Source organism: Quercus lobata, unplaced genomic scaffold, assembly GCF_001633185.2.
Source record: "Quercus lobata isolate SW786 unplaced genomic scaffold, ValleyOak3.0 Primary Assembly Scq3eQI_186, whole genome shotgun sequence".
Lineage (NCBI taxonomy): Eukaryota > Viridiplantae > Streptophyta > Magnoliopsida > Fagales > Fagaceae > Quercus > Quercus lobata.
Window position 1 is genome coordinate 1 of NW_022154799.1, and position 63,083 is coordinate 63,083.

Here is a 63,083-nt window from a genome sequence, read left to right on the forward strand (position 1 = left end):
AATAATTACCAAAATACTCTAAAAACACAAAAAATGACCAAAATACCCCTGAAATCCAAAAAAGACCTAAATACTAGGAGTGTCAATGTTCGACCCAACCCGCGAACACGACACAAACCCAACACGGGTTTTTTTGGGTTAGGGTTGGGCCTTAATGGGTTTGGGTCATAAACGGGTCGACCCGAAAGCGACACGATAAGAAACGTGTCATAAGCGGGTCAATCCGCGTAACCCGCAATAGACACGTTTGACACACCAATTTATTTGTGTCAACCCGAAATGACTCACTTAACACAACCCGTTTAATTCGTATAACAAATAAATATTTATTTTATTTTAGATTTGTCAAATACCTTTTATATCCAACATATATTTTAAATTTAGAAAGAAAAGTGAATAATTATAAAAATTTATAAGGGATATAATTGAAAATTGAAACTTTCAAACCCTAGAACTACTTATACTTTTTTTTTTTTTGGCATAAAACTTACACAAATAAAATTGGATGAGCTTGTGGAAGATGTTATGAATTTGGACATTAACAAAGAATCTATAGATTATAATCGTGGTTATAGTCAGGATTAGTCTACTGTTTGCTCAAATTCTTTCAATATTGATACTTAGCATTTGACAAATTCCAAGGATATTATATTTTTGTTAAACTATGTTATTTTATTTTTGTTAAACTTTGTTATTTTGAATTTGGGTTGAAGTGTATGCACTAATTTTGGAGTGTAAGGAACTTATTTCTAAATGAATATTATATTTTTGTTGAACTATATTATTTTGAATGTGGGTTGAAGACTTGAAGTGTATGCATTGCTTTTTAGGATTAGATAGATGTTATATTTAATATTATGCAGGTTGAAATGGGTTGTGTTACATTCGTGTTAACCCAATACAACTCGTTTATTAAGTGTGTCAAATGGGTTGGGTCAGGTCAACTCGTCTTATTAACAGGTCGGGTTAGGGTTGAAGGATCATGACACAATTATTAAATGGGTCGGGTTAGGGTTGAGTCATTTAATTGAATACCCCTACCTCGACACGACACGAACCCAACACGCTAACCCGAATTGACACCCCTACTAAATACCACTCAAAACCTAAAAATAACCAAAATATCCTTAAAACCTAAAAAATGGCCAAAATAACCTTGAAGCCTAAAAATTTATCAAAATAACCTTGAAACCTAAAAACGACCAAAATAACCCCGAAGCCTAAAAATTGACAAAAATAATCTCGAAACCTAAAAATGACCAAAATATCCCCCCTAAAAGTATAAAATGACCAAAATACCCCCCTAAAATTATAAAATTACCAAAATATCCCCCTAAACCAAAAAAAATAACTAGAATACCCCTGAAACCTAAAAAATGACCAAAATACCCTCAAACCTATAAAGTGATGAAAATACCCCTAAACCTTTGAAATCACCCAAATAACCCCAAAACCTCAAAAATGGCCACAAACCACTTGAAACATCTAAAATTACCAAAAATACCCTGAAACCCCTAAAACGACCAAAATAGTACACCTCAAAATATCTAAAATGACCTACATACCACTAATCCTATAAGATGAACAAAATATACCCAAAGCCTCTAAAATTACCAAAATAGGGGTTTAGGGGGTATTTTGGTCATTTGTTATGTTTAGGGAGTATTTTGGTCATTTCTTAGTTTTAGGGGGGATTTTGGTAATTTTTTAGGTTTAGGGTGTATTTTTATCGACTTACAGGTTTAAGGGGCATTTTTGTCATCTTATAGGTTTCGAGGTATTTTGGTCATTTTTCAGGTTTCGAGGATATTATGGTCATTTTAATGTTTAGGGGCTATTTAAGGGGTACTTTGGTCATTTTTTAGATTTCAGGGGGTATTTAAGTTAATTTTTAGGTTTTCAGGGTATTTCGATCATTTTTAGGTTTCTAGGTTATTTTGGTAATTTTCAGGTTTCGGGGTTATTTTGGTCATTTTTAAGGTTTCAGGGGTATTTTGGTAATTTTTAGATTACGAGGTTATTTTTGGTTAATCTTTTGGCTTCGAGGTTATTTTGGCCAATTTTTAGGTTTTGGTGGTATTTTTATCGACTTACAGGTTTAAGAGGCATTTTTGTCATTTTATAGGTTTCAAGGTATTTTGGCCATTTTTTAGATTTCAAGGATATTTTTGTCATTTTAAGGTTTAGGGGTTATTTTGGTCATATGTAGGTTTCAGGGGTACTTTGGTCATTTTTTAGGTTTTAGGGGGTATTTCAGTTAATTTTTAGGTTTTCAAGGTATTTCGATCATTTTTTAGGTTTCAAAGGTATTTCGATCATTTTTAGGTTTCTAGGTTATTTTGGTTAATTTTTAGGCTTCGGGGTTATTTTGGCCATTTTTAAGGTTTCGGGGGTATTTTGGTCATATGTAGGTTTTAGGGGTTATTTTGGTTAAGTTTTAAGCTTCAAGGTTATTTTGGCCAATTTTTAGGTTTTGGTGGTATTTTTATCGACTTACAGGTTTAAGGGGCATTTTTGTCATTTTGTAGGTTTCAGGGTATTTTGGTCATTTTTTATGTTTCGAGGATATTTTGGTCATTTTAAGGTTTAGGGGTTATTTTGGTCATATGTCGGTTTCAGGGGTACTTTGGTCATTTTTTAGGTTTCAGGGGATATTTCAGTTAATTTTTAGGTTTTCAGGGTATTTCAATCATTTTTTAGGTTTCGAAGGTATTTTGATCATTTTTAGGTTTCTAGGTTATTTTGGTTAATTTTCAGGCTTCGTGGTTATTTTGGTTAATTTTTAGGTTTCGAGGTTATTTTGGCCAATTTTTAGGTTTTGGTGATATTTTTAGTGAGGAATTATATTTTATTAATTTGAAGTATTAAATTAAATTAAATTTTGTTAAATTGAATTATTAAAAAATATAATTTATTTTATTAATTTCTACTGTTAAATTATATTTTATTAATTTGAAGTATTATATTAAATCTTATTAATCATTAAATTATACTCAATTAATTTGTAGTATTAAAATATATTTACATAATTGGAAGTATTAATTATATTGTTATTTATTACTAAATTATATTTTCTTGACAATTGTAGTATTAAATTTAATTTTAGTAATTTGAAGTATTAAATTATAATATTTGTTAATTTGTAGGATTAAATTATATTTTTTTAATTTGAAGTATTAAATATTATTTTATTAAAAAAAAACGTAAAGAGCTATTAAGGCGGGCTTGATTTTCGCCACAACAAGTTATATTACTGTCATAATAAACCTTAGCCTACTCTTTCTTTATTGCAGCAACTTTAAATCCGATATAATAGATCAAAATGTTGTCACAATAAAAATCTGCTAAATTCCCTCTAAAACACTTCGGTTCCCACCAAAATTTTGACACTATTCTCTCACTTAGATCAAAACATCGGATTTCCCAAACACTCTCTACCCTCACTCTTGTCTCTGTTCCCTCGCCACTCAAACTGCATAGCCACCACCGTCCTCCCCGCCGCCGGTCCAACAGTCCTCCGATCTAGAAAGGGACAACCTCCCTCACTCTCCCTCACACTCCCTCACACTCCGTCAGCCTTGCCTTCTGCCACCGACACCACCACCTACAACAACACAGCCACCGCGGCCATCCTCGGTCTCCATCCCTCTCTCTAAGATCTTTCAACGCTGATCAACTCTCTTTTTCTTCCATCTTCTTCTTCTTCACGAAGCCCCATTATAATATTCCACATAAGTAGCTCAGTTTTCCTAAACCTTCGATTTTTTATTTGTGGGTTTTGTTCTGTGTTTTTTAATTGTGGGTTTTGTTCTGTGTAGGCCTTTGTTTGTTTCTTAGGAAAGTTTTATTCAGTTTTAGTTTTATTTTTCATCACAGGTTTTTTTATGTCTTCTGCTATCGTCGATGTTTAGATCCTTTCAGTTGTTGCCGTTTCTGAAAAACTAAAGGCAGGGTATTTAACGCAAGGTGAGTTTTTATTCTCTTATTAGAGAGAGATTCTCTTTTTTTTATACCTAAATCGTTCATAGCTAAACCTACGAATTTCATATGATTTTTTTTTAGTTGCATTCTATTTGTTGTGGTGATTTCATCATCAAAGAATTGGTTGGAGGATTTCAAATATGCACATGAGCAGGTATGGTTTCTATATTGTGAATCAGTAACTTTCAGTATTTCATTTTGACTCCTTGAGAATATTAGTGAAGTGGTAAGAAATATCTGGTTATTGTTTTATCTTTAAATAAATTTTCCGACTAGCTAAGTACACTGGAAAAAGTATCCTGTTGGCAGCTGTGCCAATGAGTGATTTCTTTTTTAATTTCAATAATTTATTTTTTTTTATGCACCTTTTGGTGCTATGAAAGATTTAAGCGAACTCTAACTAATAAGTTGACCATGAATTTCTAGATACATGTGATACTATCATGGTAAAAGTTACTTTATAAGCTTATGATGGAACTCAGTTCTGCCAATAGTTGTTTGTAGTTTTTTTTTTTTGGTGGGGCCCTTCATCTGAGTTATCATAAGACTTTGATGTGTGTTTTCTATTATTCTTGGACACATTTATCTTTTATAGTAGTTGGAATTATTGATGAAGTTGAGCGAGTCTTTGTTGTATCGTCAGTTCTAATTGGCCTCATTGTGCTGTCTATTCCTTTACTCCCACTTAGAATCTCTTTCCTTATTTTCTTTGATGTACACATTTGAGGGGTCTAGGTCCTATTGGCAATGATTGCTATTTCCTGAGTGACAAGGGTTTGGAAGCAATTGCAACTGGTTGCAAGGAGCTTACACGTCTCAAAATTAATGGGTGCCTACTTATTAGAACTTTGGGACTGGAATCTATTGGAAAATATTTCCAGTACCTCTCTCTCTCTCAACTTAATCATAATAACTTCGGTTTGTAGTTATGATAATGTGTGCAGTGATTCAAAGTCATGCTTGGGTCACACAATCACACAAGCTGTACAAGGATTCCATTAAGCAACATGCTTTTACTAACCTGCTAAAAGTATTTAATATTGTTGCATTGATATTTTTGAAAAGTTACATTCAAAGCTCAGGCACTTTCTTTTTTATACTTATGCTTCCAAGTTCTTTCAAGAGATGGATATTCATCTGCCTTCTGTAGTAGTAGCCTTTGTAAAATGTTTTCCACTTAACTTAGTGAATGAGGAAAATATTGAATTCATCAATTCGAATGTTATCGAATGTGCATAAAAGTTCATGCCTTCCTCTCAGTCAAGGTTTTGGATGGATTTAGTCACATGTTCCTTGCATTTTATAAATAAGTTTTGCTTGAATTCTGCTTAATTTGAAGTATATTTCTTGCATTTTTGGATCAAAGCTAGTTACCTTTTGTTGGCTTGATACCATCTGTAGATACTTTTGTGATCACATTAGCTCTGAAAATGTCAAGGCAACTCACTGATTTAGCACCTGTTATTTTGCCAAAGGATGGGTAACAATGCCTTTCCCAAAGTTGGAAGGAGCTGTAACTTCATGCAAGCTCCTCCCTTGGTAGATTTCTCTGGCGTAGGAGATGAAAGCATTTGTGATATAGCTCTTATTATTAGTTCTTGTATTGATTATTTTACCAAATAAATTCTGACAAATTTTCCAAAATTTTGATTATTATTCAAATTATTCCTTGCATTTATTATACTTTCAAATTTATAATTTGTTCCTGATTCATTGAATGGTTGTTCTCACAAAAAATATTTGGATTTAAACATTTAATGAAGGTATGAACTTTGAGTTTAGTAAGTCGATCTTGTGTCATAAAACTTCTAACTTGAAGGCGGCCATGTTGCTCGTGTAGGCTCTAAAATTGAGTGCCTCACTAAAGGCACCTTGCCTTAGGTGTTTAAGGCGCCTTTATTTTCATCATCATCCTTCCAAGTGTCATTCATACAAACCATGCTGACATAGTTTTTTTTTTTTTTTTAAAAGAATAAACTATGATACCTTAACAGAAATGCAACTTAGCATTTTCAATAGAATAAAATGATATCACAGATCAAAGAGCAGCATATTCATTTACCACTACCCTGCACTGCACAAACTAGTGATGCAAACGTAAAAGTTGGTTTCTGCCTACAATTTCATGATTCTTAATTGTAAAGCATTTGTTTTCTACCCATCAAAGGTGGTATCTATCTAACCACAGGGGAAAAAAAAACACCACTTTTGCATGCATTGTATTTAATATATAGAGGGCCTTTGTAATTTGTACGTATAGGGGACAAGAATGTCAATTGCCTGATACATACATACACATATTTAGCATATACAAATTGAATGCTCATCTCACAAAAATCCAATTATATATCTAGAGATATATTATTCACTTATCGGAAATAATTTTTTTGCTTATCAAAAATGACACAAGTTATTTTGGGACTACGACTTTGTTGTTGCTTCATGATCTAATTTCTGCTTATATAGGTTGCAGGAGTTGTTGTGATCTTTGAGGTGCAAAGAAGTGCTAGATCAAAAGCCAGAAAGGAGGAAGTACGCAAACAAGAACTTGAGGTTCAAATAGACAAATATATTTAATGTTAAAAAAAATGAAGTTTTTTATTTTTTATTTTTCTTGAAAAATGTCAAGATTACAAAAAGGAAGTTGATTACCGATTTGGTGGGTGTGTTTGTGTGTTGGGTTGGGCTTGTTGTATCCTTTTGTGTTTGGACTTCTTTAAGGCTCAGGAACTTTGGATGGATTTTGAAGTTATTCATTGGGGTACTGGGGCTTGAGATTCACAAATTACCCAACTTTCAATTTTGGAATTGAAATTTGGATACTACTTTGAAAATCATATAAAAAATCAATTAAAAAAAAACTTTGAAAATCATATAATATAAATAAATAACGGATTTGATTTTTTTTTTTTTAAAGGACTTCACCATCCAACTTTTATTGATTAATATTATTTTAGTTGTGGTCCATTGGCTAATGGAAAGAATAGATAGTTAATTAGTTACAATATCACTATTATACTATAATTTAGATAAATCTTTACAATTGTAGTACTTAATTTGAATGATGAAATCCATCCATTTCAAATGGAGATGATCATATTCCCTCCAACAATGAACGGAACCTCATTAAACCTTTCTAAACTCTTTTATAGAGAATACGATTGTGGGGGAGAAAATTAACAAGCAATTTTGTTTCATGGCACTTGGTTTTAATGGGTTGGGGTTTACTCATTAAAACATATTTAACTAATTGTTTCTAACCCAAACCCAACCTAACCCAATTATTATGGGTAAACCCCAACACATCCAATTATCAAAATTACCAAAATGCCCCTAAAGTGTAAATAACGAAAGTACTCTAAAATCTTCGAAAATGACCAAAATACCCCAAAACCTCAAAATTTCCAAAATAACCACGAAACCTACAAAATGTCCAAAATACCTTCGAAACTAAAAAAAAATGACCAAAATATCCCCAAAACCTAAAAATGACCAAAATATCCCCAAAACCTGAAAAATGACTAAAATACCTCCAAAATCGAAAAATTACCAAAATAATCACGAAACCTACAAAATGACCAAAATACCCCTGAACTCAAAAAATGACCAAAATACCCTTGGAACCTAAAAATGACCAAAATATCCCTGAAATCTAAAAATGACCAAAATACTCCCCAAAACCCATAAAATGGCCAAAATACCTCTGAATTATTTAAAAACAAAGTTTTGAATGGGTTTATATCTATAATTATTTATAGCTATGAATAAATTTTCTCATGCTCAACCTTTACCATTCTAATGTAAAGAATTATTGTAGTTCTTTGTTTTTATGGATCATATAGTTTGAGTTTTGTGTTTTGGTTTATTACCATTTACTTCCTTTGTAGTTTGTGATTTGGTTTATTACCATTTACCGCTTTTGTAATTTTCTATTATGCTTTGCGATTACTTAAGTAAAGCTATTACTAATCAAAATGTCATTACTCTATAAATAAGCTTGTTCATGAAAACTAGGAATCATCTTACATAAGAATACAAAAAATTTAAGGAGGGACATAGATTACTATATATACTATATAGATACACATATAATGTGTCTACATTATTGCTGTGGTGGATTGTTGTTTTGGAGCAAGCGGGTGGCTTGCATGGAGAGAAAAGGTGGAGTATTTTCTATTAGAAGTGTTGTTTGTTTTGTGACTTACATTTTTGAAACTCGATGTGCAATGGTGAAATTGTAGTGTAGGTGCGCCTCATAATTCGACACATATCAATGGATAAGAGTTGGATGGACGCTAAAAAGGGTTCTGAAGAATACTTCCATGGGCTTGACTCATTTGTGGAGTTTGCTTCTCGCACAGCATGTCAAGGGAAGATCTCATGTCCTTGTAGGAACTGTAGGCATAGATACATTTTTGATGTAGAGGTCGTGCGTGATCACCTGTACTCATTTGGGATGGTGAAGAATTATAGAACTTGGGTGTTTAATGGGGAATTTGAGTCTACACCGACCACTACTGAAGGTGGAAGTAGTCGTGTGCATGAGACTTTGGATCAATATGGCGATTTCCATGGGATGTTGCATGACTTACACCCTATGCATGATATGGCACCGGATTCAATGGACGAAGGTCCTAGTGTACAGCAAGGTCCAGATGGTCCTTCTGTGCAACAACCGGTTGAAGGTCCCAATGATGATGCAAAAAAGTTTTACGACCGAATACAAGATGTGGAGAAACCTTTATACGAAGGGTGTACAAAATTTAGCATATTCTCAGCCATTGTGGTTTTGTACCACTTAAAGACTCTTTGTGGTTGGACTAACAAATCGTTCACTTTGTTGCTTCAAGTCTTGCAAGATATGTTTCCTTCGGATGCTAAGTTGCCAAAAGATTGCTATGAGGCTAAGAAGATAATTACGGATTTGGGTTTGGGTTATGAGAAGATTCATGCTTGTCCTAATGACTGCATGCTTTATTGGAAGGAGAAGAGTAACCTTGATGCTTGCCCACATTGTGAGGTATCAAGATGGAAACCACCCGAGTCGCCTGTAGCTGATAAGACACAGGCTTCATCAAGCAAAAGCAAGAAGAAAGCTGCAAAGGTCCTACATTGGTTCCCTTTAAAGCCAAGATTGCAACGACTCTTTCTATCATCCGAACTAGCCACTAATATGAAATGGCATGCTATTGGTCGAACAAATGATGGGGTAATGAGGCATCCCGCTGATTCTGAAGCTTGGAAAGAATTTGATGATAAGCATGTAGAGTTCGCATCTGACCCCCGCAATGTTAGACTTGGGTTAGCAGCGGATGGGTTCAATCCGTATGGAAACATGAGTACCACGCATAGTACATGGCCGGTTGTGTTGGTTCCATACAACCTCCCTCCTTGGATGTGCATGAAAAGGTCTTCCTTGATCTTGTCACTTGTAATTCCTGGTCCTACCTCACCTGGGATTGCTATAGATGTGTACCTACAGCCCTTGGTAGAAGAATTGAGAGAGCTGTGGGATGTTGGAGTCGAATCATTTGACGCATCTTCTAATACTAGATTCCAATTGCGTGTAGCACTAATGTGGACCATAAATGATTTTCCTGCATACGCTGACATTTCCGGTTGGAGTACAAAGGGTTTTCTTGCATGTCCATGTTGCATGGATGATACCGAGTCCCACTACCTTAAACATGGCCGGAAAGTTTGTTACATGGGACATAGGCGATGGTTGGATAACGATCACGAGTTCCGTGAAGATGATATAAATTTTGATGGGACTAAGGAGTTTAGAGTGGCTCCAGTGACACCATCGGGCTCAAAGATCATGCAGCAAACAGAGAAGTTAGTTGGACGTTGTCTTGGGAAGAAACATCAGGCTCTTTATAACAAAAGAAAGAGGGGGGAGGATGCGTGTGTCTGGAAAAAGAGAAGCATTTTGTTCACCTTGCCCTATTGGGCTGATCAGAAGTTGCGTCACAATATTGATGTGATGCATACAGAGAAGAATGTGACTGATAATATAATGGCGACGTTGCTAGACTTGGATGGCAAGACAAAGGACACCTACCAGGCACGCCTTGACTTAAAGGCCATGGGTATACGGAGTGAACTTCATCTAGTCCATAAAGGGGTTGATACGGTTGAGATGCCAGCAGCTTGTTATAATATGACTACAAGTGAGAAAGACGGGTTCCTACAAGTTTTGAAGGATATAAGAGTGCCCGATGGGTATTCTTCGAATATCTCACGTCGTGTCCATCTCAAAGAACGCAAGATTTCTGGTTTAAAGAGCCATGATGACCACATCTTGATGCAACAACTCCTTCCAATAGCTTTGCGCGGATCATTGCCGTCACAAGTAACAAGGCCTTTGATCAAGTTATCATGTTATTTCCGTGAAATTTGTTCCAAAACATTGACTGTGCCAGATCTTGAAAACCTCGAGAAAGATATTGCAGTCACGTTGTGCGAATTGGAGAAGATATTTCCTCCATCATTTTTCACAATTATGGTACATGTAGTCATGCATTTGGCAAGGGAAGCGAAGCTTGGTGGACCAGTTCATTATCGTTGGATGTATCCTATTGAGAGGTAATCCTAATATTTGGCTTATGATTGATTTGGTATTTTAATGCATGGTACGTTGTTCAATTGGGGAGTTCGGTATTGTGCCTAGGTACCTATCTCGACTGAAGTCTTACGTACGAAATAAAGCCGCTCCAGAAGGATCTATAGCTCAGGGGTACATAGTTGAAGAGTGCTTAACATTCTGTTCAAGGTACATGCATGGCATTGAAACAATTTTCACGCGACCTATCAGAACGGTGGAAAATTCTACCGGTGCAGTGTCTTACTTCACACCAAGTCAAACGGAATTAATTCAAGCTCATCGTTACATTCTTTTCAATTGTGCCGACGTTGGACATTTTCGCAAGTAAGTTATAGTTGATTCAATTAGTTTACGATCGTAGTCGATTACTAGAAATACTGTTTTATTATGACTAACACAAATGCATGCACAGTATGCACAAACATGTGATCGAGGATGAACTAGGAAAGGCCCGCCGTCGTATAACTGATAATGTCATTCATAAGCACCACATGGAGAAGTTTTGTGGCTGGTTTAGAGATCTTGTAAGTATGAATGCTAGTGACTTTTTTCATGGCTGTATATGGGAAGTAAACTAACTTATAATATGTACGTATAAACGTGTTAGGTTATGTCCATGAGTGATGCTGACAGGCAGAAACTTAGCGTTACTCTTAGTACAATTGGTGCATGTCCCTATTCTAGAGCCAAGCGGATGAAGCACTATGTCACCAATGGTTTAAAATTTCGAACTAAAGATTCGGAGAAGAATAAGAAAACTCAAAACAGTGGAGTAAGTGTTGTGACTGACGGTGGCGTTGCTTACTATGGTATTGTAACAGATATTATTGAGTTGAATTATTCAGATAAAATAAGACATGTGCTATTCAAATGTAAATGGGTTGACGTTCTTAGTAGCCGGGGGTACAAGATTGATGAGTTAGGGTTTCCACTTGTGAATTTTACCCGCTTGATACATGTGGGGGATGAACTGATGGATGAGCCATATGTATTAGCATCTGAAGCTTCACAAGTGTTTTATGTAGAGGACAAGAGGGACAAAGATTGGTTTGTAGTTGTTAAAACTAAAGCAAGGGATGTGTTTGACGCGGGCAGTGGTCCCTTGTGTGAGGATGATGATGGTGATACTTATTGCGAAAATGTTCCCTACAATATCAGTGACAATGTGGCTTCTGACAACATTGGTTTGGCTCGACCTGATGTCCAAGGAACCACAATTGATGCAATGGTCATTGAGGGGAACGAGAAGCAAGATGGGGACTTCATAGATGATAATGACTTTATTGATGACGAAGTCAGCAATGAGGAGTATAGCGACGATGAGTACAACGACGATTAGTAGTATAATGTAGTAAGACCATCTTTTGAACTAATACGTTCCTATTATAACACTTTAAATTAGAATATGCATTTTCATTGTCACATATACTGTTTTTGGACTTAAGTAAATGAAAACTCAATTGCTTCCATATGTGTGGCTTGGTAGTGTGCTTGTGAAGTGCTACATGTTTAAAGCGTTTGTTAGATATTATATACATTATGTTTTTTATAACTAACAAGCTTGCATTGTTTAGGTACTGCACACAAGAATGGGGAGGAAGCGGCGACTTCAGTTCGTTGAGTCTGGTGAGAGCTCCTCACATGTGGGGTCGAATGAAGTACCATCACGCCAACAAGCTCCTTCAGCTGATGATGATAGACGACAGTCCCAGGGGAGTGATGACGAGACACTAGCACCAGGTTGGTATATTTCTAAATTTGTACTTAATAGCATGATTATGAAATTCCATTCCTATATATTTTTTTTCATATTTGTTTTTGAAATAATTATTTCTATATCTATTGTAAATCTGTTTTGTTTTTCATAAATAAAATCCAATTTAAGTAATTTGTAAGATAATTAGAAGTTTATAGGTTCACTATTAATGTATTAATAAATATGTTTCTAGGACAGTGCTCTATGCAGAGACATTTTGTTATGGCCATAGCAATGAAGGCTTCACATATTTGAATTTTCTCCCATTATAATAAACAATAGCATTTCCAATAATTGATCCCATGCCTATTACTGACTCTTGTGCACTAAAATTCATTTCAAAAATGCAATTCCTTATAAGGCAGTAGAGTATGTGTTGTCCACTGTAATTTACATAATATACTCAATTGATTTGTCCAGATCTCAAAATTCTGCAGTAATTTATTAGCCTTTTTCTAATTCATATCTTTTGGCCATATTTTATTAGCCTTTTTCTAATTCATTTCAACTTAAAATTATAGACCTCATTTGATTGGAAAGAAACCATTTGGCAAAAACAATCAACTTTGTGGCTATATAGGGTGAAACTGAAACAGGTGGTATACACTCCCTTGTTTACTCTAGCTATGCATTTTTGGCATTTAAAGCCTAAGTAGAAGGGAATGTATTATTTACTTGCATGAGTGCCACATTTATGTCATATGTGAGTTCTAAGATCAAATACAGGTTCTCTAATAACCTCTTTTGCACTCTTACCATGCATTTTGGACTTTTATATCTGTCAATCTCTAATCAGAATCATCTATAGTAAGTATGTTGGTCAATGAAAGAACAAAAATCCAAAAGAGGGTTTGTTAAATATAGCTCTGATAAAAATTTTTACAGGTAAAAGAATATTAGAATATGTTATACTTTGAGTTAATTTTTTTATATTACCATGTTAATATCAAAAATACCCTCATTAACAAGCTAATATAAAAAATAATTCAAAGTAATTCTTAAGAGTTTAGTTTTACACCAGTGTAAATGGCTAGTTTGTTGACATTTCATTCTTTTGTATTTCATTGTAATTTGATGCAACTTGGTGTTTTAATAGATACTGAGGACATACCCATAACCGTACCCACAGCTGGAGCGGTTGTTGTGCCCAACAAACGTGGGCCTAACCGATTTGATGATATATGGAATATGCCACCGGGCAAAAAATTATTCTTGGAAATAAATGGGGCGGGCCAGCCAGTCGGGGAGAATGCTGGACCTTTTGCAAAGTGGCTGGGAACAATGGCAAGAAAGCCTGATATGTGCCCAATCAATTATCGCTCATGGCATTCCATGCCACTACAATACAAGAATCGGTGTTGGGAAGCCATTCAGGTATTAGGCAAAAAGCAATGGTAAAAGAAATGACCATGAATTTCCTTCAAACTGGTAGTCAATTGCTTCAATAGTCATGATTTTCTTCTTCTTCTTTTTTCTTTTATCTTTTGGTTCAAAATAAAACTCAATCTTTCTAAATAAAATTATATAAGGTTATGCAAACTACAAGAATAGATTCTATCTCTCTTTCAATGGTAGGACTTTATTTAAAGTTTGAAGTTAATTATCTTTAATTTGGAAACCCCTATTTGTTCATTTGGCTAGTAAGGACTATTGATAATCTATTTTTGTTGAGTTTGCAAGTCGTTTAATGTAGGAGACATGTCCTAACTGAGGAGATTTTGTGAAGCCCTAGAAATGATCTTTGTTAATGTATCTTCAAGTTACGAATGTCATTACTTGTGGAAAAATTGTGTGACTTATGGCTTGATAATGGTGTATTGGATCTTTGTTAGAACTAGAGTACCAAGTCCATTTGTATATATGTATTTGTAGATATGTGCTTTATTTGGGCTTACTGAGTATTTGAAATGTCTTATAATTTTTTTTTTTGAAAACTACAAGAATAGGTTCTATCTCTCTTTCAAAACCACACAATTTTGGTATCAAATTCTCTTTCTTTCAAATTCTTCACTTTTTATTACTTGTTCAAAGCTTTATGTCAGTTTGCTATTATGTTAAAAATGTGACATTTTAAAGTTGATTCAACTTTACACATGGTAGGCACGATGGGTAATTCCTACAGCCCGCATCCCACTTGCCAAGCAAAGGAAATGGTCACTCTCACGGATTGGGAAGTTGTGGAGGGGCCACAAAACAGAGTTGAAGGAAAAGCACTACAACCTGAACACAACTAAGGAAGATTTACTTCAGCTATCACTGCCGGAGGTTGATGACACTCAATTTCATGGCCTGGTGGAGTATTGGTTCTCTAAAGATTTTAAGGTAGTGATAGTTACAGTAGTATAAATGTTTTGCTTTTATAGGTTCCATGCTCAAGATTTTTGGTCATATTAGCTTGTTATTGTAATTGGTAGTGACTTTCTTGAAATGTTTGTAGGAGCTGTCGGAAGATAACAAAGCGCGGCGTGGCAAGCAGACGGAGTTGCACACGCTCGGATCCAGAAGCATGGCCCAGACGGCGGATATCATTGTAAGAACAATATTATATATATTAATAACATGCTTACAATTACAAAGTTTATATTATTTTGCATTCTAAAGTAGGAATAAATATGATTCAATGCCATCGAATTGACACCCTCACTTTAATATGTCGAATGTACTGACCATGTTGTAGGCAAAAAAGAAAGGCAAGCAACTAGAGAGAAGTGAGATGTACGAAGTGGCGTATTCTCACCGCGATGGTGTTGCTGTGAATGCCACTGCGGAAGCAAACATTGTAAATTTCTAACAAATTATATTAGTAATTTGAATGTATTGTGTTTTGAGTTGGAAAAAAGTTCTTTGATTAACGTCACATGGTAGAGACTTTAATAAATTAGATTAGATTGTTGGCATCAATATATTAGATTAGATTAGGGTCGTACAATGTTAGGAAATTTTTGTTTATAACATTATTATTTTTATTTATTAAAAGATCCTTTACTCTTTTATGATTAAGGTTGCAAAGAGAGTTACAGGTTTGAATACTTTACCTAACATATCATTTTTTTTTTCTTTTATAATAACTCCAACCCAACTTATATATATATAAAAGCATATTACTCATGTTGGCATGTGTATTATTACCCTTGTTGCTAATATGTTATTTTGTTTATTTGTGATTACTAGGCAAAGATGAAACATCTTATGACAGAGGGGTCACAGTTGCGGGGAAATGACATTGAGGCAGGCATACTTTGGCAACCCGACGATGCATTTGCACAGGTCCTCGGTGCAGAGAGAAGTGGTCGTGTTAGAGGGGTAGGCTTTGGTCCAACCCCCTCTGGAAATCGTGCGAGGTCAATGGATGATAGTACGCCACCTCCAACATCTACTGCAACTGAACAAAAGGTTATCGAGTTGTCTGCTGAAGTAGAAGAAATGAAGGAGAAATGTGCGCGTTATGATGCTGAAATGAAGGAGAAATGTGCGCATTATGATGCTGAAATGAGGTTAATGCGGAGGATGTTGACTTCACTGTACCCATCGTTTCCCAATCTGTCTACGGTAAGAAGTTTGAATGCAAAGTATGTGCATTTGGTGATTCCCTGGTTCTTTTTTTTGCACACATAGCTCTTATACATTGGCTTCCACTATCATGAACTACTCCCAAACCATACCATATTTTGTTCTGCAATTTCCTTTTTTTGATAGGTATTGTTCTGCAATTACTTGATAGCCAAATTTACCTTATAATACATACCTACAGGAGGTCTCCATCTACACTCTTTAATAGCCACTCTTAAAGGTTGTTTGCATCAAATTCACTGCTGTCTTCAAAGAGCTTCGCTCACCCACCTATGGTTCTGATTGTACCATAACAGCTAGGCTTATATTCAACATGACCTCCACCTCCATGACATGCTCATTTTGTTTTAAAGACAAAATAACACCATACCTATGGAAACATTGTGGTTGGTCTCTAGACTTCAGGCGCTTCTGAGCACTCCCATTATATGTGTCCCTAATCTGCACCATCCCCACATATCACCACATATTTCACTTAAGAATGATGATATTATTTTCCTACAATAAAGATTGAAATAATTCATAGGTAAATATTGTGGATCACCTTTCAAGCAAAGAGTGTAAATTACGGCTGCACATTTATTCTCCAACTCCAATTCCAAAAACCTCTGTTTTCCCATACTGGAACTTTCCTCAATAATATCCCTCTAGTAACTTTCAATGAGTCTCTAGGTAGTATTCGTGCCTCCATAAAAGTACAATTTGGAAAAATTAGCACTTCAAGACCTTATGGACCAAAAAAGTAAGATTTTGGAGAAGTAAATAGAGACTCAACTAATTAGCAAGGTCCATACAATTACAGACCATATGAATTTATTTTTATTTTATAGAGAATTCACGTTGGTTCTTCCGTTGACATTATTTAGAAACACCATATGCTGTGGTCAAGTTTGAGATTTCCCCTAAAGAATTTCAAATTATCACCATTCTTCTACATCTTAGCATAACTTATATAAGTTAGTGTTTTTTTTTAAGTAAATAATTTATTAAAAAAAGAAAAGAGAGGAAAAATTAAAAGATGTATACACTCCCTTTTCAGAGAATACAAATCAAAGGGAAATAGAGTTTTTTTCTTTTTTGGGATAAGTCAAAAGGAAATAGAGTTGGAAAAACTCAATAAAAGACATCAAAGGAATGCTGCTCCTCTTATTTCCTTCACGTCACATGTTCCACATAACACATAATGGCATGGCTCGCCACACCTTGGCTACTCTATGGTGATGAGAATATTGTAAAACTATACCCCTAGAGCTTGAGCTCCAACATTAAAAAACTTGAGCATTCTGGCATGTTTGTATCTCTTTGAATTGGGAAACTTGATGACTTGACCTTGTACAAAAGGGATTTCAATTAATTATAAGACTTTAAATCTAGGAAGAATGTTATTTTGAGAAAGATATTTCTCTATTGTCAATTGACCTGACCATATCAATTTGTTTGTTGATTTTTTGCATGAACATAACTCTAATATCTTACCTGCTCAAAAGTTAGAAAAATATTTGCATTGGATGCTCCCATAAGTTATGTCATTTTCCATAAGTTACTGGTTATTATTGAAGCAGACATTTATGTAATTATTTTTTAAAATCACATAATGAGGAAACTTGTAGGGATGTAAAAGTTTTTATCACATATGCGTACCTGATATTCAATGAAGACAAAAGGGAAGCATGAGAGAAATATTTGTATGTAGTGTTCTGGATAAAGTGGAGGAATTGGTACTTCAATAGACGGATTAACAGTTCTTCTACTTCTACTACTACTTTAGGCTTGGCTTTTTCCCAAACACCTTCTATACTAAAAGAGCTTTGCTGCAACATCTCCTCCTATTAGAAGCCTATTCATAAACAAAATTTACATTTAAATAAATAAAAACTTGTCTTGATATCTTGCTCTCACTAAAACTATTCCTCACACAAACATCAAATACCAAAAAAAATCATCACTGTCACCTTTACATAATAGCAAATAATGAATTTGCCTAACATAATGAAACACATCACAAAGAGGGGATACATTCAAACATTAACCAACAATTGATATGCTTAACTATTGATGGTTGTTTTAAGGTTATTTGTAAGTAATCACTTATTGAATTTTTTGCATAAATTACTTACTAATCTCTTTTTGAGAAATTTATTGAGACTAATACCCAATTGATATGCTTAACTAAAATCAATTATTTTGAGTGTCTTTTAATTGCTAATGTGGCACTTGGTAGTAATACTAGTGATATTGTGTGATTTAGCTACTAACTCTGTTGTTTACTACACTAATCCATTGTGTGTTTCTTAATTTGTAGGATGGTGATGGTGATTCTGCAGTAGATATCCAGTCTCCCGGTGCTCAACACTTATAATTTGATGATACGCAGTAGGCGATACTTTTGGCACCTATTTTGGAGTAGTTATTATGATATTTTGATATTTATAATAAAGTTTCAAACTTTGATACATATGTACACATCATAGTTGGAAACTTTATTATAACATTCTAGACAATTAGAATGTATTCTTTTGTGTAGGACATTGTACATAGTTGTTTAGAATGTATTATTTTGTTCATAACATTCTACACACTTGGGATGTATTATTTTGTGTATAAAATTCTAGACATTTGGGATGTAATTATTGTTATGGTGTAATTAAATATATATATATATATATTTAGTTTCTTGGTTTAATGTGATATGGTATTTGTTATTGGAAAATATGAATTGTAGTTCATTACAATTGCTATAAAATAGGTATTGGAAAATATGTTTTTTAGGTACATTACAGGTGCTAAAAAAATTTTAAAAAAAAAAAAATTTTTTTTAAAAGGACCTATGCCAGCGCTTTTGAAAGCGCTGGCATAGGCCTTTTAGATTTTATTCGTTTAAGACCTATGCCAGCGCTTAAAAAGCGCTGGTATAGGTAGTAGAAAGCGCTGGCATAGGTAGAACCTATTCCAGCGCTTCTGAAAGCGCTGGTATAGGCCTTTTAGATTTTATTCATTTAAGACCTATGCCAGCGCTTCAAAAGCGCTGGTATAGGTAGTAGAAAGCGCTGGCATAGGTAGTACCTATTCCAGCGCTTGTAAAAGCGCTGGTATAGGCCTTTTAAGTTTTATTCGTTCAAGACCTATGCCAGCGCTTCAAAAGCGCTGGCATAGGTAGTAGAAAGCGCTGGCATAGGTAGTACCTATTCCAGCGCTTTCAAAAGCGCTGGTATAGGTTATATTCAAATTTTTGCAAAGGCTATCCCGACACAAGTAAAAACGCCGGAACAGGGTCTGAAAAGCGCTGGGACCTGTCCCAGCGCTTTTAAAAAGCGCTGGTAGAGGTCCAGCGACCCTATCCCGACATTCAAACCGCGGCGGTTTGAAGCGCCGGGAAAAAAAACGCCGGGATAGGAATTTTGACCCTATCCCAGCGCTTTTTGGGCCTATCCCAGCGCTTTTCAAAACGCTGGGATAGCCCTGTTTTTTTGTAGTGTTGCCATCTGGAATCTTTGGAAACATCGTAATAGAGTGATGTTTGATAATGCCCCTCTTAATCTCAATCTTCATAGCTATTGTCTTACCCAAGCTGTGGAGTTTTTCTTTTGTGTTGGTAATATGAGGAAAGCTAAATAGAGAACTATTGTCCAAGTGAAATGGTTCAAGCCCCCTGTTGGATGGTTTAAACTAAATTTGGATGGGGCTTCATGTGGAAACCCAGACAAAGCGGGAGGTGGTGGTCTTATAAGGGATTGCAATGGGTTGTGGATCAAAGGGTTTGCGAGGTCTATTGGATTTGCTACCAGCATTACTGCTGAGTTTTGGGCGTTAAGAGATGGGTTGAAGCTGGCCTTGAATGCAGGAATCCAGCAGTTGATTGTGGAGTTAGATGTGAAAGTGGTGGTGGACCTTATCAAATCTAATGCAACCACTAACAAGCCGTTTGCCCCTCTCTTATATGATTGCAGGTGCTTGCTGACAAGGTTCATCCGGGCCCAAGTGGTTCATGTGTATAAAGAAGGCAATCGTTGCGCAGATGTACTTGCGAGATGGGGTAGCACCATGGCGGAAGCTTTTGCTGTTTTTGATAACCCACCAAGTCCTGATGTTGTGCATTTAGTTAATATGAATAATGTTGGCATGTTTGTTAATAGGATAACTGAACTTGATCTCACCTCACTGGGAGATAGTCTGTATTTTGTATTTCCTCTTAACCAAAAAGAAAAGAAAAAAAGAAATAGAGGCAGACGCTTCCTTCCCTTCTTCGGCCCAATATATAGTCCCACTCCCAACTCTTCATTTTCTCAGCCCACACTTATTATTATGTGACGCTACCCCATATCTTCTTTCCAAAAATCCTACTTGTATTCTTACTCATTACCCTCTCTCTCTCTCTCTACCCCATATCTTCTTTCCAAAAATCCTACTTGTATTCTTACTCATTACCCTCTCTCTCTCTCTCTCTCTCTCTCTCTCTCTCTCTCTCTCTCAGAGAATGGCAGGTATCTAGCAAATTGTGTTGCAGTTCGGAAATCTCATGGTGAGGTGAGTAGTACATCTTAATATCTATAGTCTCTCTATCATAATTTTTATTTTTTTGCTAATTAAATCCAATTCCTTTTGGTGGGACTGGGAGCTCATTAATTTTGATTGCCGTGCGCTTTAATTTGTTAGCCTTCCATCCTTTTATTGTCCCCTCCACCTTTGTAAGCATTCAATTCATGAATATATATATATATATATAGCTCCGCTCCTTGTAATTCTTCTCTTTCCCAATATTTGCTGGGTTGATGTTTTGTTGTCACTATTACTAGCTTTGCGCAATACTAAGTTCCGTTTGATTTTTAATTTTAAGTTACATTCAAACATTCCTATATATATATATATATATATATCAAACTCTCCATATATTTGAATTGAAATACATCATCATATACTAACTAAATACAGTACATCATATACAAACAAATGAAATATCACTCACAATCTTCCTAAAAAATAAAAAAATAAAAAAATCATCAGCTCAGTGATCTAGTCACCTGGCTACAATACATAATCATCAGACACCAATCAACCTTGGGCTTGTCTTCAATATGAACAAAAATGGGGTTGGAAGTCCTTGCATCTTTTTCATGTTTAGGTAGCTCAAAAATGGTCTTTTTGGAACAGGTATCCACTTCACAATCCAACCAATTGGCCAAGATACTATTCCAAATCCAATGCACTCACCCCATTGCCCCCAATTCAACCTTTCTGTACCTGCAAACTTCTTCAAAAATTCTACCATAACCACTTGAAGGACTATGGTAATGGCTATGATCCCCAAAAACAACTTATTCCTATGTATCCCTTTAAACACATTCTTCTTCTCAAGCTTTCTTGCATTGAATTCATTGAACACTTGACAAAGGACGAAAGTATTGAAGATCAATGTGTCATTTACCTTCTCAGTCACACCAAAGATTGATTCACCTTTGAATTGCAAGGTCAAAAGGACGACAATCTGATACAAAGCTTGGGCTAAGAGGTTTCTCCACATTATGTTGGTAATAAGTGGTTCAGTTCGACCTACTGGTGGCTTCGTCATCAACTCCTCGGTAGGCTTCTCCGTTGCAAGAGCTAGAGCACCCAATGTGTCCATAATTAAGTTCACCCATAATAACTGAACTGCTGTTAATGGGACTTCACCAGCTGAGACAGCTGCCACAAAGTTGATCACAAGAGCAGCAACATTCACGGTGAGTTGGAACTGAATGAACTTTTGGATGTTGTTGTACACACATCTTCCCCACCTTAAAACTGTAGCAACGGAGGCAAAGTTGTCATCCAAAATGACAACATCTGAGCTCTCCTTTGCCACTTCGGTGCCCTGAATTCCCATTGAAAGTCCTACGTCAGCTTCTTTCAATGCTGGTGCATCATTTGTGCCATCTCCAGTGACTGCAACAACATGACCATTTTGTTTCAAACATTCTACCATCAGTAGCTTGTCGAAGGGAGAAGACCTTGCCATCACACAAATTTTATCAACTTTCTCCATTCTCTCCTTTTGTGTGTAGTTTCTGAATTCAATGCCTTCTACCACTGCTCCACTCATGTCTTGACCAATCCTCAGTATTCCACATTCAACAGCAATAGCTTTTGCTGTGAAAACATTGTCTCCAGTGATCATTTTGATGTTCACACCTGCATTTTGGCAATTTTCCACAGCTTTCTTTACCCCTGGACGACATGGGTCCTTTATACCCACCAATCCTAATAGGGTCAGACCATCTTCTTCTATCTTTTTTTGCTCCATATCATGTTCTTGATCTTCTTCTGAAATTTGCTTATGTGCAAAAGCAATGCACCGGAGGCTACTAGCTGCCATACCTTGAATTATTTGCTCAAATTTCATCTTTTCACCATCATCTAGATCTTTCCTAATTCCAGAAGCATCATAGTAACTTGAACACATTTTCAAAATCATCTCTGCGGCTCCTTTCCAGTGTACGTGGATTGTGTTGTCTATCTTTCTCCTTGTTATGACTCCGCTTTGTTTCTTCTGAGAATTGAATGCTTCAACGTAAAGAATCTTACAGCTTTGCTTCAATTGTTCCATTTCCATGTTTAGCTCCAGAACAGCCCATGAAAGAATTGCTTGTTCAGTGGGACTACCTGAGAAATCAATTTCAGATCCTAAAGTAGGTCTGTAAACACTACCGGTTGTGTTTAGAGCAACTCCTTCTTGGACCAGTTTGAGAATATATGGATTAATTGATGAGAAAGTAGCCGGTACAAAAGATTCTTTCCCTAGCCAAAACTTAGTCACCTTCATTTTATTCAGCGTGAGGGTGCCTGTTTTGTCAGTACAAATGGTGGTGGCTGAGCCCATGGTCTCACAAGCAGAGAGCTTTCGCACCATAGCCTGATCAGCCATCATTCTTTTCATGGAATAAGCAAGTGTAAGCGTCACAGCCAGAGGCAAACCTTCTGGAATTGCAACCACGACTATAGTAACTGCAGCAGCTACAATCCCCACCACAGCATTTAGTATATCATTAACCTTGGTGCTGCTGCCATTGAACTCTTTATTTCCATTCTCATCTTTAGTATTCCCTGTGAAATATCTAACCAACAAGACTACAAGAACTAGGAAAGCAACTGCCAAACCAACCTTACCTATTGATGAAGTTAGCTTGTTGAGCCGAACTTGTAAAGGTGTCTGTTCATTGGTATCACGACTGATTGAGCTCATCATCTCGCCCCATGTTGTGTTCATCCCAACCGAAGTGACAAGCATTTGAGCATAGCCATCAACCACCTTAGTGCCAGAAAACAAATATGGATGACTGCAATTTACTTCTACATGTTCACTTTCCCCTGTCATGCTGGATTCGTCCACTTGCAATGAATACCCATCTAAGAATAGCCCATCAGCTGGGACTTGATCTCCAATCTTTAAGCAGATGATATCTCCAACTACAATTTCAAATATTGAAATATGTTGACGCCGCCCAGCTCTCACAACATCAATTTGGATATTGTTGCTGACTTTGGATAACTTGTCAAATTGTCTGTTTTGCTTGAAGTTACTAATGGTAGAAACAGCAATGACAAGAAATATAGCAACAAATATGCTTCCACCGTCATACCATCCTTCTTTTATTCCATTCTCTTTAATGCCAAATACCAGAGAGAGTACAGCACAGCCTAGAAGGATGAGAATGGTAAGATCCTTGAAGGCTTCCACTAAAAAATGGAAGAAGCTCTTTGTAGGTGGTCTTTTATATGTGTTTGAGCCAAAAGCCTCGTGTCGGCGAGCAATGTCTTCATCACTGCCATGAATCCCACATTCAACGTTGGTTTGGAGAGTGAATGCCAGTGCATCAATCCCTCCAATGTTTTGGAGTCTTTCAATCTTTTTATCTTTTACAAGGTTAGTGAGTGTTGGTTGATCAACTTTGAACCCAATGTCTGGATTGAGATCCAAAATGACGAAAGATGGAGAAGGTGAAACCTTGAGATTTTTCTGGAGTAGAGAATCTGTGAAAAAGGATAGAAGGGCTCTAGAACAATATATGGAAACAAAAGCGGAGTGCCATCTTTTATTGGGTGTGCTAAGGGAGTGTTGTGCACCAAGTAAAGACTCAATGCGGTCCATGTTTTGTAGGATAATATCCTTGAAATGGTTTGCAAAGCACAATAGGAGTAAAAAGAAAAGATGATGTTTAAGAAAGCGAGGATGAAGTAGTAATCACAAGAGGAAGAAAAGCAAGATAATGTGGATATAAATGGAACAGAGGAGAATGGAGATATGTGGAGATCGAATATAGTGCTAGCTAGTAGATATGAGAATTGAAGTTGCAGAGAGGGTGGTGGTTTTTATAGGTAGGTACGTAGATTTCTGAAGTTACAGGCATTTTTCTTTACGTGGTTTCTGATTCCTTTATAGGGTGGTGGTTTTTACTTTGAAGTTGCAAAGTGGAGTTGTTAAAACCTGTTGAACAATGCACGGCTCCACTGAAAAATACCGTTCACCGCTTATTATTTTACTGTATACGGACCCACTAGCAGACAATATCTCAATGCTTCTAAATAAAAAATAAAAAAAATAAAAAATAAAAAAAAGAAAAGAAAAGAAGGAAAATGCAGTCGCAGCTCCAGAAACGCGTATCCATACTTAAGTAAACTCAAACAGTTGTTACGTGAGAAAAAGATATGAAAAAGAAAAATTCGGTGGCCTAACAGTAACAGACATTAAGCCCAAAAACGTGTCGGCAGTTACGACGCTCTCAAGTAACCGACCAGTCAACGCGCTGGGATGTGAACCCATTGACCATATTTATACCCTCAGGTTCCTACTTTCCTTCTTGTTCCAGGTAAGCAAACGGAAACTTTCTACCCTCTTCTGGGCTCTGTTTCCCCCAAAATGTTTTGCGTGTCTAAAATTGATGGTCGACTAGAAAATAATATTCCTCAAGTTTCAAATGAATGTCGCTCAAGTTTTAGTCTTTATCTTAACCAAATCAAAATCTTCCCATGATCTTGGTTTTCCAAACTTTATGGATTTTAGGATAATAGTACTTCTATGTGTCTGGGCTTATAGGACTATTATGTTCCTTTAGTTTAGAGTACCAAACTTCTCCGGGTCACAAAGTGCAAAACGAGTCTGGTTTTTATCTAAAAGTCTAAAACCCGTTGCAAAAGATTACAAATAAAATATCAAATGAATTAACACAACACCATTGCACTAAGTATCAAACCCTCAACGTCAATCTCCGCCTCTTCTTCCCTCGTCTTTCTCCCTTTAAACCTTCTTCTCTCTCCAACCTTAAACACTTGAAAATGTTTTTCAGAGCATTCTTAGAAACGCAACCAAACACTTGGATATTTTTTTTTTGTAGTGTTTAGGGCAATTGATTTTTTTTTTTTTTTAATTTTTGATAACAATAATTGTTGGTCAACTTTATACTGTTTTCGGTTGACCGTAAGATAAAGACACTTCCAGCCAAAAATTGTTTACAATTAATTTCATTTGCCATAAAAACATTTTCTGTCTCACCAAAAGCTCATTAACCAAACCTTCATTCCTCCCCAACTGTGGCCACTCAACTACTAATGTCCTTGGTCTATGGTTGCCAATCACATTTTTTTTATTCTAATTTAAAAAAAAAAAAAAATTTAAATGTGTACCTGGAGATGACAAAATGTGAAAAAATAGTAAAAACAAATTTTATAGTATTTTTAAAAATGCAACCAAACACTTAAAAATATTTTACAGCTACAAAATATTTTCCATTGAATCAAACCCAGCCTAAAACAAATGAAACCTTAGACTTGCATTCACATCAACTCATAAAATATAGCATGATGCCCATTTAGCCAATGAAGCCCAAATAAACACCCACGCCTATTAATGAACCTGCAAAATGAGATTCTGCTTCATTGCTGGCCCAAATTTAGTAGGCACTGTAGCTTATGTATTTCATTTGCTTATTCATTTCTTCAAAAAAAAAAATTCATTTATTGTCATGGCTCTCTCTCTCTCTCTCTCTCTCTCTCTCTCTCTCTTGTTTCTTCTTTTCTCTCTTAGGCTATTTTTGGCAACATGTAAAGTAATTTCTGAATGTAAAATATTTTCAATTGAAAATATTTTATGAAAAGGAAAACATTTTCATCTGTTTGGTTGTGTTCTAGGAAATACGCCGGAAAAGTATTTCCGGTGTTTGGTCCTCCAATTTAAAACATTTTCCAAAGACAATGTCAAAAAATACCTATAATACAATTGGATTATAATTTTCAATGGATTGATTGATCAAATCAATGGATCAGTTGTAATTTTCAATTTTTGACATACAAAAACAAATTAATTGCAACCCAAGAACATATCATTGTTATTACCTCAACCAAATCATGAAAACAAAACAAAAAAATACCATACTATAAATGGGAACAATCCCTAAAAACCCCAGGTCTCTATTAGAGAATGTGGGTCTTGAGTGAAAAGAAAGGAGGAAGATGGGTTGGTGGAGGAAAAGGGATGGGTTGGTGGAGGTGGGTCAGTGGAGGAATAGGGATAGATCGGTGGAGGTGGAGGTGGAGGTGGATGACGATCTACCCAAACTACCTTCACTGGTGGTGGGGCTTCCATGCACGACGGCAGGCTGTGGGTCGAGGACAACAATTTGGGCTTCACCAGCGAGGCTGTGGGTCACAGGCGACAATTTGGTCTTCACCAGTGGGGCTGTGGGTCACAGACGATGATCTAATCTTCACTGGCGGCCAATCTCTCCATCCTTTGGCTTGGTCTTGGTGTGACTCGTGAGGGATGTGAGAGTGAGGATAACAAAAATTTTCAGGAGGAGTGTAAATGGTTTGAAGGTAAAATCAGTGTGTAAAATATTTTACAAGTGTAGGTGGGTTATTTTATGGTTAAACAAATTAATTTTCAGTTTGACCTTATTTTCCTGAGTTGCAAAACACCATCACTGGTGTAAAACATTTTCCAATTTTCATTTATACCCAAAAAAAACATAGCCTTATTTTCCAAGCTCTCCTCTCTCATGGTCCATGCTGTAAGTGGTTTTCTTTTAACACAATGCAAAGGTAGCTTCAACTACACCTAGGAAGGGTCTTGGAAAATTTTTGGTAGAAAATCTTTTTAGCTACGGATCCGGCGAGACCATTGGTGGATCTTGTGTGGGTCTTTTTCCCAGTCTCGATTTGCTATAATTCGGGTGTGCCTTTTGGTTCTGGAAGAGAGACTATGATTAATGGGTGGCTAATTTGCTGTGATTTTGGTGGGAGGAAGAGAGAGAATATGAGTTGTGGTTTGTAGGATTGGTGGCATGTGTGTTTTGGCTAGAGAGGTTTGCGGGATTGGTAGAGGTAACAGAGAAAGAGATGAGATAATTAGGGAGAAATAATAAAATAAGATGAGGAAATAATATTTTAATAAAAATAGAATATAAAATAGATAATCAAATGTAGGTGTTTCTAGAAAATATAAAAAAAAAAAAAAAAAAAAAAAAAAAAAAAAAAAGAAGTAAGTCTTTGTTTTAAAATAGACAATTTGTTTTTTGTATAAAGTATAAACCGAAGCAAATGCTCTAAAGATCCTTTCTATTTGTTTAGGTTCATAGCACATAGCTTCAATTGTTGTATAACTATCCTCGTCCATGTCAATGTTTAGCAAGTAATAAGTAATAACTATTCTTGGTGTTACGATTTAGGGTCCTTTTGGTTGGGAAGATGAAAAAGTGAGAAAAGAAAATTAAAAGGGGATGAAAAAGTGGGAGAATAGAAAAGATTTTAGTTTTCTCTTGTGATGTTTGGTCGGAGAGGTGAAAAAGTAGAGGAATGAAAAACATTTTTGTTTGGTTGAGAAGAAAAATAAGAGGATGGAAAATATGGTTTGTATAAATTTACTGTTATGCCCATATTAAAATAAAAAGTAACAACTTAGCACCAAAAAAAAGATGAACAAAAAAAACCAAAACAAATGGAAAAAATAAAATAAAAAGAAGGATGAACACCAAAAGAAATGCTAAAAAAAAAAAATCCAAATGAGAAGTACTAGAAAAAGACAAAAACCAAAGAAGAAGAAGAAGAAGAAAACCAAAGAAAAAAAAAAAAAAAAAAAAAAAAAAAAAAAAAAGAAAAGAAAAGAAAAGAAAAGAAAAGAATTGAAAGATGGGTAAATTAAAAAGATAAAAACCAGAAAAAAGAAAACGAAAGAACTCGTGTGAAATGTGCACATAGGCATTTTCGTCTTCATAGTCATGGAACTATTGTTCTATATTTTCTCTCCAATTTTCTTCTTAATTTGAGAAGAAAACATTTTGGTGGGCTTAGAAAGAAACATGCGAGCTTCACTAGTTTTCCCTTTTAAAATCCACCCAATCAAACACTCCAAAAAATCACTTTCTCTCCCCTTTTCCGTCCCCCCTTTTCCATCCCAAAAATCCATCCAACTAAATGGACCCTTAAATTTAAGTTACATTTGAACAAATTGTTCTTTAGATATGAAAAACAATAAATTAATAAAATATTTTTATTAATATTATGAAATTAAATACTTGCATATTTCTAATGCTATGATATGAATTAAAAAAAAAAAAAAAATTACAAAGCATCAAAGTTTGGCTTCGAAAGTCAAGAGAGTGCATATTGAGAAAAGACCTAAGGCATGGTTAGGGAAGCAAAGGATGACTGTACGAAAATTTAGTTGCTTACTATAAAATAATCTCTTTAAGAAAGCAAGGAATTGACAATGTAGTAATTAGAAGGCAAGAAAAGCAAACAAATATTTTTCACAAGTAAATTATGAAAGGATGAATGAGCAAAAAGGTTTTTAGGAAATTTAAAAAAAAAAAAAAAAAATCAAAACAAAAGAATTACTATAGAGATTTGGTATATGAAATAAGGATTTATTTGGCTAACTTTATTTTATTTACTTGAGTAGGTATAACTTTTATAAATCTCACTTTAATTTTGTTTCGAAAATAAAATAAAAGTATACAAATATATATTTTTAAAACTTGGAAGTTGGAATGTAATGGGAGTAAAGTAGAATAAAGCAAAGTACTAAAAGAGAATATTGACAATATGTTAGTAAGAAGAAATAAAATTATGGTTCTACCAAAAATAAATAAATAAATAAATAAAATTATGGTATTCTACGTACCCAAAATGATATAATTGTGACAGAGAATGATATTATTAGGAAATAAAAGGAGCAATAATTAATGTATGTAAAAGAGAATGGAGATAGCAAATAGTGTTTAAGAAATAATTTGGAGCTGAAACTTGAAGAAGGGTGGAAGCGTTGGTTTGGAAATGGGAAGCAGAAGTAGTAGATGATCTCTGGGGCAGGGGCTATCGGAAAGCAAAGGAGTTTGACTGCGTACGTGTAGCACTTTTAGAAGGCAAAGAATTGGAGCTGAGATGAGATGAAATGGAGAAAGGGGTACCCTCATATATATATATAGTTGTTCGCTTCGCGCGTCGGTCAAATTAAGTCCATCCACGGTAAAGGTATATAACATGGTAGTAGTAGTGGAGATGGTCGTAGAGAGACATAGGGGCATACTGACAGTGGCGCAGATGCTAGCAATGAAAGATGTGCGGCGACATTGAAGTTGATACTGCAGAAATTCACAGCAGTGGTGTTGGCCACCAACAGTGGAATTGGAAGATATGGCTAAGGTGGAGGAGAAATCAATAACATTTTGGTAATGTCTATTTTATAATCAGTTGGTTACGTCAGTGATAGCAGTGTACTGTATACAGAACAGCAGAACTTCTACTTTCAGAATTTAAAATTTTCAGTAAGAGTCTAATCTCCTTTTCCTTTTAGAATATTCAGAGATGCATTACCTATTGCACTTTTTCTTTCTTTTCATTTGCTTTTTTACAATATTCATGGAAGGAACAAACATAAATAAACTTAGAGAGTGATTCATAACTTGGCTAAGAGAAGGCTAAAAAATAAATTATACTAATGAAAATTATTATACTTGAAACTGATTCCAGGTGCAGCACAATCAACCACAATTTCTGTCATACCTGATTGGGGATTCTGCTTTCCAACAAATCAGCAACGTTAAATCTGACGTATCTTGGATGAGTCCTAACCCAGAAACTTCTTCAAGCTACATCAACAGGTAATAAATAATCGGTAAAATGAGTGGATTTGCTATGTTAAGAGCAATTTCTAGAATTTTTCAGGTGGGAGTGGATAAAAACACTTACAGAAGCAACTAAATCGGAATATGCTTGTTGCAAAAAATATGTGTAAGAACTACCACTATCAAAAATTACTGGTCCTACGCTGCTGTCTGGAACACCTAAGCGGAGACGCCTACTTCCATAATTCATTTTCATAATCTCTGAATGATAAAAATCCCTGAACAGGAAAGCATGGAAAAAAGAGAATAAAAAGGAGAATAAAAGTGCATGTTTACGGCACAGAAGGCATATTAGAAAATGAATATAAGAATTAATCAACATTTAAAGATCTAAGAGGTTTATTTATGAAGATTGTCACAAATTCTTGTAACTGCACAAGTCTTTAAAGATTTGGTCAATAGAGGACTGAGCTACCAGCCCACCAAAGCACATAAACACTTGTATAGATGCACTTTTGCCTTGAGACTAAGAGTCATGTTATTTTCTCTGTTATATTGCATTTATTCACTGGAAATAAGATATAATCATATAAAGCACAAGATAGGGAAAGATAGAGCAATGAGCTAGATATTATAAGATTCATTTTTAACTGAAGACAATTAAAATTTAACAAAAAAAATCAGTAGAAGAGGCTGTATATCAAATTATGGTTTCCTTCTGACTGGACCTCTATTTATGTGTGTTCTGCCATGAAATATTTGTCTCCTTATAAGTCAAACAAATTATACTAAGTGCTAGAAGGAAGAGAGAGAAAAAGGGGGGGGGGGTTCTTTGGAAATTTTCACTCACATTGAAAGGCCATTAAGCATAGGAACCCCCACAGTGGAGCTTTGATCTGCATACTGAATCTCATAGTCACATTGTTGGCAACTTTGACAATATCCAGCTGCTTGATATCTCTGAACTTCCATGCACAACGAGTCCTTGGAGGGTAGTATGTTGTCTTTTGTTGGCTTGTACAAAGCATTTGCCCCCTAAATTAACCATATCATTAGAATAAAGAGAAATTTCTAGCTGCAAATTTCAATTGAAGGTTGAAATATCATTATCTTACACATGTTGGCTGCTTTCTATGATTGCATGTGATGCAGTACAAGGTTCACAAAATGAAAACTGTATGGATTTAGGAAGAAGAACAAAACAAACCCTAGAGTGATCTAAACTCTTAAGTTTCACCACTGAAGATTGCTAGAATCACCAAGCCAATGAAAAATTGCAACGAAAATTTTAAAACTTAAATCAAGCTTCTCCCACTGGAGCACAATAGCATGCTTATATATTCTACTAGGACTAAACTATAAGGCCAAAGCTCAATTATTGAATTACAAAAATAATCATGACTCCAGGAAATTAAATAAAATATTAATCGCCTAATTAGCAAATAAGAACTAAAATAAAATCCAATAGAGCTATATAGCCTTATCTTGGTCCACAGAAAACATCATCGTAACAAGCTTTTCCTTTTCAAGCACCATGGGGGGTTAATCAGTTGTAGATGCATCGAACTCATTCTTCATAACATGTGCATCCTCAATTACCCCCATGTTGAAATTTCTCTTCATTAAGAAGTGGAAAATTTTCCTTCTCAAATGGTAAGCAATATACCTGAATTTCCAACAGGTTATTTTAACTATACTACACATGGACCATGTATTCCAGCTCCCTATATTGTTTCTCTAGGGTTGTAACAACTTTAGGCCACTGTAATTCTCTGTCACCACTAAGTTTTAGTGGTACTTGGTATTCTTTGATCACCAAAATTTAATCACTAACATTATTGTCTCCCATGGGAAAAGCTTTGCCTCCAAGGCTACTAGTTAGTCTATGTATGAAAGCCATTACTCTGTCTTATCGGGCATTGGAATCATCTAACTTTGCAAATAGGCTTTGGATGACTTTCACTAGGGTTCCTAGAGTTTGTTCCATGATACTCTACTAGAGTTAATGCTAACCTGTACTAGCCTGGGTCACATACTTAAACAAATAAGCCGGGTGCAATGTAATCGCTAAGGGAAAATAAATGTGCCACATGAGTGGTATGCCCATTTTTTTTTTCAATCAGTCAGTTCAAGTCTTATGCATTTGAATTCAATTGGTGAACTTAACGTGTTTCACCTAAGATATTAAATCTAAGTTTTACCCTAACATAATTAACAAATAAGATATACCACTAGAAAAAAGAATATAGTTGACTACTATAATTTTTTCAATCTAATTGGTAGAAGGATTGGGTCTCAGCATTCTTGTTCAAAGCCTTTGTTTCCCGTTCTCTCAGCTATCTTTTTTTCTCCTTTTTTCAGAGGGTTTCCTTGTTCAACATTTAATAAAGACTCCATGTTCGCTAACAAATCTGCCTCAAATAGCACACTTTTGCATAAACAGAAAAAGGAAAATAAATAAGTATCAAATAATAATAATTAAAGACTATTTTTTTATGCAAATAGTAAAGAAAGTTCCTCCTGACTCGACTCAACTGATAATTAAATACCTCTTAAGCTTATCCTTTAGCCTCACTATCTATAACAAGAAAAATTTTAATAGGAAAAATGAAATATTAAACATTCAACAACAACCAAACCTTAATTCTATAATTTTGGAGTTGAATGTGGATTTTCAATCAACTAGTTAAGATTAGGGCATGTATACTTTCTTGTCATTCTATTCTATCTAAAATCATATTCTCTATTACTTTCTTAATTGATACGTCATTCTTTACTACTTCTATTAATGTTATTTTTGGTCTTGCTATAACTTTTTCATTCCTTTAACTTGAATCAACTCACTCTCTCACTAGTGTATTAATTGCTCACCTCTAAACATAACCAAATCATCTCAAGCAACTCTCCCTCATTTTTAAATCAAAAGAGACCTACCTATCTTTAAGCAAACTTCCTTATTTCAAATCATATATGTTAAAGACAAGAATAAATTAATATAGAGAAGCAAAAGCAGAAAAGAGAGAATAAGACAAGTGTTATGTGGTTCAATCTAATGGCCTACAACCACAAAGGAAGCCCTTAGTAGTTACATGTTTATTGTAGTAAATTGTCTGTTACAATGAACCTAAGCAAGGTATTCTTAAAAACTAGGGATAGCTCTAAATGGGCTTACAATATAATGAGTCTCTTGGTTCATTACATTAACATAAACCCAACATATTTAACACTCCCCCTCAAACTTCAACGTATACGTCATATAGGTCCAACTTGGAACATATACACTCTAAACAACTATTACATAGTGCCCTGATAAAGTTATGAGCAAGAAAGGGTTGGAAAGGGACTACCAACTACATATATCCTGTAAGGTTGAATTTATTCAACCATCTTATTGGCTTTATTCCGTGCCAAATTTGCTTGTAATTCAGCATTTAGTAACCCTGTATTTAGGTGGGTTTGATGTAAGGGTAGTGAGTGAGATAGAGTGAAGTTTGCTCAAGAGTGTGCAAGAAAACAGAGTGTCGCGGCTGGGTCTCGCGGGTGACTCGCGGCTTCAAGCCGCCAGAAGCAACCTCACGTGCCAAGCATGCTGGAAGGTGAACAGTCTGCTAGTTGGAGCACTACAGGACAAAACAGGACAACTGGCCATACGGTTATCTCGCGACTGGATCTCGCGACTTAGTCAAGCCGCGAGCCACCCCTGTTTTGTAGAATTCTGACGTTTCACATTCCTCTCCACTCCAGTATAAATACCCCTATTACCCACGATTGAAAGAGAGCTTCCAGAGAGAATTTTGAGAGAGAAACCCTAAAGAAAAACCAGATTGTTTCACCCACAATCTCTACCTTAGAATCTCTTCAAATTCCTCAACTCTCTTCCTCTCTATTGTCAAATCCTTGAGAGGCATTATACCAAACCTGGTTCTCACCATCATCATCACTGTGAGACAGTTGTTTGGATTTCTGGGAAGCAGTTAGGAAGGAACCAATCTTCATTGGTTGATGCTATGGTCTAGTAGCGGAATCCGGGAAGCTAGAAAAGAAAAAGGTTCGGCGTAACCTCGTTGGAGCAAGAAGCTTGGAGGGCTTAGGTGCACTGGGTAGATTAGGCTTGGAGGGTCTATTGCTGTCCTTGTATCCCAACTATATTTTCTAGTGGATTGATTACCGCTTGGAGGGCGGCGGAGAGGTTTTTCGCCGAGGGCTTCGGTTTCCTCTTCGATAACACATCGCGTGTTGTCTTTGTGTTTGCATCTTCCTTCCTCTCTATCTTTGCCTTTTTATTTGTCTGCTGTGGATATTAATCTGTTATGGCTTAGATAGTATTTAATCAATTTCGTTTGATAGCATATGTTAAGTTTCCGCACACTAGTTGTTTGACATATTGCTTGAATTGATTAAGTTGTTATTTGGGGGTCTAAACGTTCAAAGGTGTTTTTGTACACGTTTTTGAACTTTCATACCCAAACAAACAATATCTACCAAAAAAAAAAAACTTTTTATTCCTATCTAAGATAAATTTATCCTTATCCAGGATATGAATTAGCTGTCATCATAAGTCAAACAAGGTTTTTCCTATTTACTCCAGTCAACAACCACATCGGAACACTCAAAACTCACTAGCGACCACTAGTGTGGCAACCAACCACTATTTTGGCAACCACAACGAGCAAATAAGCACCACCAAGAATAACCGAGATCGGGGAAAAACCACAGAAGGGTACAAGATCCATTGAGACATGTCGGAATATGCTAAAACCTATAGCTGAGGAGTACTGGATCAATCGAGACAAACTAAAATACATTGAAAACAACCAACACCAAGATCCAAAAACCACCACTAAGAACCACAACAATACAAAGATAGGAAGAGGATGGTTGGAAACCAACATAGATTTTCCATCAAGAGCAACAATGATACAAACCCAAGTGTAGAACTCACTCTTAAATATCGATTTCTAAGGGGAGGGTGCCCAAGAACTTATATACACATGTTTAAACCTACACTTAATCCATGTAGGACACTAGGATTGTAACAAAAAATACAAAAAAAAAAAAAAAAAAAAAAAAAAAAAAAAACACCAGCAACCAACCACCATTACCACCAACAACAAAACCTTAGATATGAAGGTTTCACAAGCAAACAACCACCGACAACCAAGAACAACAACAGTTCAACGAGGGAGGTGCATAAAGACACCTAGGATGCTAGTCAACTTCATGCACCGTCCAACAATAATTTAATTTAAATGGTTAGGAACTATGGATTGTATTAATTCTCTTATACCATTTTAAAGACCAAGATAAAATAATAAAGAGAAGTGGAAGCGAAAAAGAGAGAATAACACAAGGGTTAAATAATTCGATCTAACGGCCTATATATACGAAGGAAGCCTTTAGCAGCTGTATCTTTAGTATAATAAATGATTTGAATGAACAATAAGCAAGTTATATACAAGGGCTAGGGTTAACCCTACATAGGCATAAATTATATATTGAGTCTCTTAAGCCATTATCACTGTTTTAAAAACCAGACCGAACCAGTTGGTCCAACTGGTTCAACTGGGAACCGGATACTAGTCCGGTCAAAAATCAGTAAAAAATGGGAACTAGAGGCAAATCCAGTTTTGCCCCCAGTCCGGTTTTTAAAATCATGGTCATTATATTAATATAAAGTCAATATCTTTAATACTTTTTTTTTTCTTTTTGTATTTCCACTTGCACAGTTTGTCATAGGGTAGTCTTATAATATTTTCCCCTTTAACAATAACAAGTATTCTACAATCACACAATATTCTTGATATGCTTTTCCACTTCATCCCTCTTCAATCTTTCCATCTTTATGAATTGTTGATCTAAGATACCAGAAATTCTCTCTTTAATATCTCCTAACCATCAAGTCTTACAACCCTTTTATTTTGTTTCTACTTTTTCTAAATTGACATTCCATTTACTAAAACCCATAAGATATGATTTGGAAAAGAAAATGACATAAAAAGAAGAAACATATGTATCATAAATTTTTTTATTCACTTACTATATAACAAATAAAATCATATCAATTAGAAAAGAGTTGTGCAGATTAATGTAAATATTGCCAATTACCTACTGACATTTGGATAGATATAAATGAAAACTAGGGCAAACATTTAGATACATAAAGAAGAATTTAAAATCGATTAACCAAATAACCAGTTACAAATAGGCATTACCTTGGCACAGCTAATGCAAGGAGGATCACACTGAATCCACGTTAAGTCACTCCCAGTATCTATGTCAAGAAAATAACGCTTTGGAGGATACCCAACAAGTATGTATGTGTAATACAATCTGCATGATAAAGATTAGCATTAGGACTAGCATCACGTATACATATGGCAATTGAGATGAAAAAAGCTTTGATCTTTTATCCATATAGATGAGCAGGTATCATTTTAAGAAGTTTTAAAGGAGTTTAACACATAGTTAAACTCAGCAACTAGACCTCTTAGAAGGTTCAAACCCCCGGCCCAAAAAACAAAAGAAAAAGAAAAAAAGAATCATGGTTAAGAGCAGACCCAACACAAAGACTAAAGAAAATTTCTTATCTGTTTCAGATTGAGAAAGGACAGCTGCCAAGGCTTCTTTGGTGCTTCCACGGTCATCAGACAGTGTGTTCAAGAATTTTACTTGCTGGACCATGGATTGGCCAAGTAGCTACCTAATTTGCCACTATGTTACCCTAAACCTAAAGATCAAGCTCCATGATTCTAAAACAATACTAAGTCTCCTCCAATTTTCTAAACAATGATCCAGCTCACCCTTATGAATGAGTGCTACTTCGAACAAGCTATAACCAGAACCTTCCAAATTGGCATACTTTGTCTCATGTTTCAAAATGATCCACATACTTTAAAAATATTTTATTTTAATCCTTACACTTTCATGTTTTTCTTTTCACAAAGCTTGCATTCTTGTACTAGTTGTATTAGCACTCCTACTTTGACTAGAAAACAAAAAACCTAATAAAAAAAACTAACTTCAACTTAAAATAAAGGATAAGATACTAAGAATCTCTTAGAAAATTCTAGACTCAACTGAACTACAAAAATGTGCTTAATTTGCGGGAATTGCAAAACTTACAACATTTCCCCTGAATATAAAATTGACTTTAACTAATAAAATTTAAATTGTTTTGACCTAAAACACACAAAACTAGATCTTTAAAACCACACAGCTTTTACTTCAATTGGACACATAAATTCGATAAACTAAATCTTAAATACACAAATTTGCAAAGTAATAACAAATCAATCTTCCATGACTACATTATTCTCACCCGGTTGAAAAAATATTTGGCCTCAAGTTTTTAAGATTTGAAATAAAAGAACCTTCGAACTAGAAACTTGCACCAACTCTTCAACTATCTTTGAAAGCATTAAGGATAAAAAAATTTCTTTCCCACCATATCATTAATTTGTTTGGAATGATAAATCATAATTGGAGTGTTTTTCAATATCTTCCTTGGTTTTTTTTTATCAGTAAATAAAAAATTTATTGAAAATATGAAAAAAAAAAAAAAATATATATATATATATACAATGAAAGAACAACTTCCTTGGCACATAGGGAGTGTACAAGGAAAGTAAAAGTCTATCCAAAGTTGCATAAATCTACGAAATCTAAAACAAAGGTTGTGTCAAAATCACTCAAAGCAGTCCTCCATTCAAATAAAGACAAAAGGAAAATGCGCTTCAACTCGATGATAGAACGCTCCTCCCCTTCAAAGATTCTGTTGTTTTGTTCTCTCCATATGCTCCACATAATATATTGCGGATTAACACCCCAAATAGATGCCATCCTATGTCACCCAACACCTCCATGCCCATAAGCACCACCTGTTTAGGCATAACTCAAGAGATACCAAACAAGCTAAATACAAAGGGCATAAGGCAAAAGGACAATGAATGAGCTAGTGGTCCCCCGATTCCCAATCATTTTTACACATACAACACCTATTAACAACACAAATATTTCTCTTCCTCAAATTATCCAAAGTTAGAATCCTCCCCCTTCGCCGTAGTCCAATTAAAAAAGTTACCTTAGTAGATAGGTTTCGCCTCTTCTTCTTTTTTTTTTTGATAGGTAATAAGGAAATATTATTAAAAAAAGAATAGAAAAAAGATACACAGAATTCACAATAGTGAACAAAGAACAAACAGAAACAAAGAGGAACAAAAAAACATCAAACTATTCTGAGACAAAATGACTTCACCTCTTCCACTCTTTCAAGGGAAGAGGTAATTACCTCTGTTAGATAAAATTGAATAAATGACTTCACTTCAAAATATCTAACCCAAAACCCTAAAGTTTTGGGTTTTAAATTTCACTAAGAATGTTTTGGGTTTTAAATTTCACTAAGAATGATGTGGTTTATGAAGTCTAATGAGAGTTCTTGATGGATTAAAGGCTAGGGTTTAGTGTTAGGACATTAGGGTTCCGGTTACGGTTCTCTGGTTAAGGTGATTATGGTGTATGATGGACGTTCTTGAAGTGAAATGTACTAGGGTTTCAGGGAAATGAGGCTAGGGTTTTTGGATTATGAGTGTCGATTTGGTTGGTGATGGGTCTAATGCATGCAAATGGTGAGTGATTAATTGGCTTGTGACTTCTTAGAGAGTCACCTTGTCTAAATAATAGATAACTTCAAGGGATACTCTAGCTCCAAGAGAATTAACAAGAGAGAAAGAAAGACTTAAGCAACAAATGATTATTTTTTGTTCATATCCCAAATGAAAGTTACAATGGTTTATTTATACATCTCACGCCCTAATCTTATTGGCCACACATGACTCACTCTTATTGGTTGTGCATTAAAAAAATTACACTTAATTAATGTGTTGCATGTGCATAAGCCCTAATTAACCCGATCTCCTTATGGGTTTCAGTTAACTCAACTGATAAAGTCTCTAATGATTGAATAAGAGATCTGGGGTTCAATCGTCTACACCAAAAATTGATTGGTGTCTTAGTCTGATGATAAAGAGCTATCATCAGAAGCAGATACCATATGTTAAAACTCTCTCTCTCTCTCTCTCTCCCCCCCCCTCCCCAAAAAAATAATAATAACTCACTTTATCCTTGTAACTAGCTAACCCTAATCATGTGCCAAGGTTGTAAGCTAATCCCACTGAGCTCGTGGCTAACTAATTAGGGATGATCCATATGCATGGGAGTAAGGAGGAGCTGCCACAGGAGTTTGGGAGCATTTGGATAAGGGAGTGCCAAATGACAGCAAAAGTGCCAATTGGCCTCCACTGAGTGTCGATCGTCACTTCCCCCAAATACTAGGTTTTCTTTTTCTAATATTTTCAACTTATCTTGTGTTCCAAACACTTTGCTTCTATTAAACACAACCCTTTCACACAACTAGTTCAAAATCCTCTTCATTTCTTTGTAGTCTTCAGAAAAATCTTAAATTAGGACTTTATTCCTCATTAGTCATCATTATCTTGGATGAGAAATTTTGTCAAGTGGTTGGTGGGAAAATGTTTTAGTAAAGAATTCGTAGAACGATTTTGGCTGTGAACAGTGAATAAAAGAACAGTACCCATGCGAAAAGAAAGCAATAATAGAAATAAAGAAGAGAACAATATGGCTAATGTGCCTCAATACTCAAAATGCTTGATATTTTGTTGATCAACTTCATTTCTTCTTTAGGTACTAAGCACAAATGTATACATAAGAACTCTTTCTTGTACTAGTAGTATTAGGATTCCTAAGTTAACTAGTAAACTAAAAACCTAAACAAAGACTAACTTAAACTCAAAGAAATTAAAACTTAAGATACTAAGGATCTCCTATACAATTTTAGATTGAACTAAACTACCAAAATATCCTTAATTTGCAGGAATTAAGGAAATTACAAATTTACCCTCAAATATAAAATTGATCAAAACTAATGAAATAAAAACACAAATAAAACTCAAATTTGGCCCTAAATCACACATAATGAGACCTTTAAAGCCACATAAATTTTACTTCAATTATTCACATGTGGGTCCCATAAAATAAATCTTAAATAGACAAATTTGCGAAGTAGTATTAAATCAATCTTCCATGACTGCATCTCTCTCTCTCTCTCTCTCTCTACACGCATGCGCTCACACACACACAAAAGGCTTGAAGAGCATAAAGACATACCCACCTCCCCATCCCTCAACATACACCCATGCATGCAGAGTACACAACCCAATATTATTTCTACAAAACCAATACTCTCCAATTATTTTTCTCAGTTTAGCCAAAATTAGTAGAATCACACACCCCACCAAATTAGAAACAAAAATTTCAGCTCATTTCAAAATATCCAAAAATTGAAAAAAGGAAAAAGTACACAAAATCTCCATGTGATTTCTCTATAAAACAAGAAAGCCCCCAAAAGTTTTGATTGTAATACTTAATCCACATTGGGTATTTTTTCTTTGTAAACCATTAATTGTGTCATACTTAACCCCCTAAGGTTTTTGAGTGTAACACAATTAACAATTTACACATTAAACAATACCATAGGTGGTTAAGTGTTACACCCAAAACCTCAATGAAATTCCATGTTTTAGGTGAACTCCACAAGGGGGGTTTGTGCATTTTTCCCCAAAACAAAACAAAACAAACTTGTCTTTCATGCTCTGTAGCTCCTTCACGATTTGCAGCCTCGTATGATGGGGTCTTTTCCTTTATTGTCATTTGGCAATGTAATAGATGAATATGGTGGAAAAAGGTAATAGATGTATATCAATGTATAATGGATTTGATAATTGGGATTTGGTTTTGACACTATGTATTGAAGCTCTTGATGTAATGAAAATGGAAATGAGTTAGTGTTAAGGAAAATGATCTTGACATTATGTAATGATTTGGTTTGTTAATTTGTCGACAATTCTTCATAATGACTTGAATATGAACCTCACTCAAGCAAAACTTCTCGCTTGACACTTTGCTCAACCAACTTCAAGTGAACCTTATCTATTGGACATTCATTCCAATCAACTATTTCCCCTCCACGTGTGTTATTATTTTTTCCATCATTTGGAAACTCATTTAACTCAACACAATTCCTTGAAACACTTCTATGAATCTCACTTGCAATTAAATCATCATCAATTTGTGCTATATTAAAACAAGAATTTAAAAAAAAAAAAATCAATATCATATTATATGTTAAATGAAATATGGATTACAAATAAAATAAAAAATAATAGTACCTTCTTGAGGTAGTTCATTTAAGTCAAAGTAATTCAATGGAACAAGTTGATGAGTCTCACTTGCAACTAAATTGTCATCCATTTGTGCTACATTAAAACAAGATTAAAACAATCAATATTTAATATCATATTTTAGGATAAATGAAAAAAAAAATGATACAAATAAAATAAAATAATAGTTCATTCTTGAAGTAATTCATTTAAGTTAAAGCAATTCCTTTTAACAAATTGTTTAGTCTCACTTATAACTAAATTTTCATCCAACTAGATGAGTCTCAACTTGGTGCTATATTAAAACAAGATTAAAACAATCCACATCATATTTTAGGATAAATGAAAAAAAAATGATATAAATAAAAAAAAGATTAAACTCATATTCAAATATATTTAAAAATAAATATGAATTTAATAAAATAAAATTATTGTACCTTACAAAATAATTGCTTAATCCTTCATTGAACATTTGAACTTTTCTTCATCTCTTTTTTTTTTTTTTTTTGAAGTGGATTGATAATGGTAAAGTGAATGAAAGTGAGTTTGATATTGGTAAAATGAAAGAAGATGAAGAGTAAAATATTGATAAAGTGAAATTGGGTGGGAAATAAAAAGTAAAATGAAGGAAAATGTGTTAAAGGGAAATGGAGGGAAATGTGTTAAAGGTGTGTTAAAGGGGCATTTTTGTCCTATAATTACTAAAGAAACCAAGATACACGTTTTACACAAACCAAAGCTGAAAAGTTAATTTTTGCCCATTTTCTATGAAGTGGGACGTAGGGGCTGGTTCATTAATAGGTGTTGGCCAACACCTATTAACAAAACCTGTGGGGATCTGAAAACAACAGATGGATAATTTAACACATATTTCATTCATGTATTTTAACTTTATAATTTAATTTTTAAATTAATAAATCATGCTACTATTTTGAATCAAACTTTGTATCTCCTCCTTTAAATAGAAACTATTATTAAGATTTAATGGATATAATATAACAAATAATAATAAAATAGAATTCACAACAGTATTCCAAAATTAACTAAAAACTTTTTTTTTTTTTTTTTGCACTTAATAATTCACTTGACATACAAATTTAAAAATTAGATGAGACACGTGATTCAAAATTAAACTCAAATTTAGAATTTAATTAGATTTTTCTCAATTTTGGCTATATATATATATATATATATATATATAAATATATATGATTTAGAACCTAATTAAATTTAGACTCTTTGGTTTTTGCACCCAATAATTCACTTGCCACAAAAATTAAAAAATTAGATGAGATATGGCACAAATTGAACTTCAATTAAAATTCAATTTAGACTCTTTGGTTTTTGCACTTAATAATTCACTTTATACAAAAATTAAAAAATTAGATAAGACACATGATGCAAAATTAGACATGATTTATAATCTAATTGGATCTAGACTCTTTGGTTTTTGCATCCAATAATTTGTTTACCACAAAAATTAAAAAATTAGATAGAACATATGGCACAAAATTGAACTTCAATTAAAATTCAATTTAAAATCTGATTGAATTTAGATTCTTTGATTTTTATACCTAATAATTCACTTGACACACAAATTTAAAAATTGATAAAACATGTGGTGCAAAATAACTCTCTCTCTCTCTCTCTCTCTCTCTCTCTCGTCAATTGGAGTCTCTCTACTAGTCAATTGGAGTTTTCCAAATTGTTAACTCTTAACTCATTTTCATCATACCTTTTTTGTACCCAACCAAAGTATCAGTCTAGCTTTTAAGTTGAAGTATAAATTATTTGGTCTACTGGCTGCTAGGAGACATTTTATCGTGAAACATATTTCCAAAATGGTCGGGTGTTTCAGTTAGAAATACTTCCTAGAGACGTGTTATCTTAGAATTGGAATTGTAAACATTTTGACAAAACTGAGAAGCCGATGATGACATTTCATGTCTCATGCAACGTCATGAAACACATTTTCTGCCCCAAAACTTGTGTCACGGTTTGGATTTTCCAAACTCAAAAGAATTTATAATCCCCAGGCCCAAACACTCTTGCCCATTCCCAACAGTCCCAATGTATCCATTAACATTAACCATTCTCTTACTACTCCTTGGATCTGTATGGACATTCATACACATCCTATTACGCCCAAAAAATGAGCGTAAACTCCCACCAGGTCCTTGGGCCTTACCAATTATCGGTAACCTTCACATGCTAGGTGACCTCCCACACCGTGCCCTCCAAAGCTTAGCAAAAACATACGGACCTATCATGTCATTGCGGCTTGGTCACGTCCCAACTATTGTGGTCTCATCACCCCAAGCCGCTGAGCTATTTTTAAAGACCCATGATACCATTTTCGCTAGCCGACCTAAACTCCAATTCGCTAAGTACTTGGCTTATGGTAACACGGGTTTGGTTTTCACCGAGTATGGTCCAGATTGGCGCAATGCTAGGAAAATATGTACGTTGCAACATCTTACTGCTTCAAAAATTGAGTCATTTGCACCCATGAGGAAGGAGGAGGTAGGATCGTTGGTGCAGTCACTCAAAAACGCTGCGGCGGCGTGTGAGGTTGTGGACCTTAGTAGAAAAGTTTGTGAACTTATCGAGGAAACCTCATGTAGAATGATATTTGGGCGAAGTAGAGATGACAGATTTGGCTTGAAGGCGATTATTGAGGAGACCCTTTGCTTGGCGGGGGCTTTCAATCTAGCAGATTATATTCCTTACCTTGGGGCACTAGATCTACAGGTTTGTATTTGTTTCTATTTACTGAACTTTGTCCTCCATTTGGAAATCCCAGCCATTCATTTATTGCTCGTAGTATCTAAAAAGGAAAAATCAATACTTCTGACTTTTCTTTTTAGGCTTTACATTTCAATTCAATTTCTGCGGCCACCTTAAAATTCAGAATTTTCTCTGTAAGTAGTGTTGCCGGTCCAAAAGTGTCACACAAAGCGGTTCATACTTCAAACTTCAAAGCAAAAGCCAAATCTCAAACTGGAAAGCTCATGAAAATCATAAAAAATAAGCACTGAATTAATTTTTTACAAGTCTTTAATCTTTACGATTTTTTTATTGGCTAGCTCTTAATTGTTTCCCACTTCCATAGCCAGACTCTATTTGGGTTAATTATAAAGAACGATTTTCATTTAGAAATTCATACAAATTAGATTCATTAAACCTTGTGGAAATCTGAAAACAACAGATGGATAATTTAACACATATTTCATTCCTGTGTTTTAACTTCATAATTTAAATTTTAAATTAATAAATCATGCTACTATTTTGAATCAAACTTTATATCTCCTCCTTTAAATAGAAACTATTATTAAGATGTAATGGATATAATTTAACAAATAATAATAAAATAGAATTCACAACACTATTCCAAAAATTAACTAAAAGCCTTTTTTTTGGTTTGTTTGTTTGTTTTTTTTATTTTTTGAGTCAAACATTCAATTAAGGAATTGAGGTGGTTACAACTAGTATGAGGTGCTAATGTAGCTCCATCCACAAATAATTACCACATCAATTAATTTGTTAGGTTTACTTTTAGTGAAATTGGTGAAACACTAACAAAACTCTTTCACTTTCAAACAAAAATATTTTCCTCAATTATTTACGTTTTGAGAAATGTTATTATTGACTTAGTGATTTTCTATCATTCAAATGCCCTCAGGGATTGACACGGCGAATGAAGAAGGTTAGCAGGGCTCTTGATATAGTCTTAGAGAATATCATCAAGGAGCATGAAAACATTCCAAGTGGTCAACAAGATCGTCAAATGGACTTTATAGACATGTTACTTTCTTTGATGAACCAACGCATGAATCCCCATGATGAGCATGCATACATATTGGATCGAACAAAAATAAAGGCTATTATAATAGACATGATTTCAGGTGCATATGACACTTCAGCTGCTACAATTGAGTGGACCTTTTCTGAACTCTTGAGGCATCCACGGGTGGTAAAACAAGTACAGGCAGAGCTGGAAGCTGTAGTAGGGATGAATAGGATGGTAGAGGAGACAGATTTGGCAAATTTAACATACTTGGATATGGTGGTGAAGGAAAGCTTAAGACTACATCCTATTGGACCATTACTAGCCCCACATGAATCCATGGAGGGCATTGAATTAAATGGATATTATGTCCCCAAGAAATCACGAATAATAATAAATGTTTGGGCTATTGGACGAGATCCTTATGTGTGGTCTAATAATGTAGAAGAATTTTATCCTGAAAGATTCATAAATAGTAATATAGACCTCAAGGGACGTGACTTCCAACTTATCCCATTTGGGTCTGGTCGAAGAGGGTGCCCTGGAATACATCTAGGTCTTACAACTATCAAATATGTTCTAGCTCAATTATTGCATTGCTTTCACTGGGCCCTTCCTAGTGGCATGTTGCCTAATGACTTGGACATGACTGAGAAGTTTGGGCTATCAATGCGGAGAGCCGAACACTTGTATGCTATCCCAACTTACCGTCTACTCAATTAAATATGTAATCCAATTGCAATATAATAATCTTCGAAAAAAAATTTACTTATTAGAAGAAGTGTGCTCCTAGCATTCAAGTTTATGCTCGACCACTAATATATTATACTAACTTGTTGTTTTGGATTCAAATGTATTTTGCGCTCTTATAAATAGAATGTCACAAGCTGGGGACTTCTGCTCAATATATATACACACTCACACACACATACAAGGTAAATTCCTAAAATAATTTGTAACATGTGCCTTTCTGAACATGGTGGCTTCAAAACGATTTCAAAGTTGAAATCAAGTCTTCAATACTGATCCTGAAATTATGTCTTCAAGACACATTTGCAATTACATTGCAAGACATGATTTCAACAATAGTATGGAAATCATATCTTAAAAATTAATTAAATAAATAAATAAAAAACACTCATTACACTCCTAGCTAAGGGTGTTCGTGGTGTAGTTCGATGTGGTTTTGGGCTATTTTTAACACCGCACTTTGTAACGCGATTTGACCAAAATCATAACCGCACTGCACCTCAATTTTGCAGTCATAAGTGTGGTGCAGTAAATAAGATGCGGTTTGAATGGTTTTGGACTAATATATTTTTCAAAATTTTGGACTTTTCCTACCTAGCTCAAAACTGATTTTTCTTTTGTTTTAGGCCAAGTTTTAAACTGTTGAGTTAGTTTTTGTTTATTTTGGGTTGGGTTTTCCAAATTAACACCTATAACCATTGATAATTATTCATTTACACCAATAGACTTTTGATACAATCCATATACAAGGCTCATTTATCTTCTTTTCCGTTTGATCCTCTTCTATTTGTGGTGTAAGTTTAATATTGCGATTAATTTTGCTTGAATAGAATGTATTTGATTGCGTTTTATTGATTTTTACAGCTATTCCTTGGCTTTGAGATTTTGTTTCCTATTATTAAAACAGAAACATATTGAGAAGTGGTTCATTGGTAGTGGTAGAAAAATTTGACACAACCTGCGAATCAGAGACGATAAGACATGAAATTAGCAGGTTATGGATTGAGGCTTAACGGGTTTGTATCATATTCGGATTGACACGACTAACCTGTTTAATAAACATGTCGGATTATATATATATATATAGCATTACTGATATAAAAAGCAAGAAACTTAACCATGATCTATAATTTTATCAAGTGACGCATTAGTTCGAAAATTTCTTCATTTAATCTTTCACATCATCAAATTTTTTCCAATATGTCATCAAAGAATTACAATTATCTTGTGTTAATGGGAAGATGCATTTATTTTTATGTAATGATTAATTTTTTTTCCAGAGATAGAATACAATAACTGAATTCTTTTGTAGATTTCCTCCTTTTACTCGACTGATTGGACCACGAAACCAGGGTTGGTAGTAAACAAAATCTTAAGGAAAAGACAGCAGGTAGACTATGGGGATTGAGGAGAGTTGTTCCATGGTTGGGAAAACAAAATCTTAGGAAAGAGACAGCAGGTAAATTATGAATTATGAGGAAAGTTTGCGTACAATGAAACTGAAGCCAATACGATTGGTTGCTAAATTAACATGTGTTTAGCTGCAGTACATTTTTTTTAAAAAAAATTTGTGAGGAGTATCCGATCCTCCCCCAGGCCCCAACAGGTGAGGTCCAAATATTTTGGCGATAAGAAGTGACGGATCCATAGATTTAATCTAATGGCTTAAATATTTGACACCTCACCAAATGACAAAAAGACTATTTTGCTTTTAAAAAATTTCAGACCCGCCCACCGTTTCATAAAACATAAACTCAAATTTTTTTTTTCTCTCTTTCTCTCCCCTGCGCAGCTGCCTCTCCTTCAATCCATTGTCATAGTAGCTCAGTACCAGTCCACACAAGGCCAAGCCTTTCTCTTTGCCGTCACTGTTGCTTCCAAAGCTCCGGCGAAGCTTCAAGCTCATCCGATTCCAACGCTGACGAAGAAGACCCATCTCGCTCTTCAACAAAAAAACTACCTTTTTCTCATGTGTGAAGCTGTCCCCAGTCTCAACTCTCATGGAGTGACGAGATTGCATAAGTGTATACATGCTATGACGATTTGAGATATGAGAAAATCACTTTAACTCACACATAATCATAACTGTTTGATAGGGACTATCACCTTTGAGGTACATTCTTTAACTCCCACATCTCCTAGAATACACGCTTACAATCATATTTAAAAGCACTTTGATCTTTTTGCTTTTTATTTTTCTTTGCATGTTTTTCTTTTAATAAACATATCATGCATGGGCATAGAAGAGAAAGAAAAGAAATACCCAATGATATTAAGTATTTGACATTCCAATTTTGCTATGCCGAAGCATACAAATGTCATTTCATGATTGGCAAGCAACAGTAGTGAAATGGTTATATTTACCTTTTTCTTAGGATTTTCTAGTCCTTCCTGTCAAAAAAAGTGATATGAGTGTTAAGTATAAGAGATAACTTAATCTTACTCATCACAAACACAAACCATAAAACTCACTTGCTTAGTTGTGCATAGAGATGCTCATCTAAGCTACAAACGATACGAAGTTTAGAAAACTTTGTTTCAATGGCCATCCAAAGTACACAAGTACCAATGTACACAAAACACACACTGTTTTTTATTTTTCTGATTTTTCAATTTTTTTTTTTAATTTTTATATGAAAAACAAAATAAACAAAACTGAAAACAAACAAAAACATGTTAAACAAAGCAAAGCATAAAAACTAGATTGACTCAAAAAGTAAAGCAGAACACATAAGTAATGCAAACAAAAACAAGAAGGGAGAGAGAGAAGAAGTGACAGAATCACTTGGAGTCCTTTTCCTTCCACACCTTGGAAGAACCCTTCTGTCTAGCAAACCCTTGATCCGGCGGTAAGGGGGAAGAATTAAAACTGTTCAAGTTCGAAAGGAACATGAGGGCTTTAAGAAGATCTCCAAGAGGAGCAAAAGAGGATGGAAACTGATTCTGGTTTCCCGATGCGATCATGCTATTGCTCTGTTGAGTGGCTAGCCACTTATAGCAGTTAGGTTGAGTATGACCGACTGCTCCACTGTGATGACAAAGATGCTGCTTCTTCTGTTTAGGCTTTTGAGAGTTAGCCTTCTTAGCCCTAAGGTTTTTAACCTTTTTCTTATCCTGCTTAGAGGGTGCTCCTAAGATAGATTTGCCCTTATCTATGTTCTCACTAGCTAAATCAGTTTTGACATTAGTGTTCTCAATTTCAACATTATTAGCAGAAAAAACAAAAACAATGGAACTAGTAAAAGCAATCCTTGGAGAAAAGAGATCATACCCTAAACTGGTTCGATTGGAAGCAGATTTTTGAAGACAGAGCATTTCACCAAGCTTAGCACTTGAAATCCTTTCCAGTTGAGCACTGACTTGGAACAGCTCCGCTTCAAGCTTCTTGGTCTTCTCAGTTAAGAAATTATTCTCAAATCTCAGTGCTCCAATAGTCTGATTGGCTTCATCAAACTTTGTCGAAAATTCTTCTCGCTCAAGCTCCACATCACTAAGCTTCTTGGAGGCCAACCTATACATCTTCTCATACTTCTCTAAGACCTTGTATAACTTTGCATAGGATGTGCAGATGTCATTTTGTTCATCCATCTTCTCAAACTTGGACTCCACCAATTCCTCTTCTTCATCCACATTTTCAACAATCCCCTTGATAGGATTGATAGTGGCAGTGAAGGCATTCAGGATTCCGTCATCCTCATTGTCGGAATCATCCTCAGGCTCAGTGTCACTCAAAGTAGTAGTAAGGGCCTTGCTCTTCCCAATACTCTTTAGATATGTTGGACACTCCTATTTCATATGTCCAAAGCCTTCACACCCGAAACACTTTGGTCCTAAGGGAACAGTATACTGACCGCTATTCCTAGCATCCTTCTTCCCTTTATCTTAGCTCTTGAACTGTGAAGAGCTAGATTGCCTATAGTCCTTGTCGAAGGCCTTCCCATTGGCATTCTTCATGAACTTCTTGAATTGCCTTGTAATGTAGGACTTCATCTTAGAATCTTCATCGTTTGAAGACTCATATGTGTCATTGCTCTTGGCCTTCAATGCCATGCTCTTGCTCTTACCCGACTTACGAAATCCTCGTTAACCCTAGCTCGTAGGTCTGCAGATTACCAACCAACTCTATCAAAGGGATCTTGTCAATATCCTTTGATTCCTCAATCGTTGTGATTTTGGCATGGAATCTCTAGAGTAGAGATCTGAGCACTTTTCTCATAATCTTGGGTTCAGGAATGGTTTACCCAAGATTGAAGGCTGAGTTCACTATGTCCTTGAGCTTAGCATAGAACTCATAAATGACTCATCCCCCTCCATCTTGATTTCTTCAAAGCTTGTAATGAGCCTCTGAAGCTTTGAATCCTTGACAACCTTGGTTCCCTTATAGGTTGTCTGGAGAAAGATCCATGCCTCCTTAGCAGTTTTAGTAGAGGATATCTTCTTGAACTCCTCATTAGTAACTGCACTGAATAAGGCATTCAATGCCCTGTTGTTGAAGTTTTCCGCCTTAATCTTGACATCATCCCAGTTGGCCAATGCTTCCTTCGGCTTGGTCCAGCCTATCTCAATAGCTTGCCACACTTTTTCATCTAAAGACTGCAAGAAAGCTCTCATGCATACTTTCTAGTATGCATAGTTAGTGCCATCAAATAAAGGAGGTATAATTAAAGACTGTCATCTATCCATAACAAACAGGGGTCAATGAATCAACACAGCAAAGATTAAAACCTAATCAGAGTGTGCCTGCTCTGATACCACTTGATAGGCCAAAAATATGTTAATCCCTTGTAATTAATCAATTGATTAATTAGCCAAGTTTATTAATTAATCAAATTAACACACAAAGTGCGTGGTAGCACAAACAAATCACCAATTAAACTAAGTGCAGTGGAAATTAAATTGACACGGTGATTTGTTTCAAATGGGGAAAACCAATACGGCAAAAACCCCACCAGGTGATTTTAAGGTCACCACTCCTGAGAATTTACTATTATCAAAACAAATGGTTACAAGTAAAAGAATCTTAGTACCTTCTACCAACCTACAGTTGAACCCTTATCCCAATACTTAATTGGACTTGTTTTGTAGTGACAATCTCTCCTTGTAATGCACGGCTCCTAGTACGTGACTAACCAATCCGTAGATCCCAGTACGCGACTTCAATCACCAACTAGAGAAGGTTGTTGGCTGCAAAATTCTTCGGTTCATCCAAACGATGAAAATCAAGAAGATGGTTGGTTACAAAACCCTACGGTGCACAAACACAGCAACTTCTTCACAAGAAAGATAAGTTAGGGCAAATTCTGTCTCCAATCACAATTTGCTTAAACAAACTTTGCTCAACACTTGTACAACTTGTTCCCTCTTTGACAGCCCTTAAAATAATCCTTTTATATGCCTATGGTTGTGAGAAAAGAAAGCCCAAACATACAATCACGGATTAGAGTCAAAACAGAACTGAAATTTTATTTTTCATAAACCTCGACAGATGCCTTATCTGTCGAGTTACTGTCGAGTCACGGGGCTGGAACAGCTCTTCAAGCTTAATAGATGGCTAGCTGTCGGGCTTTAATGACAGGCACTTTCTCAGCTTGAATCTTGGACAGACTTGCATGACTTTAACACTTGAACTTGAAACAAGCTTTCTTGAAGTATTAAACACATCCTAGATCTACCCAAATACAAGTAAAGTGTGTTCTGTTAAAGGATTAGCCAATTACATAAAATAGTAACATATGTTCCTAACAAGTGAATCACATATGTCCTAACAAAATCTGTAAATGAGTTCATTGAACAAATAGTTGAACCCCAAAGGAATTATTAGCAAAAAGAGTCACCAAAGATGAATTCACACTGTATGCAATAGTGGCAATGAAAATCCTTTGGGATGCACGGGTGAAAGCTCTGGTTTCAAACACTAAAGAAAGCATAAATTAGCTAGCACATCGTCTTAATACATAGTATGACTCTAACTTGAGATCACTTGGGATTACGAAGGGAACTAAAGAGCAAAAAAGGGAAAGTGCTTGGACCAAACCACCTGATCAACTGGTAAAGCTTAACTTTGATGCTTCATGTGATCAAAATAATGTAGGCTTGGCCATGGTTGTCAGAAATCAAGAGGGGAATGGCAGAGCAAATAGACGTGGGATAAGCCTCTGCAGTAAGATGGGTAATGCCATTGGCAAATGAAGAGAGATTTGAACAAGTTGTGGTAGAGGGTATAAAGGTAAGCACTCCAAATATTTGATAAAATGATACTATGTATATATATATATATATATATATATATATAATGGTAAAATACAGTACAGATTGCACAATTGGATAGCTATTTCTCTTCCTTTTTTTGTAGTCCAATGAATCTGTGCTAGAGATAATCTTTATATTGTTAGCTGGTTGTGGAGGATATATCTTTTAAATTGTAGCTACTATTATCAACTTCATTGTAAATTCAGCTTGCAAGCTCCCTGGGAATGGAAGAGCATAATGAAGGATATTTTGGCTTTGGCTTCTTTTTTCAGATAAGAATGTTGTGCACAGCCTCATAAAATGAGCACTGGGGTCTAATGACTCTAGTTTGATAGGCCAAAAACTGATTGACCCCTTGTGATGAATTAATTGATTAATTAGCCAAGTTTATTAATTAATCAAATTAACATACAAATGCATAGTAGCACAAACAAATCACCAATTAAATTAAGTGCAGCGGAAATTAAATTGACATGGTGATTTGTTTACGAATAGGGAAAACCAACACGGCAAAAACCCCACCAGGTGATTTTAAGGTCACCACTCCCGAGAATCCACTATTATCAAAATAAACAGTTACAAGTAAAGGAATCCTAGTGCCTTATACCAACCTACAGTTGAACCCTCACTCCAATACCCAATTAGACTTGTTCTGTAGTGACAATCTCTCCTTTTAATGCATGGCTCCCAGTACGTAACTAACCAATTGCACGGATCCTAATAAGCGACTTCAATCACCAACTAAAAAAGGTTGTTGGCTGCAAAGTTCTTCAGTTCATCCAAACGATGAAAATTGAGAAACTCCTTGGTTACAAAACCCTACGGTGTACAAACACAACAGCTTCTTCACAAGAGAGATGAACTAGGGAAAATTCTATCTCCGGTCACAATTTGCTTGAACAAACTTTGCTCAACACTTGAGCAACTTGTGTCACCTTCGACATCCCTTAAAATAATCATTTTATATGTCTAGGGTTGTAATAAAAGAAAGCCCAAACACATAATCACGAATTGGAGTCAAAACAGAATTGAAACTCTGTTTTTCATAAACCTCGACAAATGGTTATCTGTCAAGCTATTGTCGAGCCACGAGGCTGGAATAGCTCTTAAGGCTTGATAGATGGCTAGCTATCGAGCTTTAATGAACAGCACTTTCTGCACTTGAATCTTGGATAAACTTTCATGGCTTTAACACTTGAACTTGAAATGAGATTTCTTGAAGTATTAACCACATCCTAGATCTACCCAATTTGCGTTTTGTCAAAAGATTAGCCAATTACATAAAATAGTGACATATATTCCTAACAAGTGAATCATATATGTCCTAACATAGTCTATTGTTGCCTATAAATATTCCCCCAACAATAAAGAGGGCCTTGGCCTTTGATGCTGCATTTTTGATGCTGAGTTTTTACCAAGTCTACTACCGAAGAAATGAGAACCTCTAAATTCAAATTCAAAGAAATATGACAAGGTACTATTATTAGTTTATTACATCGAAATTGTTTTTCTATAATGTTTTTTAGTGTTAAGGAATGCCTTATTCTTTAGTTTTATTGTTTTGGCTGCCTCATTGATTGCTTTTGCCACTTCTCTCACTATAAATTAACTACTCATTATATGATTGGATATCATTCAATTGGAAAGGACATTAATGTAAAGAAAAGTCGAAATTAATGAAAGAAATTAGTCTTTGCTTTTCATAGTTGACTGAATGTGTTTGTTAGTCCTTTTATTTCTCATATGGCATATAATTTTCTTAAATTGACATAAATCAAATTCTAGTGGGTCATACTCAAGGGGTCGTTTATAGCTTGTAGCTGAATTAGAGTTTATTAGATTATTTAAGCCAAAGTTACTTAAAAAATAAGGTAATGGTCTTTTGGCCAAATTGTACCTCCTTCCACATCATTATAACCTGGAGTTGAGGTCTTGGTTTTAATTTTGTGTGAATATGGAAGTATTTTCTTTGAAAATATTATAATTTTTATAAAGAAAATTTCAGATTAGTAGAATATTGAAAAGAAAGCTCAATTTTTAGAAATAAAATATTGAAAATTTTGTTACCTCTCTATCCTTTTTCTAATATGTTGCTCACATAGTCACACATCCTGATGGACTTGCATTCATTTTCTGCCCTTCTTCAACAGGTGTGTTTGGACTATGGTTTATCAATTTATTAATACTTAGCACCAGTTCTGAAAGGTCACTCAGAAGCTAATGAGGTCTCTCTTGGAATCTTCGACCCTTTTGAAGGTACTAAGTTCACATTATATGTATGCCAGCTATGTAATTGTTGGAAATATAATTTGATTTTAATATGGGAGTAGTCATGAGGTTACTCTAGGCCTAGCTTGGACTGTTTTAATTTTAGTTAGTATGACTTAAGGCCTTCTGTATTGTAGTTATGTTAAATATGACAAAATATAAATAAGATCAAATGAAATCATATTCCAGTTGGCCAAGTTTAGAATAAATTATCTTACTGAATGAAATATGATCTTTATGTTGTTCTTATTATACAAATAATGGTTATTTCTCCTTGTGATCTTGAACATACCTCATGTTAGAGGCTAATTGGAACCTTTCTCCTGAATTGATATCCCTTGCACTAAATTTAATGTTCACTTCACCTAAAACAAAAATTCATGCAGAGCATCTTTGCTTAGATAACCACTTGCCAGAAATTGCGCTACACTTGAAGAGCCAAAGCAGTCGACCAAGACAAAGCTGCAAGTCTAATGCAAGCACCCCATTGCCAGAAACTAGGCCTTTCGATACTGACAATTGACAAACCACTTCTCTAAGCCCACCATCACTAGCTGAAAAACTATGGTAAACCTTAGAATTATTAAAAACATCTTGTTCTTGAATAACCCCTAAATTTGTTCTTCTCCAATTGCCTAGGGTCAAACTTATTGAAAACTTGACAGAGGAAAAAGTGTTGAAAATGAGGGTTTCTTTCACTATCTCACACATGCCAAACATAGATCATGCCCTACATCGTAGCATCAGTAAGACTTCTATGGCTCTGGTTATAAATTTCTTTGATTGATGGCTTTACTATGAAGACATTATGTGGCCATAGCTAAAGTTGATGCAAGTGCAGCAACATTCATCGGTAGCAACATTCATTGTGAACTGGAACTGAATGAACTTTTGAATGTTCTTATATACATACCTTCTCCACCTCAAAACTATCACCGCATAATTAAACAACCAAGATGACAGCATTTGTGCTCTCCTTTGCCACTTTAGTGCCTTGGATTCCCATGGAAAGCCCAATAATTTTCTTCTCTTAGAATAAATACATGATTCAAGCTGGCAGTTCTCTCTTCCAATGAGTATTTATTGAAAATTCCCTATTCTACTCCAGCTTCATTGTTGAAATCCCCATCAAGATTGGGAATCCCACATTCCAAAGCTATCACTCTTGCTACATGTTCATTGTCACAGGTGATCATTTTGATGTTTACTCTAGAGAGTGCATATAGTCTTCTTACTCTTCCTCTTTTCAAAATCCCCACTTCTATTTTTCTTTCAATTGAGGGCCTTGACTTAGATTATCTCAAAATTTTGCTTGATTTTATCGATATTGATACCTAAATCATAGATAGCCCAATAATGTAGTACTTTTTCTATACGGCTCCCAAATCCTTCAACAGGTCATGCAGAAATCCTGTTTGTAAATTGTACTAGCTGTGTTGAAACCAAAAACTTGTTGCCTTATAACATAAACATTTTCTACTTTTTCTTAAGAAGTACATTCCCTCGTTACTTCTTTACCAAGCCAAGATTCTCTAGCTTCATCTCATTAACTGTCAAGTGCCTGTTTTGTCAGTGAAAACCATGGTGTAATCAAGCATCAAGAATTTCATAGAATATGCCACATGTAAGAGTAGCTGATAAAGGCAGACCTTTTGGAGTTGCAACCACCATAACTGTGACTGCCATGGCAAAAAGGCATGATTAATCATCGTGCACTATATCTCTAATACTTTGAGTTTTAAATATTTGTATGAGTATTAAGATTTAGAGCATTAGAGCAACAAATGTTCTCTCATGTAAGCTCTTAAAGTTGCATACTTTGGTTTTGTTATTTTAATTTTATGTTCACTTTTTTTTAACATAATGTCGGTGTTTTCAAACCAACATCATTGTAGTGGTTATCTTTAACATAATATTTTTGCTTTAAATCAAGCTTTAGTATGACCAGGCTGCTTGTCTTGTGCTATTACTCTCAAGAAAGAGGTTGCACCAGAGAATGATGCTTCCTATTGGTAGTTGAGGAAAGATGATTAGTTAAATTCATTTTTTTTTTTTCATGATTATGTTTCAATCTTCCACTCTTTTCATTGTAAATGCATACATATGTCAAATTTAGCAATCATAAATTATCATATTAGATGTTGATTTCGTTTATTCTTTTTTCCCTTCGGTTACAACATCACCAGCGAGTATTCTTTGGCTTTTCCTTTTATGGAGACCACTTAAGAAGATTGGCTTTTAATGTCTCTAGGAAGTTTCCTAAGTCCTACATGCAACACATATAGTTGTGAGTCAATTTTTTGTCATTTACTTTCTGTTCAGCTATGTTTGCCATTTACAACTCTTTCCCTATATCAGACTATGTTATCATCTTTATGAGTTATAAAGAGTACAAGGGAAATACACTTTATTTTAAATGATTTATTTTCTTGTGATGAAATCCATCAATGTAGAAGTTATTTAATTTGTAGGGAATTTTTATATTGCAATCATAGGAATGGACCCTTTATGCATGTGCCTGATGTTTTTACTTGCTTAAAGAATCTTTAAGCTTAAGAACCTGTGATCTTGTTTGCAGAAAAGATGAATGATCTTAACAAGTGAGTGAAAAGGCAAAGACCAAGTTGCAATTTCAATAAAAGTACCTAATTGCCCTCACTCCAGCCTCTCAATATTTGCTTAGGTCATTGAGGTATGTTCATAAGCATTACTTTGTGTGTTACTCTGCTTGGGATATCTTGAATTAAACTATTGAAAACTCTATCAAAGTTTGATTATCCTTCTTGCAAATCGAACTAAAACTTAATTTGAGCTTTAGGTTGTTAAAACAGTCACCTAAAACAAGCCTTGTTAGAAGTGATTTGTGCATAAGGTAGCTTGTAACTATATATGGCCTGGTCATGTGATTGTTACTGCATGGGCTAGGGCATGTATAGCTTAGTGGGGGTCAGGTCACCCAAAATTAAAGGCATTAACTTATAAATTTAGGACACTTGCCCCACAGCTTTTCATAGTCACCTTGTCACCAAATCAATCAACTTCTTTTTCTCTACATTGGAATATGATCATACATTCTTAAATACTCTCTCCTTAGTTAGCCACCTTGTTTAGGTCAATTTTATGTATATTGCTTCTCTCTAATGAACACACTATTTTTTTTCTTTATAATATAACCTAGGGTCTTTTTTTAAGGCGACGGTAACATATTCAGTTGAAGGAAAATATATGCATATTTCAAATAAGGTATGGCTAAAAATAAAATTTTAATGCAAGTAAAAAATTCTTTTAGTAAAGACCGATAATTTTCCTGGTGTACCTTTGATGTTAACTTAATCCCATCAAAACCTCTTGCTTTCAAATGGGATTATGTGGTTTTGATATCTGGCAAATTGGAGGAATTGGGGCATACAATACAAATTTCTCTCTCTCTCTCTCTCTCTCTCTCTCTCTCTCTCTCTCTCTCTCTCTCTCTCTATATATATATATATATATATATATATATATATAAGAAATATTAAAAAAAATCAATACCATGGATGGCAACAGCCACCCTGGCCTCCCTTTTCTTTACCTTTGATCATGGCCTGCTTAATTCATACCGGTACTAATTAATTCCTTTTGTGGTATTGTTGTTCTCTTGCCAGAGTTACTATTATACTTAGATGTACTATGACTTGAGCATTGTTGCAAAACCTTGGGAACTAAGTATTTTGATAATTTCTTTTGTGTCTATCCTTATTGAAGCAAAAATTTTTAAAGTCTAGTTTGTTGACAATCGATCATCTTTCTATACCAATTATCCAACTGATGAAAAGATGGCATACAATTTCCTTATATAAAATATTTATAAAAAAAGTACTAGTATTTTTTTGTAACTTGTCAATGTGTAAATGTGTTTTTTTTTTTTCTTTTTTCTTTTTTCTTTTCTCTAACTTATAATAATTGTTGGTAATATAATTTGGTTTCAATACTAGAGTAGTCATGAGGTCACTTTGCTTTAAGTTCAGTTTTCATATGCGTCATTGTAATTTTAGTTAGTATGATTTAGGGCCTTCTACATTGCTGATTTGTTGAACATGCCAATAATATAACTAACATTAAAAGTGGTCTAATATTCTAGGTAGTCAAGTTTACAGCAAGTTATCTGATCCACTAAAGTTTGAGTTTTTTAATATGATTCTCAAAGTAATGGTGTTTATTACTTCTTTGTCCATTTGAATGTATGAAATTCACCCTCAATATTGTTGGTCATTTATTTCTTAATTGTATTCCTATGAAAATTCAAGGACAAATGACTATTTTTTTAATAAATCTCATAGGAATTTTTGATACTTAGTAAAACTAATAATTACTTTGCGATAGCTATTGATTTGTCATAGGATTGGTTTTATTTAGTGAATTGGCCTTGGGGGGGAGCTTTTCTTTTTACCCTAATGTCACGTTAAAGGCTGGGTAAAATGTGGTCTCTTGAATATATATATCCCTTAGTCTTAGGGGCTCCCTTCTTATGTGCGTGAACAACCTTCTCACTCTTCATCTTCACTGAAACACCACTTTTGTTTTTCTCTGAATCAAAGTCTAACATAGATTATAGAATTTATTGATATTCATACTCAAATCAAAGACAAGCCCAAGAAAGTGTCGCTTTCTTGGTAGGGCTCCAAAAATCTTTACAAGCAATTCATAATGTACTTTGTAAATGGTATTGGTTGTGTTTAAACCAACTGCTTCTTGTTTTATATATCAAGAACATTTGATACTGTTCTGTGAGTACCTTCCCTCATTGCTTCTTTTAAAGGCAAAATTTTGTTACCTTTATCTCATTTAATGTACAAGTACCTGTTTTGTCAGTGCAAATACTTATGTCTTACTCCAGTGTCTCACAATTAGAGATCCCTAGCCAAGGCATGATCAACTATCATGTATTTCATAGAATAAGCTAAAGTTGTCTTCCAGCTAGAGGCAGGCCTTTTGTAATTGCCAACACCACGATTATGACTAGCAGTGACAATACCAACAAGTGCATTGAAATATGTTGATGCTGCCCATCTCTCAATACGTCCACCCTAATGTCTCCACTCTTTAGGGAGAACTTTTCAAATTGCCTGGATTGCTTGAAGTTACAGATAGCAAAAACAACAACAACCCAAACAACAGCAACAATAATACTCCTACCATGATAATCGTATGCCCAAGGAAGTATATTTTTGAAATGACAGCATATTTTAAAGATATTGGAATGCTAAAATGACAGCATAAGTTGGATGAGAATCTTATGAGAAACGAAGACTATACTTTTGTTGGGACATATGGAAAAGTAAATAGATGAATTTAGTAAGGAAAAATTATTTAAATATGTTGTGGTGACTATTAATTTGTGATGTTAGTAGTCTTAATGCTTAAAATGATGTTTAAGCTGTAAAGATGACCTTCTCTGTATTAAAAATGATTGTCCAAGTAGACTTGAATCCAAATAAATTTATAAGATCCAAGCTGATCTGATCAAAATGAGAAACTTTGAACCTAAGCATGGTTGGTGTGAAGAAAATCCGATTTTAATCGGTTTGGATTTCAGGATTCATTAATAGAAACTTGTAAAATCCACCCACCTTATCAATGGGTTGATTGGTTGTTCACATTACTTCTCAAATTAACAATAGGTTCCTCCCTATTGGAATTAGCTACTTTCTTCTCTTTGGGTGGCATGATACCTAGTTAACAAGAACTCAAAGAAAATATATAGATGGTACAAAAATTATTACTACAAAACATAAGAAGTAACATCGCCAATGTTGGTTTTTAGACCCCTTAAAACACAACTGATTTAACCTAGGTAATTAGCCTAGCTGTTAGTTAGTCCAATTTAACAAATCTAGGTTATCACAATCACAAATATCATATCATACAAAGCAGCGAAAAAATAAATAATACAAGATATGATCACCCAGGAAAACCAAACCGATAAAAAACCTAGGGAGGATTTAACCTAGCTATCCTCAAGGTAAAAAGCAAATCCACTAGAAAGAATCGAAGTTCATACAATAGGACTTACAAGCCCCCACGCTCGACTTCTTATTACTACCAACTAGTAGAACTTACTGACACGACCACGTGCAAGCTCCAAATCCACAAACTCTTTCTTTCTTTGGCCTTTGCAAAACACAAACACCCCCGTTTGTGACTTTGAGATCCCACTCAAAGGTTTAGCAACACAAACTCTCCTGTTTGTGACTCCAAGACCACCCTTGAAGGTTTAGATCATCAACACCTTTGATTACAAGAGAAGGTAGCAACTTCTACAATACCGGATCTTGAGATTCTTCAAGGAATAGCACCGGTAGAAGACATAAGAGAGCTTTTTAGGAACAAAACCCTAAATACAAAAGAGGCACACTCTTTTCTCTCTGAAAAGCCCCATAAAAACGTGCTTAGGGTTTCCTTTATATACTGGGAGAAGTAGATTAGAAACCTTAATCCTAAATGGGCTTGAACTGCTGTTTGGACTTAATTAAAATTTTGCAAATACGACTTTCGATCGATCAAGCCTGTCTTTCGATTGATCGAACCAGACAGATTATGAAATCTTCTTCCTGTAGCTTGTATGTTCTTGAATCTTGACTTGAATCACATTGAGCATTGTCTAATAAAACCTATAGACTCTAAAATCTATATCTAGATAAGTTTGTGTTCACGATTTGCCAATTGTTCTAAACATTTAGAACCTAACAGCCAAAATGATTTAAAAATTTCTCTTCAAACATATCCTAAGAACCAAATGCTTTAACAAAATCCAAGATCATAACCTGGTTCCAAATGTCTACAGAATCATAACCTAGCTTTGATACCACATTTGTAATGCCCCAAAATCATAAATAATAAAAATCTATTCAATCTAGATAATCCATTAAAATATTAATCAAATGTAACCAGCAACCTAAAATCTCATCACAATTGTTAGAGCTCTAATCCCCCAAAGATAAAATATCCTCAAAATAATTTTCCATTACAATAATTAATACCATAAAAGTGATAATAAAATCTTCAGTTCTACAAAATAATTTGTAACTATTATCTTCTAAGAATCTCTACTCTAATGATCCCTCTAATGTATCTATAAGGGGGAATTAAAGGGGGTGAGATAACTCAATAAGTGGAATTCACTAACATTGAGGTGTGAGAACAAACCTTTTAAATAAATAATCCATACAGCAAAGTTATAACTTGCAAACTATCTATATTTTTCACATCAAATATTTCATATAAAAATATAATTATATTGAGAGTCATCATAATATATCAACACCATCATATAAACAATTTCTTAAGCTTTTCTCGTGGTCAACATTTACTCCCCATTGACAGGGTTGTGTTGTCCTCTTTTTAAGACTGGAACCCCATTTTCATCTCCTTTCTTAAGGGTGTCTCCTTTGGAACCTAAAAGTGCACTCCTTTGCTATGGAGCTCCCTTTTTGGATCCTTAATGGTATACTCCCTTACTAAGGAGCTACCAAATATGCATTGTCCCCCTTTTCTAGGACCGTCCCTTGCTAAAGACTACCTACAGTATGGTTGTCACTTGCTAAGGACTAAAATATAACACTGAGCTTTTAATCATGAATTGCCATAGGATTCATAACAAATTCAAGATGCTCACAGCAAATAATCCAGTCATAATACTCAAAAATACAAAGATCTATCCACATATACAAGTTTAAATAAGTTTAGGTTGTCCCACAGGTTTTTCATATAACAAATAGTCAACGTTTCCATGCAATGTTCACATCAAGCATTTATAGAATATCTATATATTTATAGAATATCTACATACTTCTTTGTTATAAGAATAGTTTGAAAACCAAAACTGTTTTGTGAAATCCCCAAATTAGTAAATACCACTTACCTTTTATTTGCTAAAAACATGAAATCAACCACCCTTGAGTCACAATAAATCAGTAGAATTAGAACCTAGTAACACCAAAATAGGTCCATCAATGGATGAATTTTCCACTAAAAATATGTTTTCATACTTAAACAATATAATCTTGGACAACAATGATATTTCCAAAATTTTCCATTTGTTTACTTAACTGTCCAATTCACTTTCAACTTTGATCCAATTGTTCTATTTCACATATTTTCATTGTCTAGCCATCGTATAATCTACTATTCCTTAGAAGCCCCATGTTATATTCATATCTGATCAACCTAATATTCATATCTATTAATCAAATAGTAGAAGCCACATATTATATTTTTATCTAATCAATCTTTAAAGCCTATGGAGGACCATACGACTATATGTACTATTTTTATCTAATCAATCATAAAGCCTATGGAGGGCCATGTGGTTATGTACCATGCCTATTTTAATATTGTAACAATCATAAGTCAGCTTTCCCATTAATATAGTGAGAGGGTTAGATTCATGAAACCCAATGCCAATTATTCTACTAGGTACCAAAATAATAGATGCACAGACCCATGTCTTCCTATATGCGTGGGTACAATCGCTAGGCATAGAATAATTCCAACTTACTAAAATTACAGCAAAACAAAACCATACTTGCAATTCTCACGCATAGCTGTAGAGAAGAAAAGAAAAAGCCCAATCGTGTGTTGTGACTAAAACAAAAGGAAACCTCCTGTATATATACACGTATAACTTAAGAGGTAAGATGTTAGGGTTTTTAAAGCTTATTAAAGTTCATATATTTACTTATATCTTCTCACTTGGGCCTCATATATCATAATAATTATTTTATTTAAATATTTTAGATTCAAATCAATTAAA

General features: G+C 34.8%; 4 protein-coding genes and 1 long non-coding RNA gene across 5 annotated transcripts; 3 read left to right on the forward strand and 2 right to left on the reverse strand.

Moving 5' to 3' along the window:
* Nucleotides 1–8,254: 8,254 nt before the first annotated feature.
* LOC115973398 lies at nucleotides 8,255–11,927 on the forward strand. The gene is made up of 4 exons (XM_031093657.1): nucleotides 8,255–10,569; nucleotides 10,655–10,912; nucleotides 11,001–11,112; nucleotides 11,196–11,927. The coding sequence occupies exons 1-4, from the start codon at nucleotides 8,255–8,257 to the stop codon at nucleotides 11,925–11,927; spliced, it is 3,417 nt and encodes a 1,138-aa protein (XP_030949517.1).
* Nucleotides 11,928–12,177: 250 nt separating this feature from the next.
* On the forward strand, nucleotides 12,178–15,135 carry LOC115973400. The gene is made up of 5 exons (XM_031093659.1): nucleotides 12,178–12,328; nucleotides 13,441–13,718; nucleotides 14,445–14,666; nucleotides 14,782–14,874; nucleotides 15,022–15,135. Exons 1-5 carry the CDS (start codon nucleotides 12,178–12,180, stop codon nucleotides 15,133–15,135), a joined length of 858 nt encoding a protein of 285 aa, XP_030949519.1.
* A 339-nt stretch (nucleotides 15,136–15,474) lies between these two features.
* Nucleotides 15,475–17,739, reverse strand: LOC115973397. Its single transcript, XR_004087706.1, has 3 exons — nucleotides 17,556–17,739; nucleotides 16,459–16,599; nucleotides 15,475–16,355 (listed from the first exon to the last, which is right to left on the reverse strand). It is a non-coding gene; the product is annotated as an uncharacterized LOC115973397 (long non-coding RNA).
* Nucleotides 17,740–20,799: 3,060 nt separating this feature from the next.
* Nucleotides 20,800–24,274, reverse strand: LOC115973399 (putative calcium-transporting ATPase 13, plasma membrane-type). The gene has a single exon (XM_031093658.1). It carries the CDS (start codon nucleotides 24,034–24,036, stop codon nucleotides 20,953–20,955), a length of 3,084 nt encoding a protein of 1,027 aa, XP_030949518.1. The 5' UTR covers nucleotides 24,037–24,274; the 3' UTR covers nucleotides 20,800–20,952.
* A 19,034-nt stretch (nucleotides 24,275–43,308) lies between these two features.
* LOC115973396 (cytochrome P450 CYP736A12-like) lies at nucleotides 43,309–45,748 on the forward strand. The gene is made up of 2 exons (XM_031093656.1): nucleotides 43,309–43,989; nucleotides 44,921–45,748. Exons 1-2 carry the CDS (start codon nucleotides 43,309–43,311, stop codon nucleotides 45,746–45,748), a joined length of 1,509 nt encoding a protein of 502 aa, XP_030949516.1.
* Nucleotides 45,749–63,083: the final 17,335 nt, after the last annotated feature.

Coding starts and splice junctions, on each gene's coding strand:
- LOC115973398 (XM_031093657.1), top strand. CDS start 8,255: ATGGATAAGAGTTGGATGGACGCTAAAAAGGGTTCTGAAGAATACTTC. Junction 10,570..10,654: donor TGGATGTATCCTATTGAGAG/GTAATCCTAATA, acceptor TATTGTGCCTAG/GTACCTATCTCGACTGAAGT. Junction 11,113..11,195: donor GTGGCTGGTTTAGAGATCTT/GTAAGTATGAAT, acceptor TAAACGTGTTAG/GTTATGTCCATGAGTGATGC.
- LOC115973400 (XM_031093659.1), top strand. CDS start 12,178: ATGGGGAGGAAGCGGCGACTTCAGTTCGTTGAGTCTGGTGAGAGCTCC. Junction 13,719..14,444: donor GGTGTTGGGAAGCCATTCAG/GTATTAGGCAAA, acceptor TACACATGGTAG/GCACGATGGGTAATTCCTAC. Junction 14,667..14,781: donor GGTTCTCTAAAGATTTTAAG/GTAGTGATAGTT, acceptor AAATGTTTGTAG/GAGCTGTCGGAAGATAACAA.
- LOC115973399 (XM_031093658.1), bottom strand. CDS start 24,036: ATGGACCGCATTGAGTCTTTACTTGGTGCACAACACTCCCTTAGCACA.
- LOC115973396 (XM_031093656.1), top strand. CDS start 43,309: ATGTATCCATTAACATTAACCATTCTCTTACTACTCCTTGGATCTGTA. Junction 43,990..44,920: donor TTGGGGCACTAGATCTACAG/GTTTGTATTTGT, acceptor AAATGCCCTCAG/GGATTGACACGGCGAATGAA.